The sequence below is a fragment of the Balaenoptera acutorostrata genome, chromosome 4, assembly GCF_949987535.1.
Source record: "Balaenoptera acutorostrata chromosome 4, mBalAcu1.1, whole genome shotgun sequence".
Taxonomy (NCBI): Eukaryota; Metazoa; Chordata; class Mammalia; order Artiodactyla; family Balaenopteridae; genus Balaenoptera; species Balaenoptera acutorostrata.
Genome location: NC_080067.1, coordinates 133,903,914 through 133,976,002, shown reverse-complemented (window position 1 = coordinate 133,976,002; position 72,089 = coordinate 133,903,914). Strand labels below are relative to the sequence as shown.

The window sequence follows — 72,089 nt, the reverse complement described above, 5'->3', positions numbered from 1 at the left end:
ATATATTCCTGATTTAGATAATTTAGGGGATGAGATTTGAGTTGATGTTATATGGGTTGAGACTTTTGGAAATGTTGGGATGGTGTGAGTGTGTTTTGTGTGTGGGATGGACATGAAACTTTGGGGGTCATAGTAGACTGTAGTGAATTGAATAGTGGTTCCCAAAAACCACTATTTTTTTTTAAGTTATTGGCAGGTGTGATTAAGTTAAGAATTTTGAGATGAGGAGGTTATCCTGGATTGGACCCTAAGCCCCATCACATGTATCCTTATAAGAGGGAGACAGAGATTTGGCACAAACAGAATAGGAGAAGGCAAGGTGACCAAGAGAGTGCAGTGACGTGGCTACAAGGCAAGAAATATTGGCAACCATCAGAGACTGGAAGAGGCAAGAAACATACATATTCTCCCCTTAAGCCTCCAGAGGAAGTGAAGCCCTACCAACACTTTGATTTTGACCTAGTGATACTAATTTTGGACTTCTGGCCTTCAGAACTGTGAAAAAACAACTTTCTGTTGCTTTAAGCCACTAAGTTTTTGATCATTTGTTAAAGAAGCCACAGGAAACTAACACAGGTACAAGAAGAGTAGGATGTGGATTCTTCCACAGAGATGAGCAGTATCATGGGGGCCAGAGGTATGTCAAGAGTAACTACAACCCCTTGAAATAACTGTGGGTGCACAAAAGAGGAAAGACTGGTTTCTCCTTGAGTCAAGTGCCTATCACAAAATTTTTCAGCTGTAATTGCAGGTTAAATGCATCTTATCCAGATAAATAAGAGAAAGACGTTTATTAAACTGGCAGGAATGGGAAGTAAAAAGGTGCAGGGGCAATGAAAGAGTAAGAGGTGTTTAAAAAAGAGGGGAATCCTGTTTGACTGCAATATGGGATGAATGAAAGAAAAGCTAGCAGTGAAGTGACGAGGTAATGTGGGACCTTGCTGTGATGGACTTTTATATGGTACTGAAAATTTTGGACTTATTCATATAAGAAATGGGAAACTCTCAAGATATTTAATGCAATAAGTCAATAGGGTTCATGAACTATGGTTTTTAATATATGCTTTAATGTTTTCACCCTAGAAGCTATGTAGAAAAGAAACTAGGATGGGGTCAGACAAAGATGAGATCAGTCTCACCCCAACATCTCAGGTGAGATAATATGACAAAAGTGACAGAAAAGAGGAGATGAATTTAGAGTTATTTTTGAGATCAAATTGCCAGGACTTGCTGACCAAATAAATGTCAAGAATGAGGATGAATCCTTGTGGGGTTTTTTGTTGTTGTTGTTGCTTTTGTTTTCTGCAACAGATGAATGGATGCCAATGCTATTAACCGAAAACAGAATAATAGGGGGAACTTGTGGGGCTGTTGACACAATTCATTCATTCACTTAATAAATATTTACTGTCCACCTACTTTGTCCAAGCTCTGGGCTAATGATGTTCAGTTTGGGGTGATTCCAGGACCTTAAGAAGGTCACGCAGTACAAAAAGGGTGAGGAAGGGAACAAGTCACTCCGGGAGGGTTTAATGTTTTATATTTGTTTGTTTTATTTTGTTTGCTTTTTTGTGTGGGTTGACAGGGTGGAAAGGAGAGATAGTAGGTGAAGAGGTTGTAGTTTAGACAGAGGACGTAGTAAATGTGGAAGGGAAGTATATGAAGAGTTGTTAAAACGAGGGGTAAATCAGCTGTCAAGATGAAAGTCTATCTCCTGGAGCACAAATGAAACTGGATAACATTTTAATGATTGATTGACGTTGAAATGTTTTGGCTTTAAATATAAATGACATACCATATGCAATTCCTCCCCTAAACGCATTTTTTGGAGACTTTATCACTGTATAACAATGTATAATAACAATAAATAATAAATAAATAAATAAATAAACAATGGTTTATTGACATGTGCAGTCCAATACGTTTACAGGATAATGAGGCACACTCAGTATCTATCACACTTCATTAAAATTCCAGGCTCAAACTTAACCTTGAAGTTTAACGAAACTGCATTTCTAATTTAGTAATTCTTACACAGGACAAACCTTGATATCTTTATGTACAGTGAGATACTTATTACATTTATGTGCTGTCCAAACACATTTTTTAAAATTTATTTTATTTTATTTATTTTTGGCTGTGTTGGATCTTCGTTGCTGTGCGTGGGTTTTCTCTAGTTGTGAAGAGCGGGGTCTACTCTTCGTTGCGGTGCGTGGGCTTCTTATTGCGGTGGCTTCTCTTGTTGCAGAGCATGGGCTCTAGGGCACGTGGGCTTCAGTAGTTGTGGCATGCAGGCTCTGTAGTTGTGGCTCGAGGGCTCTAGAGGGCAGGCTCAGTAGTGGCACACGGGCTTAGTTGCTCTGCATCATGTGGGATCTTCCCGGACCAGGGCTCAAACCCGTGTCCCCTGCATGGGCAGGCGGATTCTTAACCACTGCATCACCAGGGAAGCCCCCAAACACATTTTTAAAAAAATCAGCTGCATAGCACAGGAAGATCAGCTCAGTGCTTTGTGACCACCTAGAGGGGTGGGATAGGGAGGGTAGGAGGGAGACGCAAGAGGGAGGGGATATGGGGATATATGTATAGGTATAGCTGATTCAATTTGTTATACAGCAGAAACTAACACAACAATGTAAAGCAATTATACTCCAATAAAGATGTTAAAATATATATATATAAGTTTAGGAAATAAGGAAATATTTCTCTTTCTATCCCCACCCATGATGCAATTGTACAGGATTACAAAAAGGCAGTATAATATAAATAATGAATATTTTTCTTTTTTGCATGAAAGCCATCATCATTTTTAGTCCGTGGGCATGGTGATTCTTTTATATCAATTATCTATAAATGTCCAGTACATCACAGATCAATGAAAGAAATGACCACATGCAAACACCTCATATGTGTGATGTCTTGGTTCAAAAGAAGATAAACTGAAATAATGAGTAAGCTTTCTGTAGCAAGAATTATGTATATGGTGTTTGGCATCCTTCTTGCTCTGTGAATGGTTTATTTTCATGGATGTAAAAATGGTCCCATCCTGATCCTGAGCAGAGTTTAAATTTCAGCATATCCTCCATGGGGATACTCCATAGAAAGTCTATTCTGTAATTCTGAGGCAGAGCAATTTCTAATTATTAAAGGCCTCCAAAATACCTGGTACTATATAAAAATGACTTCTACTCCACCCAACGTTGCTAAAAGGGAAATGTTATTGTAATAGATATGGAAACTGGTAATTTTCTTATTTTAATAGATGAGAAAAATATTATTTTGGACATTCTAACAGATGGGGAAATTTACCTGGCAGGTTGAGATTCAAACCAAACACGTGATTCTTCAACCCCAAGGCCAAGCTATTCCTAGCACAGCAAGCTACCTCATAAACAGGTTACTTCAAATCCCTAAATAATCAAAACACTTATATTTTTGGTGGGTTTCACCCAGATCTAGTCCTTTAGGAAAAATATCAATACAATTATTCTATTATAATCAAACTTTAGCATACTTAGTCTGCCTTTAGTTGATTTAAATGATAAGTAAAGGTGAACATGCTTACTTCAACTAGAAGTGCCACAACTTTGGAATTCGTAATGCATTTATTTATTTTTAGCCAAGATATACAATTTACCATAAAATTTAAGCTAAACAAAAACTCATTTTAGATACATTTTAAAATCATTTAAAAATGATTTTTGTTGTTCTTTAAGCATGCAAGATAGGCCACATGTATTTACATTCTATCCTATACCTTCAAAAGAACACACTGAAATGAAATGATTAACCAATTTATTCTCCTACTTTCCTAGGCCACCCTGTCTCATATTCTCCTCTCTCCTCAAATCTCCAACATCTCCCTCTCTTTCTTCACTCTCAGCCAACAACCTTGCTTCCTATGTATTGAGAAAATAGGACTTTCACAAACTACTGAGTTCACCTAAGATTTTGTTTAACTCTGTTGGGTGCATGTAGGGAGAAGAAATGGATGGGAGGGCTATGTAGGAGATCAATTCTAGCCACTGTAAGAAGTTATTGGATGATGAGTCAAACCATAATGGAAAAGAATATGAAAAAGAATACACACACACACACACACACACACACATATATGTATGTATATGTGTAACTGAATCACTTTGAGATACACCTGAAACTAACACAACATTGTAAATCAACTACACTTCAATTTAAAAATAATTAAGAAGCAAATTATTAACATACCACGTAGAAATATGGAAGTAAATATCAAAAGAAACAGCTAAACATTTTGAAATAGTTGCTTCTGGGGAGTAGAACTATTGGGTCTGGAGGCATAAGAATATTATTTTTTAACTCTAAGCTTTTTAGCATTTAAAAAAATCTATATGATAAAAATACAATTGATAAAATTACAAAATTAAAGGCTGGAATAAAATACACAAAATTATAAATGCCTTACTATTAAGATGTTCTGGGTAATAATTTTATCATGTATTTCTCAACATTTTAAAATGTTACATAATTCATATAGTTTACCAATACATCTTCAGGAAGAATAATTGTTTGTATTTTATTCTATTTTAGAAAACTTTTTAAGTGTTCTCTAAAAGAAATAACTTAGTAGTATGGAGAAGGGGGAGTACATACATTTCTATGTTTGTACATGTTAAAACTTACTACTGTAGACAGTACAAGAGATGACTCTCTGCTGGGCCTGTTATTAGACTCAACACATGATGAGAGGAATTGAAATGTTTTCCAGGACTAGAGGAGCCGCGGGTTTTATCAGTAAATTTAAAATGCCAAAAAAAAGTACTATACATCTCAAGGAGGATTGTCAGCACGGAAAAGTGGGTGAGTTAGGGACATGAAAGACCCAGTTTCTTATCTGCGAAGTTAATGATCCAATTTTAGACCATGAAAATTCACCAAGCCTTGTTTTCTCTGAGGCTCTTTTCATAGACAGCAAGCTGATCTCAGAAGACAGTCCATTCACACCTCTGAATCATAAACCATCAGAACCACCAACAAGAGCTATCCTTGATAAGGACAACCACAAGGTACAAGGAAATGGCTAGATTTCTGAATCTCTGATCTTAGGTTAACTTCACACTATCTATATCCAAGAATCAAAAATGAAGATGAAATTTCTCTTACTTTGTCTTCTACTCTGTTTTTTCCTAGACCAATATAAGACAGTCCTTTAATTTATAGCTCATCACTTGGGCTATAAATTAAATGATTCCATTTAACTTTGGTTTTCCTTCAGATACAATGTTAATAAGGGGATATTTCTTAATCAACAAACTGATGCTCAATTTTTTTGAAAATTATCCATTTCTCTATTAAAAGTAATTACTTGTCATTAAATCATAAAAATATGCAGTGAACAGTACAGTATTAACAGTGTATAGAGTCAGTATATGTGAACAATACAGTAACTAGACTCACAAAAATACTTAGTCTCTACTGAGGATATAACTGCTAGAAATATTTTAAGGGTAAAAGTGAACAACTAAGGTCCTCCTGAGGAGGGAAAATATATGTACAATAAGTAAATAAGATTTAGAGTCAGGAAACTTGGATTTGTTACAGCTCTGCCATGTACCAGCTCTGGATTTGTCCAAGTTACACATCATTTTCAAACCTTAATACACCTATAAGTAAATACAATTTATAGTGTCCTTGTCATAGATTTCGCGATTAATTACACTCATCTAGCCAAAGTGACTACTATAGTGACTGTCCTGTAGTAAGTGCTCAGTAAATATTTGGTACTGGTATCAATTGATACCAAATGAAGGAACGTGTACTCGAAGGTAGAGAGAAAAGTTTTACATACTGGATCCTACATTACTGTCACTGATTACTGACAGAGTGTTTGAGACCAAGAGCAAAAGAGAACCCAGGCAGAGGGAGCTGTAGAGGCTATCAGGAGGCCATCTGAGGTCGAGGACCCAGGCCATAGGGTCTTACGTATTGATGCAGGTCAGAAAGCAGACAGTGCCAATGATGTAGCTGTGTGCAGCCTTCTGCCAGGGCTCTGAGTAACTGGCAGAGCGCTGAGCATGTGACTCATTATAAGTCAAATTGCTGTAAGTGAGAAACCACCTGTAGTTAAGACAAGTGCTTCATTGAAAGTATTAGAGCAAGAGAAAACTTAGGGAAAGAGTGATCTCTTTGATGCAAAATAGCCCTCAGCTCTGCCCTGTAGTACTTTCTAGGAATTCTCGCACCACACCCCTGTCTGGTCAAAGCATCTCTTCTAAGCTTCCTCTTTAGAGGAAACTGGATTCTGGGACCTGGGGCTCCGTATGGTGACTCTATACCTAGGCTCTTCTTCTTTACAACATTGTGGATGACTCTAAAAAATTAAAAACGGAGTTATTTCCCCTTAGCTTCATGTATGAACCATACTAGAAATCCCTGTCCTACCTACTTAGTCTGAGTTCTGTCCCACAGATAGGCACTCAAACTTTAATTCGGTTTCCTCAATAAAAACACTATAACCATTCACAAAATCTGTTTATTTTGTCTTTCCCTTCAGCTTGGCCAGGGCAATTTTCTCTTTTTAACATTAAAGTTAAATCCTGTTTGGATATTGCCACACATTTCTTGACCATTTTCTGTCTCCTATCGCTTCACTGTTAAAGCTTTACAAGCTCACTATTTCTACCTGTCCCTCCAATTGAGCCTGAATCAGCCTTCGTCTTCTTTTTTTTTTTTTTTTCTGTATTTACATTTATGTTTCACTAAAAAGCCTTTCTAGGCTTTTTTACAACTCTTCTTTCTTTCTTTTCCTTTCTATGCTCTTAGCAACATTAGTCCCTCCACTTTCTCAATGTGTTTTTCTAATGGTTACACTGAGGTTATAGGTTTTTGGGAGAAAGACTATAGAGATGAAAGACAAAGTATCATTCTCATCACATCATATCAAGGATACTTACTATCAACATTACTTATCACTGGGATTATTGACTTGGATCACCTGGCACGGTAGAGTTTGTAGGCGTTCTCTCCCCTTTCTATATTCTACTCATTGGACACAAATCACTAAGTGTAACCCATACTCAAGGGGCTGGAGAGTTAAGCTCCATCTATGTTAGGGGCACTGTATTGACATATTGTGTGGGAAATTTGTCTCTTTTTTTTACTTTTTCAATAGTATATTTGTATCCACATGATTTCATGGATATTCATTATACACTCTGGGTTATAATCCAATAATACTTCATTTATTTTGTTGCTGAAATTGTCCCATCTTTAGTCACTTGAGAGCTCTTTCAGTTTGGCTCCTTTATTAAAGCTCATAATAAACTCCACCATTTTTATTATTTTAGATAAATGCTTTAAGAAAAAGCATACAAAATGTGCTGTTTTTGCCACTATGTCAAAATTCAGTATATTAATCAACATATTATGTCAATTTTGCATTTATCATTTTATCTTGTATTCTATGCTTCTCCTCTGTGCTGACCTTTCTTCTTGCTAATTTTTATACTTTAACCGTTCCTATATAGGGGCCTATTGGATGATGGCAAAATTTCATAGTCTTGGAAAAAATTTTCTGATCTCCATTTTGCCCTCATTCTTGGAAAATAATATGGCTGGGTATAAAGTTCTAGGCTTACAATGTTTTCCCTTCAGTCTTTTTAAGATCTTAACCCACTGTTTTCTGTTACCTATTTTTTGCTGACCAAAAGTCTGCTAAATATTTATCTGGGTTTCCCCTCACTCTGGTAACCTTTACTATATAATCCTTTATGTTAGGAAGATTCAGAGCAATAAGTTAAATAGAAATTATTTTTATTAATTCATTTTGATACTCAGAGTAAACTTTTGATCTAATGAATTCTGGAAACATCAAATATTTTCCCTTTATATACTTCTTCTCAACCATCCTCTCTGTTCACTGAGTCTGTTGGATCCTTCCTGATTAATACCCACATCTTTTGCCTGCTCTTTTGTCTCTATATGATGTTACTATGGTCTGAATGAATGTGTCCTCCCAAAATTCACGTATTGAAGTCTAATGCCCAATGTGATGGCATTAGGAGGTGGGGCCTTTGGGAGTGGTTTAGGTCATTAAGGTGAAACCCTAATGAATTGGTTTAGTGCTCTTATAAAAGACCCCACAGAGCTCCCTTGCACCTTGCGTGAATACAATAAGAAGTCTGTGGCCCATCTGACCACAGACTGAGCAGCAAAAAGAAAAAAAAAAAAAAAGTCAATGAATATTTTCCAATATATCATTAAAATTTAACATTTAGAAAGATATTTATTTAACAAGCTTCTATCTAGAGCTTAGGAAGGAACAGGGATTTTTTTTAACCTTTTTTTAAAGTAAGCCACTTCATATTGTAGAGTATAGCATAGTGGTTAGAACTACAAAATTTGGAATAAAATAAACTCAGTTCAAAAAAACTCTGCCACTTTATTAGCTATGTGTGACCTTCAGAATGTTATTTAATGTGACTGAGTCTTTCTTGGGCTCACTTGACCATGCCGGACCCTGATTTTAAACACACAGCCTCCAGAATTGTGAGAAATCAATGTTTGTTGTTTATAAGCCACTCAGTTTTTGGTATTCTATAAAGCCACCTGAACAAACTAAGACAGATGCACCTTGATGAATTCAATACCTTCTTCCAAATTACTATCTTCAACTGTATGCAGAGTTTATGGATGTATTTTGTGTATATATATATATATTTTTTTTTTTTTTTTCTGTATAATATGATGTTTTGACATCTTAAAAAAACCTTTCTGGCTGGGGAGAGACTACACCTCCGAGGGCTAGCAGATTCTTAGAGGTAGAAGGTGATTCAGGGATTCAGCTGGGGAACATACTGTTGATACGCAAACCAACCAATGCAAAGCCACACCTCCTCTATCACGTGGCCCTCATACAACAGAAGATCCTCTATCTGGTCTTTGTACTACAGTTGACAATTCCCTCTGCCTTAATCATCCCAGGGAACTAAAGCCAGGCAACTGAAGCCCACACCTATAGCTCAAAGCCCACTGAAATTATGCAAACTAGATGTTCCTAAACTGTTGACCCTGCACTGCCTTGCCTCCTTCCCATGAAAACCCCGAGAAAGGTCATAGCCTAGACCTTCCCCAGCTCCTGCTTCTGCTTCCTGACTAAAACCTGGTGTTCCTCCAGTGGTCCTGTGATGCAAGTTGTGCCTGTCATTTCTAAGGAACTATGAGTAAATTAAACTTTTTTTTCCAATGGCATTGCCCTTCTGTGTTGTCATTCAGTCACGTGTATAAATGAAGACCTAGGCCCAGAACAATGAAAGTAATTAAAATAGTTTTATACTTTAAAAATACATTTTTTATTTTCAAGATTTCTAATTTCTAAAAATATATTACCTATGTTAGCATGTAATAGTTTTATTATTATTACAAATGAATCAACAAATATTTATTTTTTTCAATTCTATTTTCTATTATGGTAACTATCAGTAGATATAATCATATACTGAGAACCCCACATAAACCAAAGTTTGGGGGTTCTCAATCATTTTTAAAGGGACAGAGGGACCCCCAAATTTTGGGGATTCACTGCTTTCTAGAGGATGGAAATTTTTTTCCCCTTGTTTCAACAAAAACATGAAGAAAAAGAAAGTATAGACAAAGTATCCTACTCTATAGATATGCCAAGAAAACATTCAGAAGACACTCATTTTAAAATGCCATCTTAGCACAAAGTACTTGTGGACATTTTTGAAAGAAAAAAATAAAAGAATTTGACCATGCTTTATACTGTTTGTAATGGAACGTCAATAAACATTAAGAAAGTTCTTATTCAAGTCCCTTAATGTTGGGAAATGACAGAACAGGAAAACAAGTGAGTCTTAATCCCAAAATATGCTACTCTGCCACAAAAGTAGATGAGTCAGTTTATCCTTGGCCTCCTTAAATCCTTGTGTTTTCCTACCCATCTCATGGACGAATGAATATTTAGGAAGAAATTTCCTCTATTGAACATGCTCTTTCTCCACTATGAGTTTCTCCACTTCAAGAGAACACTTCTGGGGCAATGAGTCAAATAATGCATTTGTTGATTTCACATGTGTCAAAAAATAAAATGCTTCGGGAAGTTTCAAACCAACATTTACTCTAGTCATGCTTAGTCCAATTGCCACTGTCTTGCCCTCACCATTTGTAGCTCTGTTTGCGTTTTTGACTTTCTCTTCAACCTTATTTTAATGGAGACTCACAGTTGTGTGCTTTTTGTACCTAATACATTTTGCCATCTTGCAGCTTTTTTCCAAATGTTTATCTCACTGGTGAGTAAACTGCATTGCATAAACCACTTGGAGTCACCGTCCCAACTATTTCCTTTTCTTATACCTCTGGGCAACATAAGTGAAATTGTTTACATGGTAGATCTGATCCTTTACTGAATTCCCTTTTCAAATCTATCCATTTTATTTTCTGTCTTAAAGCACAACTGCTTTACACTTTGTATTCTCTTCACTTCTACCACCAATAACAATAGTGACCTCCTTTGAAGAAACATCTGTTTTAAATAACAGACAATAAATGTCTGTTTTCAGTTTTTTATTTTTTTTTTATTTTGGGGTCAAAACATTTGGCTCAGGAATTAATTTTCTCACATCCTGAAGGATAGAAGTCCAAAATTAGTGTCAGCTGGGTCACATGCTCTCTAAAAGCACTAGGGAAGAATCCTTTCTTGTCTCTTCCTAGCTTCTGGTAGTCGTCCACAATCCTTGGCTTTCCTTGGTTTATAGCTGCTGAATCAGTCCAATCTCTGCTCCATCTTCTCCATCTTCACGTGACCATCTTCCCTCTGTGTGTTTGTTCTTTTTGTATCTGTGTCTTATAAGGACACCAGTCACTGAATTTAGGACCCACCCTAACCCTGTATGACCTCATCTTAACTAAATCTGCAACAGCCCGAATTCCAAATAAGGTCACATTCTGTGGATTTGGATGGCTTCTTTTAAAGAAACAAAAAGTTGTGGTTTTCGTTTTTTGTTTAATCTCTTTACCTTAGCTTTTTGTTGTGTGATAAGGACTTTTCAAAACAAAACAAACAAACAAAACCCAGAACCAAAAAACCAGGCAACTACCTAGGCTGACCACATTCCAAATTATGAATTGCTGTGTACTATGTACCTAAGTTCTTCCAGGAACCACCAAGAAACTGGAAATGTGAATATTATGTCCACTAACCCTAAGGGTCCCATATATTATATCATGTGATGGGAAAGATAAGTGTCATTGAGTCTTCCCTCAAGTACCAACAACCTGTATCATATTGTCACCATTTATATCCTCTTCTGGACATGGGGTTCTAGAAGTTTCTACTAGACTGAGTTATAGATGGTCATGATTGCTTTCATAAGCTACAATTATTTCTCTTTTCCTTGAACTCAGATCAAGATTATAGAAAAGAAACAGAAACTAAATATTTTGTGCTTTATTTCTCCTCACTTAAACCCTGTGGGATTAAAGGAGATTAATTTAATTGAAATAAATTAAAGCAAATGTTTGTGGAGAGACTATAAGGTCTGATGTGCTAGGCTCTGGCGGTATGTGTAGATGGGGGTGATGGTCCCTATACTCTACGATGGCAGTCTAGCACATGGCAGAGGGACAAGAAAACAAGCACACAAATGACTTCAACACCATCAGGGAATATAAACACAAGAAGACATGAATGGAAAAAATAAAGTTTTTTTTTTTTTTAATTCCTCTTTACTGTTCACTCAGACATCAGAGGTAATAATGACCATTAGAAGATACTTCTCTCTAAACCCTTTTGGAATTTCCACTTTGCATCAGGCTTTTCTCCAAATTTAGCACCTGGAATGTTTTAAGTATCTTTATTCTTTACAGCCTTAGTGATGTTCTTCCAAAACTTCCTTTCAAGACAGTCAGAGACACCCTCTGAGCCAAAATATAAATGGACATGAAAGAGTTAAAACTAAATCCGCAACTGCCGTAGTGGAATAATAATAATAATAACAATAATAATAATAATAATAATAATAGTAATATATTATTTATTTGCTGTGCACCAGGCACTTCATACATATTTAAACTCAATCTTTATAAGAACCCAGGAAGGTAAGTGTTACAATCGTCAGTCTTTGGCACATGAAAAACAGGTGCAACAAAGGGTCTAAATGACTTCTAAATTACAAAGAATCACAGACAGTGCCTGGGCTGAGATAGAATCTTGGGCATTTCGGCTTCTTACTGCTGTTTTGGAGGGATGTGCTCAGCCATACAGCAAGTTGGCACAAAGTAAATCTTCTGCTACTCCCGTGCCTCACGGTTTAGTAGAAGAATTTTCTTATGATGTTTGGCTCTGGTGGTTTCCTCTAATTACCAAAGCCCCGTGATGACTATCTTTCCACACTGCGGGGTCAGCACAGAGAGGGGGCAGGGAGCCAAACATCTCTTCAGAGCACACATCAGAGGGATGTTAGGTGTCCTTATGTTCCAGAATTTCACAGACATTTGCAGTGTTTAATAGAATTAAACAGATTTAGAATCAAAGAAGTACAACTGAAGTCTCAGTTTTAACTAATCATAAATGTGAAAATTTCTGCAATAAGTGAATCAACCCAGATAAAAAGTGCTGAAAATTTCGATACAGAGCATCATGAGACACATCAGCGACACGAAACAGAATAACAGGAAATATAATGATAGACTGTGTGATGCATTTATTAGTATAAGTTTGACAGCTAACATCAGACAAATATACTAATATTGAGTGTTCATTCCTATAATCCGTGATTCAAAAAATATTTAGACTGTCTACCATATGCAAAGCATTATGTTTAGGCCTACATATAGTGTAGCAAGCAAAACAGGAGTGTGTTCATTCAGATTATTTCTATTTTAGGTGACAGAATTTCTAATTAACCTAGCATAAACAAAAGTAAAGATCTTATTGACATTGTGAATTCAAGGTTTCTAATGTTACTGTCTTCTTTGTTTTTTCTCCCTCTTGTTCTCTTTCTCACCACTGCTTGGCTTCATTCTTAATCTTTTTCCATTGGTGGCATCTCTAAGATAAATGGCAATCATCAGAGACTGACTAAATGTTGTTTTCACCCCCTTTCTTCTTGGGTTCACACCTGCATCCCTCTGCGTTGGTCCCTAAGGCTAGTTATGCCAATGGACTGTTAAGAGAAATGAAGTATGCCACTGTTGGAAGAGGCAAATAAGAGAGAATGCCTTACCTACCCTCTCTTTCTCCCCTTTCTAAGTCAGCCTCAGAGGCAACAGGTGAAGAATGGGGTAGGATCACAGGATGAAACAAGGTTGAATTCTTTTTATTTTATTTTATTTATTTATTTATTTATTTATTTATTTATTTATTTATTTATGGCTGTGTTGGGTCTTCGTTTCTGTGCGAGGGCTTTCTCTAGTTGCAGCAAGTGGGGGCCACTCTTCATCGTGGTGCGCGGGCCTCTCACTATTGTGGCCTCTCCCGTTGCGGAGCACAGGCTCCAGACGCGCAGGCTCAGTAGTTGTGGCTCACGAGCCTAGCTGCTCCAAGGCATGTGGGATCTTCCCAGACCAGGGCTCGAAACCGTGTCCCCTGCATTGGCAGGCAGACTCTCAACCACTGCGCCACCAGGGAAGCCCAAGGTTGAATTCTTGATTGATTGCATGGAGCAGCCTCCCACCTGCCATCAACCTACAAAGAACTGTGATATCGAAGGAGAAAATACGATTACGTAAAAACACTGAGAATTTGAAGGTGTTTATTATACCAGTTAGAATAAACTTCAATTGTGTGAGACCACTGAGAATTTGTGGGTGTTTTACAGCAGTTAGATTTCCGTTTTTAGTACATGGCCCTTACATCTTTTGATCATGGAAAGAAAAGTACATTTGCCTAATGACCTGGGCAAATGTCCCAAGTGAGAAAACAATGGGCAGAGCTCTTTCTGGGACCAATATCTATGGCCAGGTCTATGGTGAGCTCTGAGTTGCCAGGTTTGGTGTCAAGTGCCCAGACCTGTGGGAAGGGGACAGAAATGGGATCAGCTTTACTCAAACATGTGGATTAGGGTTCCCTGAAAAGGTGTGGATTTATTATTAGAGAAAGAATGGTTAAGAAAGGTGACAGACACATATCAAAAAACACATGCACAAATACTTTTAAAAAATAGTTAACATAGATGTTTTGTATAGTTACCATGTATCTATTCATGCCTCCCATTTGCAAGTTACCAAGCTAGAAACTGGAGTTACAAGGTGATAAAGATAAGCATCGGTCCTGTTTTCATGGCGCATGCATTCTAGTGGAAAAGACAGGCATAAAGAAAGGGAGAGGGAGGGAGAGAAAAAGAGAAAGAAGGAAGAGAAAGAGGCCAAGAATAATTCTGATACATGGAGTTATCTTGGGCATGCAAAAAGTTTACTTGTGTAGGAGGAACCCAACCATTAAACTTGTCAATGATCAAAGCAAAACATTATTTTGCATTTTTTGGAGAATAAATTGTTTGGCTGAAAGCTAGCAGAGAGTCCAGTTGGGATAGTTTACCCTTTAATCCTCTGACTACTAATTTTTTTTAATTATTTTTAGATGTTCTGAAAATTCTGTAGAATTTAGCTGTGAAACATATGTGAGAGGCTTTCTTTATGTCATACTTGATAGTTTCCTGCTGTGAATGCCTCTGCCTTATTTAGTTTCAACCTGCATCATTTTCCTCAACCCACTTTTCTAAAATAAGTGTCATGAGCAAGTAGGTGAATAAAATACTGACCGATTTGATTACTGCTTTGGCAGAAATAAATGAAGATCTGAGATGCAGAAAAACAGGCTAGAGATTATATAGTTCATTGTAAATATGTGTTTAGTAATTCACAACCAACTACTGGTAATTAATTCTAAAGTCATGAGTCAAAAGAGCTCTTTCAGGTATAATTCAACAGTCACTTAAAACATTTGGATCCAAACTGACATGGACTATCAAGGTCTGATAATGACTGTGGGCAAATCTGGTGAGGACTCCTTTGAGAAGATGATTTTGAATGTAGGTCTGAGTTTCATGAGTGACAGCACCGCAACCTCATTCTTTCCTACCCAGCTCTGTTCTTAATAGAATGTGACGCCCCAAATGCCTGAAGGACAAGGGGAATCTTGCTTCATCACGTATATAGACTGGAAAGGGTGTAGATGGCTTGAAAGAGGATCCCGAAATGAGAAAAATGAAGGAGCAAAAGTAAGAGTCTGGCTTTGGGGACAAATACAGAAAAATGTGGGCAAAGATTAGTTCCCTCAACTATAACTCAATCAAATTCTATTTCCTCTTCTCTTCCTGCTGCCTCAAGCCCATCTAGTCATATTCTTAAAGATGAGAGGTAACAACCTCGTTGGGACCCTGGGTCACGTCAGTAGAGGTGAAAGGGGAGTTTCCAACAGGTTCAGGATGGGCTAACGGGAAGGAGAAAAGAGGGAGACTTGATGGTGATTGTCATGAATGGGCTCCTTCCTGGAACTGAGAATAAAATCTTTAGTCAGTAAGTCAGTAAGTAATAGCGGCATTGTTACTTCCTGTTTCCGCCATGATTCGGGGCTTGGGAAGAGGGGTATAGGAAGAGGGACACCTGTGAAGTAAAATAAGGGAACACTGCAAGCTTTTTACCTGCACCCCCATCCTCATGTAGGATCATAACCAGGGTAACTGCTCCTTCCACCTGCTAGTTCCTGTCTAAGTGTGTGTTGGACGGGTATGTATTAGTCCATGGAGAGTCATGAAAAATGATACTCTGTATTTCTTTCTTAAACCACCTAAGCAACCAGCACATGGGTTTCCGGAAGATAAGCTTATTGATTAGGCAGCCACTGTCTTCATTCCTTACTAGCCAGGGGCGAGGCAGGCAGGAACCGATTGATGTTTATCAGCTTTGTTTGGACTAACTTCCGCTTCTTACTTTACTGACCAGAATAAGGCAAATACTTTTAATAAGGAGAAAGTCACTGGTTTCCAAGGAGACTGTGATATTGCAGAGGTTGAACAAAGTGTTGCTACCATGTAAACTTTACTTTAAAAAACAAAGGGCTTCCCTGGTGGCACAGTGGTTGAGAGTCTGCCTGCCAATGCAGGGGACACGGGTTCGAGCCCTGGTCTCGGAAGATCCCACATGCCGCAGAGCAACAAAGCCCGTGAGCCACAACTACTGAGCCTGCGCGTCTGGAGCCTGTGCTCCGCAACAAGAGAGGTCTCGACAGCGAGAGGCCCGCGCACCGCGATGAAGAGTGGCCCCCGCTCGCCGCAACTAGAGAAAGCCCTCGCACAGAAACGAAGACCCAACACAGCCAAAAATAAATAAATAAGTAAATTAATTATTTAAAAAAAAAAAAAAAAACTAGTTGTAGGGCTATGGAACAACAATTCTTACCTGCTACAATTACAATGGCAACAACTACTCATTAAGCAATTTGAAATCTTTGCTTAAATTTGCCATCATGGAGGAAAAAATAAAAACCTCAAATGTTTCAAATTACTCTAGGCTGGAAATTCCTGATTTTCCATGTGTTTCCAGTAACGTTTGATTTTGAGATGATTTTTGGAAAATAAAGAGAAAAAAAAAAGAACTTGAGTAACTCATAAAAGAAAGTAATATGTGCATATTTGTGTGAGAAAAGCTAAAACAACGTTTCACAGTTGGTCAGCATAAAAACACTTGTCGGTTTTACTTTACAGATAGCACCTGTATGTCTTAAATAATACCATGTACATTACTCACTTGAAGACTTTTATACTGTATAAAATTTCTGCATATAAAAAAAGGAAAATCTAGCTTTGCCCAAAATTTATTCTTTATAAAATTAAATAACACTGATTCTGAAGCATATGTTATCTGTCACAAGAGTTAGACCATTCTGTAATATGTCCTAAGCAGAGACCAGAGAAAATGGTTTTGAGTTTTATCAGAAATGTGGTATACTTCCCTAAAAAAAAAAAAATCTCTACAATGAAGGTCTCAAGAAAGTTTTCTCTGCAAGGGGAAAGGAAGAGCTGGCATAATACCCTCTCTTATTTTCTCAGGACGTTCTATCCCCTCGTCACATCAGTACAGCCTAGATGGGAAACCGAGTTAGGGCGAAGCATGTGCACAGGTGCACACATGCTGCTGTGTGTTGTGTGTCTAATACGTGCGAGATCGTGAGTGTACACTGACGTGTACACCATTGTAGATTATAGGAGGAGCTGGAGAGGGAGGTAAAGGGTTAGGAAAAAAGAGAAGGATAGTTTAGGTAATAGTTTTACCCTCTAAAAATTTAGGATTCATAACAAAGGTAGCATACACTCCTTTCCCTATTCCCCAAGTGTAACCTTCGGTTTTCATTTCGTTTTTGTGTTAAGAACATTTAACATGAAATCCACCCTCAATAAATGTTTAAGCATACAGTACAGCAATGTTAACTATAGGCACGATGTTTCACAGCAGATCTCTAGATTTCATTCATTTCACATAACTGAAACTTTATACGCTTGAAGAGCAACGCTCCATTTCCCCCTCCCCCTAGACCCTGGCAGCCAGCATTCTACACTCTGCTTTTATGAGTTTGACTATTTTATGTGGACAACATGGATGAACCTAAAGGACATTATGTGAAGTGAAATCGACCAGTCACAGAAGAACAAATCCTGCATGATTACACTTCTATGAGGTATCTAAAATAACCTTTGGTTTTGAAGCAAGTCTTCTGAGAACTGGAATTTGCAAAGTTGAGTGGCACCTGAGGAAAAGGCTGACCTAGAATCTTCAGAACACTCATATAGGGCCTCAAGCAGCAGTGGAGCTGCTTTCCTCCCAGCATCCAGCATCCTGCCACTCAGGGACATGATACTCAGGGACTTCAAAATACAGCAAGACCTAGGGCAGGGATCCTGATGTGGGAAAGGAAAACTATTACAGAGTTGACAGGCTGTCATTCTCCTACTTGGGAGGTAAGGAGCAGGTGTTTGACTGGAGGGGAATATTTTATTGTCAGTTATTTCCTCACTTTTAGCATTAAAATCATAGATGGGGGAAGGGGAGGAAATGACACTTTAGCAAATGGAAATTTGAGAAAATACTACTTACAAGGATATACACATCCTCTGAAGTGAAGCTGTACTGGAAATACACAGCTCAAAGCACCTGCAGAAGTTGTTCTCTTGCTTTTTTCCCCTCTCTATTTGCATTTTCCAGTTTGCATTCCAAGTACCTCTTGGTACAGTTGGCTACATCTCTGAACTGTCAGCATCTTTGAACATTAATCATGCCTTATTCATTTTTATATGTTTCCAGAGAACCTCCAGAGCACTTTGCAGTGGGCCCTCGACAGATATTTGTTACACTGGGTGGATCTTAAGAGAGGTTGTGGATTGCCCATCAAATCAGGGGGAAGGAATTTAGGTTGCAGGAGAGCTGGCCACTAGTGGACTTTTGACTCCCAGGCAACTCACTTTGGTCTCAACTCTTAGATAATCTCTAAGATAATTTCCAACTTGTAACATTCTGGAGTAGAAAGTCTCTCTTCCTTTGGGGAAATGTAAAATTACACATCAGGTGTGGTCATATACTCTAGAAATGCAGTGGAAACTTCTCATTAAATATGCACAAGTAACACTGTCACTTGGAATAATGAAATAACGAAGTAGCAAATTGTCCCCCTAAACATGATTCCTCATACGTGTTCTTTTTCTTCTTTAAAAAGAAAATAAAAACACGGGCTACTTTTAGCCAGTGCAAAGTATATTACTGGACTGACAGACATTAATTTTTCTGGAACATTTGTGGAATATTCATCCTAATCCACAAGGGTAATATTTTTAAAGTGTTACCAAATAAACTTCCTAAAGTGCCCAAGTTACTTTCACAGAAAAAGAAAAAGGTTATATCCAACTAGAAATGTTCTGAATATGTAAGAATTTACTCATTAAATTTATAAGCTGTATTAGTTCCTGTCCTTGTGAATATGTGGTTATCTTTATATTTAGTACTTGATATTCACATTTGGAGCTTTATCTGTATCTATCTTGTTCTTCAACATATTTCTAAAAATTTGAGTAATCTACCTGAGTACAAATATCATTATGTAATTAAAATTGAAGGCATACAATTCAGAGGCATGATTCATGTGAGAAATGCAGTGTTTCTGAGAGAGGAGAAAGATGTTCATTCACTAAGAAGAAAATTCATTTGGAATTTCTTTAAATGCTAAACATGAAATCTGTGAATTCAAATAATTATAATTAATTTACACCACTGCCATCTGCTTCTCTATCAAAATGATCCTTTGAGATTAACAATGATGAAAGGGTTAAAATTAATGAATCCAAGTTGTTTTAGAGATGGTATTTAGTGACGAATATTGGGCGACTTTTTACTGAAATTGGTAATAATAACAATAACAAATCCTATCTAAAGGCACAGGCAATGACCACTGAAGGCAGAATGGCCAGCACAAACTTGAAGGCTACTGGGGGAACAGGAAGACTTCAGGAACTAGGTTCTCCTTTATTTCCTGATTCTGAATGTCTCTGGTTCCTCAAAATATTCAACTGGTAGTATTGGCCTTGGACAGCTGACCACTGAGAAACTGAGGGGTCGTGGAATTAAAAGGCAATGGCCTTCAGCAATAGAACTTCCTCCCAGATCTTGAGGTATTTCAGAATCCACTAGAACTTATTGGGTGGTCCGGGAGCCCCAATGATCCCCAGTTCATTTATAAGTGAGAACTAACTCTCAAAACACGCTTCACCCCTCCTTCCAGGTGACTCCAGAGGGTGCTCCAGGCACAGGGCAATGGGCATCGCTGCTGGGCAGTTCTGGGATTCCCGGGTTCATCGCTACTCGGAGGACCTCAAGCCAGTTCAGGACCCTCCCGATTCCCTGAAACAGTCATCAGATCTCTTAACAAAGATACAAAAAAACCACCAGCAGCCTGGAGTGCACAGAGGTGCCCCTGCTATCCTTGGCATGCATCTCTGTGAATTAAACAAAGGTAGAAAGACAGAAATGTGCTAACTATACAGCAGATTCAGTTTTCACTGATGTATTCATTAATTCATCTTGGAATAACGGGGAAGGAAGGTGCTCTTGTCCCTACAGTAGACTTTCTAACCATTATCAGTAGTGGTTAGAAAGTCGGATTTTCCTTCTTTTCTACTAGAGTTGATAATTCGAGGAAAGAAAGAGGAGAGAGAAACCAAGTAGCAGTAACAATACCACTCAGATACTAATAAACACCAACCTGCGCCCTTCCTCCCCCCAAAAGTCTTCTTTTTCACCTAAAAGGAATTTCTGAGAATGATAGTAGGTCAGGGCCAAGGGTGGTGGTGGTTGTTTTAGGAGAAATAAATACATATATGGGTATTTATCATTTAAATATCATTTTAGACGAAAGAATAAGAGAAAAGTGTGGGCACATTTTTTTTTTTTCCTAATCTTATGGGGAGAAAAAAAAAATGAGCGCAATTCCCTTCAAGAGTTAACTCTCCCCCCCTCCCGCCCTCGCCTTCTTAAAGCAAAGCAAAGGAAGTTCCAGTCATCCGGGATTAAGTGACAGATCGTGGGCGCGGATGAAAGGCGCGCTTGAGAAAGGGGGTAGCCCGCGGCTCGCACACAAAGACGCGGAGTTCCCAGGCCTCCCGCGGCCCTGCCCCGGGGACACCTCAGCCCTCGGGGCGCAGCGACGCGCCAGGAAGCGCCCGCGGCTCTCCGCTTGCCCGGCCACTCTGCTGGTGGCTGGGAAAAGTTAGTCACCCGAGGCCCGAACCTAGCGTGCGTCCAAGAGCGAAGAGTCCGAGGGATGCGGAGGGAGGAAACCGGTACCGGGAGAGCGGGGCGAGGGGGCGCACGGGAAGCTGAAAGCCCTTGGCTGATGGATGCGGTTGCAAGGTCTACGAGGCCAGAGCGCACCGACGTGCACAGGGCAAAAACGTGCGTCAGGAACTTCCTACCGAGGGAAAGAAAAGCAGGAGAAAAGGGGGCAGAGAGAGACTTGAAACGTCTCAGTAACTTTAAAAACATACCCAAACACCCCGTCAGGAGATGAGGTAAGCCGAGGTTAGCCAACCCCGATTGGTTGTGAAATATCAGACAAACCCCAGCCGCTGTGGCTTTAAATGAGACCAAAGAAATCTGTTTTTCTTACTCAAATACTTTTCTCCCCCTCGCCCTTGCTCCCTCCCTCCCCCCACCCCCGCCCTCCTTCCACCTCACCGGGTCCCTTCCTCCTCCGCGGTCGCCCTTTCCTCGATCACCCCCCAGGCCCGCCCTCCCCCATCTGATTAGGCGCGGACCAGGAAGGGTGGGAGTGGTGGGGGAAGCTCTCCCTTTAAGAGGCAGCTTGCAGTGACGAATTGTTGAAATTGCCATTGCAGGATGGCATGCCGCTATAAATTCATTGTTCCACCTCCTCGGATCTTCACAGCGCTCGCGCTGCTCTCCGCGCTCGCAGCGGCCGACTGGGGATGACGGCGGGCAGGAAGACACTGCATCCGAAGGGACACGGACGCGCAGCTTCGCTGGCTCGCCGCAGGCCGCCCCTTGCATTTTTGTTTTAATTTTTATGGCCTTTTTTCTTCTCTTCCTTCCCTTCCTCCCGGTTCCAGTAGAGTCAAGGAAACCCACAAAATAAGAAAGGAAGCGGGCTCCGGAGCTTGGAACCCCTGCTGCCGGCGGGTCCCGAGCAGCAAGGGGGCTGGAGGCAGCACGCACCAGTTGCCCGCCTGGTGCGCGGCACCTTCCTTACTTTTCTCGGTGCCCCAGTCCTGGCTGGGGTTGGATTGGAGTTTTTCCCCTTTTCTCGTACTTGCTGAATCTCCACAACCCGGCTTTTTTCTTTTTCTTTTTTTTTTTTTTTCTCCTCTTTTGGGAGCACGAATCCAAACATTTTCCAAACCAACAAAGAAAAGTTCGCACGCTGGCATCGCGGCTGGGACCGGCTGGCGCTGCTGCCGGGTCCCCTCCCTCCGACACTTGACTCAACCTTGCAAGCAAGTGTATGTGTGTCCCCACCTCCCGCCCCGGTAACTTCCAGAGCGAATAACAAATACCCATAAAGTCCCCGTCGCGCAGCCCCTCCCCGCGGGCAGCGCACTATGCTGCTCGGGTGGGCGTCCCTGCTGCTGTGCGCGCTCCGCCTGCCCCCGGTCGCGGCCGGCGCCGCCGCGGCACCTGCCCAGGATAAAGCCGGGCAGCCTCGGGCTGCTGCGGCGGCCGCCCAGCCCAGCCGGCGGCAGGGGGAGGAGGCGCAGGAGCCGGCCGAGCCTCCCGGCCACCCTCACCCCCTGGCGCCGCAGCGCAGGAGCCGCGGTCTTGTGCAGAACGTCGACCAGCTCTACTCGGGCGGCGGCAAGGTGGGCTACCTGATCTACGCGGGCGACCGGAGGTTCCTCCTGGACCTAGAGCGGGATGGTTCGGTGGGCGCCGCTGGCTTTGTGCCCGCAGGAGGCGGGCCGAACGCGACCCGGCGCCACCGGGGCCACTGCTTCTATCGCGGCACGGTGGACGGCAGCCCCCGCTCTCTGGCCGTCTTTGACCTCTGCGGTGGTCTCGACGGCTTCTTCGCGGTCAAGCACGCGCGCTACACCCTGAAGCCGCTGCTGCGCGCGCCCTGGGCGGAGGCGGAGGCCGGGCGCGTGTACGGGGACGGGTCCGCGCGGATCCTGCACGTCTACACCCGCGAGGGCTTCAGCTTTGAGGCCCTGCCTCCTCGCACCAGCTGCGAGACCCCCACGTCCCCGCCAGGGCCCCGTGAGCGCCCCCCGGCGCACAGCAGCCCGGACCGACGCTGGGCGCTGGCCCCGCAGCTCCCGGACCAGTCAGCTCCCTCGTCCGATGGGAGTCAGGGACCACAGACGTGGTGGCGGCGGCGGCGGCGCCGCTCCGTCTCCCGGGCCCGCCAGGTGGAGCTGCTCCTGGTGGCCGACGCGTCCATGGCGCGGATGTACGGCCAGGGCCTGCAGCATTACCTCCTGACCCTGGCCTCCATCGCCAACAAGCTGTACAGTCACGCCAGCATCGAGAACCACATCCGCCTGGTCGTGGTGAAGGTGGTGGTGCTGGGCGACAAAGACAAGAGCCTGGAAGTGAGCAAGAACGCGGCCGCCACGCTCAAGAACTTTTGCAAATGGCAGCACCAGCACAACCAGCTGGGGGATGACCACGAGGAGCACTACGACGCGGCCATCCTGTTTACTCGGGAGGTAGGTCTCGCCTGGGTGAGTGGTTCAAGCCCCGGAGTACGGAGGTAGGTCAACGGGACAGCCTTGTTGACAGCCTTGCTTCTCCCACAAACCGCCTGCCCCATGGGTTTGCTTCCCTGCTTCTTGCAGGAAACCCAGCCAGCCTCCAACTCTGCTCCTGTATTCGGGATAGAGCTGGAGCAATTCAAGCCTTAAATGACCAAGACCTGCTTACACAATCAGCCAAACAGGCAGGATGTCTCCAGTCTGAGATACGCAGTCATAGATGCATAAATATGGTAAAATGGAGCTAGAATGCTTGGGAAAATGTGCGTCGTTAAATGAGAAAAGGGGGAAAGCGAGTTTGTCTTTGGAATCAGGGATCATCTACTTTCTAATGAACCCAAAGATATAACTTTGTCTAACCTAATGGAAAGGGCTGATGATTCATTCACTGTAGTCACTTCTATCCACCATCTTCCTTTGTAAATGTCCATACCTTCTTACTTGAACCCCTTTCAAGACATAAGTCAAGGGAAGACTTTCCAAAGGAAGGACTTGTTTTCCAATCTGGCTTCCTAATGGAGTTCTTACATATCCAGCTTGGTGGAATCTTGCTTCCTTGGATGGAAGGGATTGGGGATGGCCAGGAGGATATAGAAACCCAATCTTGTAAGGTTCCTTAGCAACTCCTTTGCCTAGTCCTCCAATGCACGGCAAGAACTGCTCCGTCCTCCACAGCTGCCAGTCAAGGGTCACATCCAGCTTGCATGTTTGGGTTTTGGATGAATGTTTCTGAAGCCCCAGTGCGGAAAGATCTGGGCAAAGAGTCAAGACATGAAGGAATGTTTTCCCAGGATTTCCCTCTTTTAAGGAAGGGGGTTACAGGAAGGGAAAAAATACTGATCTTTATAGGCCCAGAGGTTCTGGGAGGAACACAATATCTACGTAGACCGCCGCAAAAGTGTGATATTCAGATAAGGAGTCTGGACTGGTTTTGAGCTTTGAGCCTCAGTTTTCACAGCTCTACTCTGATTGGCGGTTTTGAGTCACGCTTTCAGATGCCTGGTAAGAATGGACTTTGAAAGCTCATTCTTTAAGTGTTTGAGATCCATCCAGGATAGAGAGAAGGATTAGAAGCTTTGAAATATTATGCAAAATCATGGTACGAAGGGAACGACCAGAACTAGGACAGGAAATTCAATGATGGCTTGCAGGAGGTTTCAGAATCACATAGCTCCACCACCTAATTCTCCTATTTTTACTAAGGCACCTCTGGTATGAAGGAAAAGTGTTGATAAATTTGGAGTGGAGAAACACTTGTGGTTCACGGGGTGGGCACAGATGTAAACCACATGTAAATAAAGATGCCGGAGGGCAGCAGTTTAGGGAGAAGTGGGTGACGCACAGTGCTTTGCACCATGGAAAACCTTTCTCTTCATGAAGTGATCTCCTGGAAACCATCCCTTAATTTTTCTGCACAGCATTAATCTTTAAAACGGAAGAACATTCATTTTTGTAGCCTTCCATATGAAGTGAAGTTCTCCTGTAAAACTATCCCTTTCTTATTTGGTTTCCAAGTCTTTTTTTTTTTTTTTTTTGGTACACAACTTTCCATGTCTGGATTTCTTGCTTTGCTACATCACTAGGGGCTGCCAAGAAGGAGGCTTCAGAGAGTTTATGGAAGGAAGTTCTCTAAGGACAGAAGAAAAAATACTTTTGTAGGCATACTACTGCAAAGTGTTCATTTTGAACATTTTCATGGTTCACTTTCATTTTTGAATAAAAATACACATTCCATAAACATTAATAGAAGACCCCAATGCTCCCTAGTTCCTGCCCCATAATTTTCCTAATTGCTTCTTAGAAAAAAAGAAAACTAGTCAGTGATTCAAAATGATCTGTCTTTTGCTTTTTCTGGATTTGTTTTTTTGTTTGGGTAGTTAACAATTCTTATTTTCCAAGCTTTGAAATATATCAGTACCTTTAAATAGATAAAGCAAGGGGGAAATAAGTTAACATCTATCTTAATTTTAATAAGTATTATAAGAACGTTCATTTTTCAAACTAGTGTACACATGGAAAATATTTTACATGGGCCCTCCCTGGCCTCCTTGCCAAGCAGAAGCATACTTTTAGTAAAGTAAATCTCATTTAGTTTGTGGTTGGCCCTCTGGTATATACATCTAACTTGATGAGAACCAAATATTTGAAGAGCATATTATTATGAATGTATGCACCTAATTTTAAAAGCACAATTAATTAGGGGGCTGAGAAAAATATTACAAGACTCATGTAGCATTCATTTGAGAGTACTTTAAAATATAATGTTAATCTCCGCCTAATACTTCAGAATGTGGAAACCAAGAGGGCTAGAGGAGAAATGATCTGAGATCTTCAGTTTCATGGAAATCAGATATCTAGGACCTAAAGAAAAACTTTCATGGCTATTTTTTTTCAATGAGAAATACCCGGAGTTGGCACCAGGATCTACTTTTACATCTCTGTTTTGAATGTAAGAGGTACGTTGCTTAGCAGCCAGACGCCAAGCCATGAAATCCATGTTTTGATGGGCTCTGAGCACTGCTCAAATTCTGTATCCAGATGTCTTCTCCTAAATTGCTTGTTTTTCAGGCATGAAGCAAATGTGTGAGGATATGTTTTTCACCCCTGTTGACTAGCCGAGGGCACCTTGAGCGTTATGTCTAGGAATCAGCAGAATAGCGCTAGTAATTCATTTATCAAACTAACAGGCTTCACTGTCAGAACTGTACCCCAGCACAAGGCGCTGTCCTAATTAGGGAAATTTAGCAGCAGTCACTTTTTTGCAAGAGGAGCCATTTTCATTCCAGAGTGGCACTTACGGTGGAATTCATACCACTTCTGCCATCAAACAGTAGAAATCTGATCTCCCCAGGATTTATGATTGCTTTCCAGAATCCTTTTCTGGTTCCTGGCTTCCTCTTTTCTTTTAAGATAGTTTCCTTAAAGGCACACTCCTAAACCCATTTTGGAGATGATGCACTCTCCTTTAGAAACAAAACACCTACCTGCTTGAGAAAAAAAGTGGGAAATTGTTTAACATTCCCTGTCTATGACCATACCACCCTGAACATGCCCAATCTCGTCTGTTTAACATTCCCTCACCCCTGCACAACATTAATGAAAGCTTTACTTTTTCATGGCTTGGAAGCATTGGATTGAAACTGAACCAGCTACGAGACTATACAATAGAAGAGGTTCATTCATTTTCATTAATCATCAGTGTGCCAGTTAACAGGCAACTGTGTGTCAGCTAACACCTCACTTCTATATTCTGCCTTATTTTTTTTAATTTTTATTTTATATTGGAGTACAGTTGATTAACAATGTTGTGTTAGTTTCAGGTGTATAGCAAAGTGATTCAGTTATACATATACATGTATCTATTGTTTTTCAAATTCTTTTCCCATTTAGGCCATTACAGAGTACTGAACAGAGTTCCCTGTGCTATACAGTAGGTACCTATTGGTTACGTATTTTAAATATAGCAGTGTGTACATGTCAATCCCAGACTCCCAATCTGCGTTCTGCCTTATAATGCTGTGGTGGAGACTCCACCCAGAATTAACAGCTGGCTCCTTGCAAGGTTATGACAATAGGGGGCCCTAGGGGAAGACTGGAAGCTTGGAAGAAGGAAACGGATCTGCTTTTTCTTATTTGCTTGTAGACTGGATTGACTAATTCAATCACATATTTGAGTTCAAATCCCATTTAAATTCAAAAGCAAACCCTTATCAAGGCATCATAGCCGATAGGTCAATTCTAACCAACAGAAGGCTAAATGTCTAAGAAATGGGAAGACTGGGAGCAGATTCAGCAGCTCAAGTTGACATTTTAAAAATAAATTGTGAATTGAAAATTGCTGAGAGTAGGTCTTAAAAGTTTGCATCACCAAAATTAAAAATTGTAACTATGTGTGTGATGGATGTTAAGTAGACTTACTGTGGTGATCAGCTTGCAATATACACATATATTGAATCATTATGTTGTACATCTGAAACTAATATAATGTTGTAAGTAAATTATATCTAAATTAATTGTGAAGAATATTACGTAAAATCTGAAGTCTATTAGATGAGAGACAGTAAACCACGGCACACAGGACATATTTCACTGTTGTCTTCCTCACTTTCAGCACATGCCTCTGGGCATGTCCTAAGTGTGAGACACTCATTTAGGGAGCTGAAAGCAGCGAGATGGAAAATACCTGGTCCCTGCCCAGCCCAGCTTATCACAAGGGGAGAGGAAGCAGATATATGCATAAATCACTCTAATGTTAGGAAAACTCTAATAAATGCTGTAACTAAGCTATAAACAAAGGCTTAGAAAGGAAAGAGGAAGGAAGCATCAATTCTGCCTCTGTATCTTTATACAGGCTTCATTGTAAATGTAGAATTGAATTGGTCCTCGAAGGATGGACAGACTTGATTTGGATTCAACCAACTTTTATTGAGCATTTCGTAAGATGCTATCCATAGTCATAAACCATTTCATAATTAATCCTTTCAACAGTCTACAACCATAGTGACATTATCATAAGTTGACAGATAAGGACATTCATACAAAGAGAAACAGAGATAAACTTCTCAGAGTAACAGCTGACAGATGGCTGAGAGGGAAGTTCGTCCTGTCTACTGGTCTCTAAAATAAAAATATTACAGCAAATTTATTCAAACATTCAATATATTTCTCATAGGCAAAGAGGGATGAAGAGGTTTGAAAAGTAGCCCCTTTCTGAAGAACCTATTCTAGGAAACAGACAAGGAAATGAATAATTGTTATACAGTGTGATGACTTTTGTAATAAATGTGGTCATTAAATGTCATGGAAGTACATTAGAAGGTAGCCTAACCCATCTGAGTTCAATTTGGAAGAAAGAGGAGAATTAACCAGATCTATAAGGAGGAAATAGGCATTGCAGACACACCAAACTAATAGTGCAGTGACCCAGAGGCAGCATGGTAATTCTGGGAAATATAGGGGTTTAGGTATGATAGGACAGACAGTCTGAGAGTGGAAGGGTGATAGATTAGTCTAGAGAAGATGATAACAACCAGCTTATAGAAGAAATTCTATGCCATGTGTATTAGTCTTCTTGGGCTACCATCGCAAAACTCCATAGACAACAGAAACTTACTTTCTCAACTCTGGAGGCTGGGAAGTTCAAGATCTAGGTTTCAGCCTATTTGGTTTCTGGTGAGAACTCTCTTCCTGGCTTGTAGACTGTTACCTTCTCACTTTGTGCTTACATGGTGTGTTTGAGGGGGCAGGGGTAAGAGAGCGTTTTCTGGCATCTCTTCTTAAAAGGACACTGATCCTATTAGATCAGGGCCCCATCGTTATGATTTAATTTAACCTTAATTACCTCCTGATAGACCCAATCTCCAAATATAGTCACATTGGGGATTAAGGCTTCAATACATGAATTTAGACAGTGGCAGGGAACACGATTCAGTCGGTAGCATAAAGATTTTAAATTGTAAATTAAATTCAGTGGGAGTCTATGGAAAGAGCATCAGAAGGAAAACAGCAGTGATCAGAGGTGTGTTCTTGAATGAGCCTTCTGGCCTAAGTAGTTGGGCTAGAGCCTGCGGGAGCCTTTACAGACTATTTCGGTAATCTTCAAGGAGAGACCCTAGATGGTCTAAACTAAAGCAGTGGCATTAGAAATAGAGAGGCAGGGGTCGAGTCAATAAGTGTTAGAAAGAAGTGGATGTGAGTAAATTAATCCTTTCTAGCAGGAGGAATATTTGGGCTAAAGTTTGGGCCCAAAAAGTTGGGGAGATATGCAGGAAATAGTGGACAAAATGGATCATGAAGGTGCAGTTAAAGCTGACAAGGAAGCCTGGGTTGCATTGTGCAAGGTTTTAAATGCCAGGCTGAGGCTGGCGTGCCTTTTAAGTTTTGCAGGAATGGAGGAATCCTATAAGATCTGGGCTCTAAAAGGTAATTGACTGCAGCATATAGGTAGGGAAGTCACAGGAGATGAAAAGACCATTTAGAAGCCTTAGGTGATAGTCCAGGCAGGAAGGAACAAGAAAGAGAGGACACCTACATGAGACATTTGGTAGATGGAGTCAGTGACTTACAGTGACTGATCTGATGCGGCAGGTGAGAGACAGGCAAGTTAATGATGTCACCAGGTTTCTTATCCATCACTTCCAGTTTCTTGCTTTCTGGAATCTCTTTCTCAGTGCATTTTGTATTTTACTGTGCCTCTAGATTATTGAGTTTCACCAGATATACCACAGAGAGAAAGACTGTGTTATTTGTTACAACAAAGGAATTTGCTTGCCCAAGTAGAGATTATGAATGTAAAAGATAAGAGTAATGTCGGGGGAAACACAGGTGATGATTTAACAGCACCTTGGTGAAGTAAGTTCAGGAATTGGAGTGTTTAGATATAGGTTTGAATTGCAGCTCCACCAGTCTCAAGCTTCTGATTTTGGACACTAATGACCCCTGAGCTTTAATTTCTCCATCTATAAATTGAAGTGTTTTCCCTTAATCTCAACATATGTGTAGCTGGAACAAACCCATAAACCACCTGGTCCAAATTCCTAATGCTATTGATGAAGGAAAGTAGTCTCAAAGCATATAAACAATTCACACAATGATTCTAATTAATAGAGTTGAATTTAAAGCATCACTATCTCTAGTCAGCTTCCATCTCCATTCTCCAAAACCACTCTTCTGAGCATCTATTCCCCTCAATCTCCAATGTGCTCCATCTTTCCTTTCTCTTCTTCTTATCTCATATTTACCAGGATAAGTTCCCTATCTTGGAACTCGGGGCCCAGACTACCTTTCCAGCTTCCCTTGTTCATCCTCCACCAGGTCTATCCTGTACTCCAGCCACAAGAAACATGTTGTCATTTCCAAAACAGACCCTGCCTTTTCCCACCCCTGATATATTCACGAGTCTTTCCTTTTTTTGAATACCCTTCCTCTAACACTATCAGACTCCTTTTCATCCCTCAAGATCCAGTGAGCTCCTTTGAAACACCTTTATTGATTCCCCCAAGGAGAGCTTGGCAATTCCTCTTCTGAACTCCCTCAGCAATCTGTTCAATCTGCTTCCTTCTTGAAATGTCTTGTTTTGCTCACTAGATCATGATGTTTCTTAAGGGTCAAAATCAGATCTTATTGTATTTATTCACCACGCTGTCAGCACTTCACACAGTGTCTGGCAGGTTGTGGACACACAATAATTGTTTTAGGAATAAGTGTACCTGGATCCCTTGGTCCCTAATCCAGCAGAGCTCCATGTTTTTTTGTGCTACCTAGTTGTATCCAGAAGCATGGACAGAGACTGCAGAACATGGGTCATTGTCATGATTGGCCTAACAGACCCTATTAATGTAGTTTCTGCTGAGGACCAAATCAAGACTTCTGCTATTGGGGGCTGCTGTTTAGGTAGCCAGAAAGGCAAATGACACCTCAAGAATCAGATCCACAGGACAAATATGAATTATGATGAATAAGTATATGTCTGTGTAATACTGCTGGCTAAAATATGTACCACCCCATTTCTCCTGTCACTAATCCCTCTTCACTAGGAATCTGGTAGACAGATAGGTAGATACCTGAGGCTAGCTAAACCCTCTTCTCTGCCCTTCCCTTGAGCTCTGGGCTTGTCCTTACCAGGGGGTAATATCTGTAGAAATAGAAGATGCTGCTATTTAACTCCAGATTCCCCCATACAAAGTACCCTGCCTCCATTTTGGCTGCCATTACCGCAGCTGTGATGATATCTGCTCTCATCAGCCTTCACATTTCCTTCCTTCCCTCAGCGCATTTATGCTGCCTGAGAGACCAATCTCCCATCAAGACTAGAAATCCTGCGTCTCCTGTTATGCCTTCCACTTTGCACGCCCACATCGGCTTAGTTCATTTTCCCCACCCAGTACCGACCACTGGGATTTTCCAAGTTGTATTAGCTTCTGGGCACCTGCTTCTCAAGGTAGCAGACTTTGCTGGCTCTCTCCCCGACCCCACTCCATCCACAAGAATAGGTCTGTGGTACTGTGAGTCCTTCTAAACTTCACGATAAGTCACAGATACTGCCATATTCATGATCCTCTAAATGACCACCCCTAGTCACCGTGTCAGTGACCTCCCTGTCAAGTCTTCGTTGGGCTTGCTGACTGTCTCGGCTCTATTTTAGATACAGTCCCAGTCCTGGCTTCTGGCCAGGACCACACCACAAACCCACCAGTTAAATCTCTGCATGCTCTTGCAACCCTTACATTTTATTAAATCTTCCATTTCATTGTTGTCTACATGATCTCAACATCATGATAAGATATCAATCCTGCATAAAAAGAACCATCTTTAACATAACAGAGATATAACTTCCCTTCAGATTTACACTGACTAAGCAGAAAAATTCTTAAGCAACTTTTTTTTTTTTTTTTTTTTTTAAGATTTCTTTATTGATTGATTGATTGATTGCTATGTTGGGTCTTCGTTTTTTTGTTTTTTTTGTTTTTTGTGCTAGGGCTTTCTCCAGTTGTGGCAAGTGGGGGCCACTCTTCATCGCGGTGCGCGGGCCTCTCACTATTGTGGCCTCTCTTGTCGCGGAGCACAGGCTCCAGACGCGCAGGCTCAGTAGTTGTGGCTCACGGGCCTAGTTGCTCCGCGGCATGTGGGATCTTCCCAGACCAGGGCTCGAACCCGTGTTTCCTGCATTAGCAAGCAGATTCTCAACCACTGCGCCACCAGGGAAGCCCAGCAGAAAAATTCTTGACAGCCCTTTTATTTTGTTTGCCTCTTATGTGGCTACTGTACGTGATTTACATTTCTTTAGTATCCCCTGCTTCCAGATTTGGAAGATAGATGGATGGGTGGACAGACGGAGAGACAGACAGACAGACAGATAGATAGATGCTATTGCCCCAATGGTGTCCTTCCTCTTTCTCTGAATTAAAAAAAAAAAAATTCTATAAACTTCAAATAAGGTTTGCACCTGTAAATGTTGTTATAAATCACCATCAGAAAATAGACATGGATGTGATGTGCTGTATTCTTAATAATTTGATGCACAAGTTGAGTTTAATGCAATGGAGTGAACATTGCATCCCAAAGAAATACAGGCATTCGTTGTATATCTTGAGGAAGAAACCATAACTGAGCTGCCACGGTTTGAAATTGCATGAGTGAAGTGGAAAGGTTGCCAGTTTACATAATTACAGTTACAGAAATATAGTCTGTGGCTATGCAGTCAAGGGTTTAATCAGTGTGATTAAAAAAATAACTGCTTCTGTTCATTATTTTGTCACATGTACAAATTTCTGTGGCAAAGGGCCAAATGCATTTAATGCAATTCAAGGATGACAAGGAGGTTTGATGGGCTCTAATGAGCAATTGATTAGCAGTAAACAGAGAGAGATTAAGAATCCACATTAAACTCTATTGAGAACAAGAGGGCCATTTCCATTAGCTGTGGCTGTTCATCCGAGCTTATTAATGAAGTAAGGAGTAAGAAGGGGAAACAATTCTTCGGTTTTGTTATTTGAACCCCAAATTATGAAGATAAACATAAAACTCGGTTTTAAAAAAATATGCATGCGCAGAAATAACCCACAGTGTCCAGCAGTTCACTTACACCATGACCTGGGCCTTTGGTCTTAAAGCTACTAAAATGACTGGGGGAAAAATGGATTAAAACATGTATTGTACTATATAATTATCTCAAAGACTGATTGTTATGCAAAAGTGTGTTCCAATTTCAATTTTAAAAACTACTAATTTGTTCTCAACAGCTGTAATTTGAGATCCCATGGGATGACGTATGAGGATACCCAGGAGACATTGGGAGGCTATTGTTGGTTTGGTGACTGGATTCACCAAGGCTACTTGGCTGAGATTTCTACTGTCTGCAGCTATAATAATATGGCGGCCACAGTGCAATTCATCCCAGCTGGGATCTCATAATATACGGAACACAATAAGGACCTGAAAATGTACTAGGGAGATCGTAGCGTATACCTTTTAAATATTATTCACCTTAACTGGACTCTTAGGCAGCTTTTTATGCAGAGAAAAGTTAGAAGAGTATGTTGACATTGAGTAGGCGGCATTAGTTATGTAGTAGTAATATCTCGTGCTGGCTTCCTGGAGTCTGCTGAGGTCTTGCTAGCATACAGCATATTAAAGGTATGTGACAATGTTCAGTAAGGCAAAAATCTGTATAGGATAACCATCTTTTCTCTTTGTCCTGGGAGAATAAAAATATTAGCTCCATGTCATCAAAAAAAATAAGTAAAAAATAAAAAAATAAAATTATGTGAGGTCTACATTGCATCTGACTATATGTCAGAATTCACCTCAATTAAGCAAATGTTTGTTGAGCTCCTATTATAAGTCAGGCAATGTGGTAGTTGGAGATACAAAGATAATAACTGCAACAGAGAGAACACTTATTTCAACTAGTAAATAGTCATCTTTCACAGTAATTAATATTTTTAAAAAATTCTTCTGCAGTTATTCATTTATGGCTTTTGCTTTGGATAGAAATATATATACTGTCAATTAATTTTCATTGAAAACAGGAGTCAAATACAAGAAAGTCTAATGTCCATTAATACTCAAATAGCATTTAATGGAAAGTTTATCATTACAAATCTATCATGTCAAAAAATTTGGCTTATAACTTCTCTTTATGCTTCATAATTTAAAATTGTCTTGTTGATGTCTCTTTCATCTAATTTGATCATATTAACCATTTGCGAGGTGGGATCATGTTCCCCTTTGAGAATCTCTTAAAAGCTATGCAATTTCTCTCCAGAAAAACACGTATGCTCATTTATATAAATACAGTATATTACATATATTTTCTGAGAATTGATCAGGTTGAAAAACACTACATTAAACACTGTGGGAAAGAGTGTATACATTTCTGAAGACACAACCTATGAAATTACAACTCGATTTGGCAATTAAGAGGTGATCTTTTGAGGAATTACCCTTATAGATTAAAATTTAGTTTCTTACCCAAATTACTGAGAAATTTATATTCTGCCATAAATAGGTGATTGCAATTTGCCCCTGTGGTGGAAAACAAATTATTAGGCTTGGCTTCTGATAAATTTAGCAGGAATTTAGGTCAGAATATTAAGGCTTTCCTAAGCGTGACTATATGTGAAAGTGATCCATGGCATATATGCCTGCATATACACAGTACAGCTTTGTTAAGGCTGCGACTGCTATTGTAATGGACAAGCCACAATCTTATGACATCTTTTAAAACGTAATTGAGTCCCTTCTGTACTTCTGGGACCCAGAGAAGCTTAGAAGAGTCAACGCTATTAGTTTGTCTTTGGAAGGTTTCCAGAGCTGAGCAGGTGATGCCATAAACATATCCCAGTGTTGACATTTGGAGCGAGCAAGTGACTCTACAAGGTGGCTCCTTCTGGATGTAAATTGATTTTAATGATTTCTTTCTTTCTCCCGGGCAGGATTTATGTGGTCATCATTCATGTGACACCCTGGGAATGGCAGACGTTGGGACCATATGTTCTCCCGAACGCAGCTGTGCTGTGATTGAAGATGATGGTCTCCATGCAGCCTTCACCGTGGCTCACGAAATTGGTATGCAGTGTCTTTTCTCTTCCCTGGCCAAATCAAACACTTGTAACAGCTGCAACAGGAACCAAAATACTTGGCAATTAATTCCAGATTTCTCCTGGTTCAGATGCAGCATTGGGGATTACACTTGTTTATATTTGTACTTTTAGGGTTAACTAGTAAGATGGAAGGAAAACAAAGTCAGGCATACACAGTAGATATTTCCTTTATGTCAGTGCCATTTAAAAGTTTAAGAGAAATTCGCTAGTGCTACTGTCTTTTGAAGCATCCATAAAGGACTCAGACAAAATTTGTCACAGTTGACAATGGAATGCAGAGATGTTTGCCTTAGAAGTGACTCTATTGATTCATCCAGGGCTAATCAGTTTACACAGAAATTCGTCAGGTTTTATTCCACTGTAAGGGATAACAGCTCCTGGAAAAGGTAATCAATAGCTTATGGACAACATTCCTGTCTTGTTTTTAACAGCAAAGCAAATGAAACAAAACCTGTTACCAGGGTTGGTTTTAAAATGTCACTTACCTGGTGACATTAAGAAACTCATCTAAATCCTAAAACTAGAAATTTAGGACTGAGTTAAATAGGAAAAATATCCCAGCAATTAGGAATATGTGTTTCCTAATAATTGAACTAACTACTAGGTACATAAGAAGTTAATTTAGTACTTAGGATTAAATGTTAGAATTATACGCATCTGGGCTCAGTTCTTGCTAAAGTACTTTCTACCTGTGTCACGCTGGTCTGATTATTTAAACTCTCTAAGCTTCAGTTTTCATATCTGAAATATAGGCGTAATAATGCCTATTTCATTGAATTATTTCAGGGACCAAGTTGGGTAAGTTACAGATACCAGCTGTTATTTATATCCATATACACTTCTGCTTCTCTTTTTAATTAACTAGTTAATTTACTTTTTAATGTGTCACCTTTTAGCATTATCTTTTTGGAGGCAAAGTATGGCTTGATAATTATTGTACTTTTTTGCTGTATTTTATTAAGCAGATTGTTTTCTTAAGCTAAAACCATAATTTTAAAATAGAAATTAAAACTTTTTTCCCATAATTTTAGTAGGCAAAGAACATTTCACAATGTGTTGATTTTTGGCTGCTATGTTTTCTTTTGGGACTTAAAATAACTTCACATCAAAAGTGTAACTGTATCAGTCAGTATATCGGAGCAGTAAAATAGAAATCAGTACTTAAATTCCAGTTCATATGTATTAATCATGATCTTAATTCTCTTAACTGACACTCTTCTTACCACCTAAGCAAAAAAACACAAACATAACATCTTAATGTAAATAACTGTCCAATAGCATCACTGATAACAATTCAATTTAATACTTTATTAATTGAGCATCTTTAGCTTCAAGATGGAATCCCAGCTCTGTCTCCATGTTCTCTTTTATCTCAGGAAAGAGATTCAGAAAATGAGTCTCCATTTCTTCCCTAGTAAGTGAACTAATAATAATGAATGAGGCATGGCTGCACGAGAAGACCTGGTATGTCTGAAAGTGTTTTTAAAACACAAATGCCATTTGAGCTTTGGGGCTGGGATTATGTCTTCACCTATCTCTCATTCATGCCTATTAAACTCACTGATAAAAAATACAGCCTAACATTGATCCTTCATTGATATTTATTACATATCTCTGTATGTGCACGAATAAGTGGGAGAAACACAAGAGCCACCCAAGGCAATATTCTGATTTTGCAGCAAAGCTAAGAAGAATTAGTTCAAATACTCAAGAGCATTGTAGTGACGCAGAGACGATTTAAAAAGTACACCAGTAATTAATCACCATTATTCAGAGCGAGAGAAGTTCCGTAAGAAAAGTTCTCAGCCCTGGGTAGGTAGAGGCTGGTTCGTCTCACACTGAGTAGAGGAATGATGAGAAATAAGCAACAGTGCTGCAGTGAACATTGGGGTACATGACTTTTTGAATTATGGTTTTCTCAGGGTATATGCCCAGGAGTGGGATTGCTGGGTCGTATGGTAGTTCTATTTTTAGTTGTTTAAGGAACCTCCATACTGTTTTCCATAGTGGCTGTATCAATTTGCATTCCCACCAATGGTACAAAAGGGTTTCCTTTTCTCCACACCCCCTCCAGCATTTGCTGTTTGTAATGGCCATTCTGACTGGTGTGAGGTGATACCTCATTGTAGTTTTGATTTGCATTTCTCTAATGATTAGGGATGTTGAGCATCTTCTCATGTGCCTCTTGGCCATCTATATGTCTTCTTTGGGGAAATGTTTACTAGGTCTTCTGCTCATTTTTTAATTGGGTTGTTTGTTTTTTTGATATTGAGCTCCATGACCTGTTTGTATGTTTTGGAGATTAATCCTTTGTCCGTTGATTCATTTGCAAATATTTTCTCCCATTCTGAGGGTTGTCTTTTCGTCTTGTTTATGGTTTCCTTTGCTGTGCAAAAGCTTTTAAGTTTAATTAAGTCCCATTTGTTTATTTTTGTTTTTATTTTCATTACTCTAGGAGGTGGGTCAAAAATGACACATGTACCCCCATGTTCATTGCAGCATTATTTATAATAGCCAGGACATGGAAACAACCTAAGTGTCCAACAATATATGAATGCATAAAGAAGACGTGGTACATATATACAATGGAATATTACTCAGCCATGAAAAGGAACAAAATTGGGTCATTTGTAGAGATGTGGATGGACCTAGAGTCTGTCATATAGAGTGAAGTAAGCCAGAAAGAGAAAAACAAATATCATATATTAACGCGTATGTGTGGAATCTAGAAAAATGGTACAGATGAACCTATTTGCAGGGCAGGGATAGAGACATAGATGTAGAGAACAGACATGTGGACACAGGTGGGGAAGGGGAGGGTTGTATGAATTAGGAGATTAGGTTTGACATAAATACACTACCACGTGTGAAATAGCTAGCTCGTGGGAACCTGCTGGATGGCACAGGGAGCTCAGCTCGGTGCTCTGTGATGACCTAGATGTGGGGGGGGGGCGGGGAATTTGGGAGGAGGGAGGTCCAAGAGGGAGGGGATATAGGTATACATAGAGCTGATTCACTTCATTGTACGGCAGAAACTAACACAACATTGTAAAGCAATTTTACTCCAATAAAAAAAAAAAAGAAGAAAGAAAGAAGCAACAGAGTGGAATTGTGGCATCAACCGCCCATAAGATCATGAGCCCTAAATCCTGACCTTGTGAAAAAGAGATTACAGATTCCATGAAGGAAGGGCTGTTTCTTCCTTCAATCCTCTACTGATCCATTTTTACACATTGACAGCCTCTGGTTTCTTTGTAAAGGAACCACCGTGGCAGTAAATGCAGCTTCTTTGAGGCTGCATTGATCCCCAAGGCAACTGGACTGGAATGAAGAACCTTCCAGCATCATCTCTCCCAGCCCTCCTGAGTTCCTAAACCAAGAGGTTATGCAGGCAGGCAGCAGTCAGAGAGGTAGGAAGCCAGTTGCTAATGAGAACATTTTATTAAAACTGTATATGTACAATAAGAACTTTTCTTAATAATACAAGAATAGTGGACATAGTTTTATAAGAGAACAACGTGGGAGAAATGTGGGTTTCTATGCAAAAAAATCATACCTAAATCTTTGATGTCTGACTATGCTCTGTGTTCCCTTTAATTTCTTGTTTGGATCATTTCTATTTACTTCTTTAGAATTCTCTGTAATTCATTCTCCAATCAAACAGTGCCTACTTAATTTCCCTTTTTGCATTACATGTGCCCTAACCTGAGAAATTTAAGGTCTGGGAATAGGGGGATATGGATTTAATTTCCCTTTCATAAAGGGATCTGGCTTTCATTCACTTTGTTTTCTAATTGCTTTATTTTTCTTTAATTTCACTTTTCGCCTAAATATTGCGAACATGTGTTATAAAGTATAAGCCTTAAAAATTGTAGAGAAGATAACCTTACAAAATATTTCCTAATCATCTGTATACAATTACAGAGCTTTGCCTCTGCAGCCAGTGTGATTTTGGGTAGTGCAGCTCGCTATTCTGTTCCCAGCGCTTTATTTTTAGATGGTTGCTTGAAGCCATCAGCTTGAATTAACTATGCTCTGGATTCTAATTCTACTCTGTTCTTCTTATGTAATTTCCTCCCTTCCCTTTTATTAGACATTTACTACTTTCCAAATTTGGAGGTTATATATCCAGGCTACATATGGTAATAAAATGACGTTGTGAAACCTCGGTTTTGCCAGAGTGTTTTGAATTCGCTTCAGTCCATTCCAAAATGAGCAATTTGCTTCATGCATACGGTGTAAATACGTTCCTGTGCTCAAAACATAAGCTGTGGAGAAAATTTCCAGGCTGTTCCCAAGATCTTTCTACTTTATTTCTTCTATAAGAAGTGAAATGATATATTTGATTAATACTTCTATTAACCGATTTAAATTCCGTTTCACATGGAATGTCCCACTCACTGCTTCCTCTTTCTGTACATAGCGGTTTAAAATACAAAGTCATTACAGTTGAAGAAAAAGCTTTTTTTTCTTTTACTCCCTTCATCAAAAAATGCCCCTACATTGAGAATTATGTAAAATGTCAATAAACAGAGGCAAGCCTGGAGTCCTTATCTTGTACCTTTTCTATCCATGATGTTAAAGTCATGATGAAGTGACTTAAATGAACAGTTCTGAAAAGTGACTCTTCATGTGCCACGTGTAAATGGGAACACTTCTCTTTTCCTGCTAGTTCTTTCCAAAAAAAGAGCTAGATTCTGGAGATGCGTTGTCAACTGATGTCAATACAGGCTTCTGGAAAATAGAGTTTGATGCGTCTAGACTCTGCCTAGACAGTAACAAACTGCCTGCCATCTTGCTATGTTAGGGGCATGTCAACACTGAGTAAATTGTTAGGACGTTTAAGAAAGTCGTTTTAAACTATCAAGAACTCAGTCCCCATCCCTGGACCTTGGGTGGAGGTAAGAATGTGGTTATAGCCGTTTTACAATCCAAATGTGAACTGTAGCAAGTTTCAAGTGAATGTAAGTTTACATTTGGAGTTTATATTTTTAACTTGTCAAACTTTTATTATCAGCTTTCAATAATAAAGATTTCACCTGCTGCACACATGGTTCTCCAGCATAATAATTTTACTGATGTTAGGCCAGCTTCTAATGTGCTAGGGGGAGCAATCTGATTTTATTTAGACTAATGAAATCCATAATTTGCAAATAGGCCGAAGCTTAACCTTAGAGTAGTTAATTATAAAATGTGCTAAGTGAATCTCTCCACCATGAAAGTCTCCAAAATGCTTCCTAAGCTAAAATCAGGTAAAGTGTCAGGGCCAAGTATTCAGCTGGAGGCTTAGGAAGTGGTCGAGACACAACAGTATGGCTGCATATGTTTTGCTGCAGTTGGAGTGATTCTCTGCGGTTCTCTGGTTATGTTGATCTGCATGTGACTCTGCTCCCACCGATGATTAGATTAAACGAGGCCATGTTTTGAAAAGCTGCAGAGGCCCTGGAAACACCATACACCAAAGCCAAGTGCACAGAATCAGATGTCAGGACTGGCTGTGAGATGTGAGGTAAAAGGAAGCTAGGTTTAAACTTGGTATTTACCCTCAAACCCATAGCTTTAATCAGCATGAACTGAGCGTTTTTTTCTGTCCAGTTTGGAGCAATGCCACACTGTGTCTTTCTTGGCCCCCAGATGAAAGGTGGGAATAGGTCTTTGCTCCATGTCCGGAGGCAGCATTGAAAGATTTAGCGTTTAGTATCAGTCGGTTTGTTTTTAAATCAAATCCCAATTCGTATTTCTCTAGGGGAGGCCTGTAGATTGTCTGTCACGTGTGTGGAAAGCCAACAAGTTGAAGGTGGCATAAAATAAATATATCACACACTTAATGAGTGATTTTTCATCTTATGAATAGAAAATTTCACCTTCTCTCACAAATCAAGAGTGTCTAGTAATATCAAAATTTATCAAAAACTACCAAAGACTAGAATACCCATAAGTAAAGTTATAGCAAAACCAAGATATTAGTGGGAACAATGAAGTTAACTAACAATCACGGGGTAGTTATATTTGTCAAGCACGTATTCTAAACACTTTGCATCTTTTATATCCTTTAAGCCTCACAAAATCCCATGAGGTATGTACTATTAATGAGTCACCCAAGAGGGGACGCTGATACACAGAGAAGTTTCTAAACCGGTCTAAGGTCATCAACTAGTATACTGCTTGGGGAAAATTTGAACCCGGTTCATCTGGCTCTAGAGCCCGAGATTTGGACACTATCCTATGATGGTTTGCTAGTGTTCCTTTTGAAGGAGATAATCCTGAATTTGATTCAAAAGGTTATTGACACAGCTATTTATAAGGTGAAAAAAAATTGTTTTCTTCCTTCTAAATTACATCATTGATATAACGTTTAGCATTTATGTTTAATGTTTTGAAAGGGAAGTTTAAGAGTTTTATCACTGCTACACAAGGATTTGCGTTTGAATAGACACACAGGATCCAATTATTGGAGCTCCTGGTTTCCTTCACCAAGGAGTCTAGATTCTGATCCCATGTGAGCTTTTGACTCTCTTTTCAACCCCTAGCAAGACCTTCCTGCACCTCAATAATCTTAGCTGGAAAATTAGGTAAAAATAAAAACATCACGTCATTAAGAAACAGATGCTTCATCCGAGCAGTGCTTTCTTAAGTAAACACATGACAGAGCTTCTTGTGACATTTTTTAAAGATGTGGTGTTGTGTCCCCTTGTCTGTTGGTCAGTTTGGGGTCAGGAGACAAGAGCTTGAAATTCTGTTTAATTTACAGACCAAAGTTTAGAAAAACAACCCAGTTTCCCTCCTGAGGTTAATGTTATAAGTCATCCCTAGTTGTACGGTAATAACTGAGTTGAATAAGAAGCTGAACCAACATTTTCCTTTAAAGTAATGTGTCTTTACCCGGGTGTCCATTATCTCAGATTTTAGAACACCAGATTCACTTGTGAATTTAAGGAGACAAGATGCTTTTTAAATCTACATTGTGAATGTCCAAGATGAAATTTATTTAATGAAATGTCACCCATTTACCAATTTTAAAAGACGATTACTGTCCTAGAAAAATTATCAAGTGACTTATTGCTATTTCTGAACTAACACTATAACTCAGACTCTTACCCTACAGACTTTGCTTTAATGTAATTTACCATGAAACTCATTTCCTTAGCATAATTCAAATAAACTCCTTCCTGAGGTTATTTTGTGTGATGGGCACTCAGCAGGACTGTTGTATTTATGACATGATTTAATATCTATTAATATATGTGTATATGTATAGCTGATTCACTTTGTTATAAAGCAGAAACTAACACACCGTTGTAAAGCAATTATACTCCAATAAAGATGTTAAAAAAAATTAAAAAAAAAAAAAAGAATAGGTCAGTATTTTATACAGAAGCCCGCTTAATTTACACCTTGGGTTTTACTAATGATTTCAAACAGCAAGACACAGTTCTGGAGGCTGCATCACTTGGGAAAATACTGAATTGGACCCCTGCATTACTCTGTAAATTTTACTCTGACTTCTGTAATACTTTTTAAAAAAATTTAGTGTGTGAATACAAATGCCATTAACAAACTCACCCACTACATAACTGTGTTTGGTCCTTAACTCTGTCGGGACTTTAGGTGAGAAGTGGCTTCCAATAACAGGAGTCAAGAATTAAAGATTCACTAAGAAAGACAGTATTGTAAATAAGATTGCCTAACTTCATTAAGGCCAACAAACCGCTCTTCAATCTTTTGCATGTCTACTGATTACAAATGGTTCCAAATACAAATGCTCATGCTTCCTTGCAGCGAGTCTTTGGGACCTCTGCTTTAAACCCAGACCTTGGATTGTGGTCCTTAATGCATATCAGCCCTGTCCTCTCACTAGGCCTTTTCACATCCTATTTTACTAAGGTAGCTTGGTTGAACTTCCTCACATCTCTTCCTTTACCCTTCCAAATTGCCTTGAACCCTCCTCACTCTTTTCCTATACCTGGAGTACAGAAAGAAGTATCTCCTCTGTCTTTCAAGGGAAAGAATCGCCTTTCTCTGTGGCTTTCTGGAACCCATCGCCCTGACTCCTCCAAGACTTCACCCCTCAACTAACTCTGGTCTGCATTGCTCTAAAAACTCATCATAAAATACATTTTGATTAAAAAACCATACGTTATTTTAGGAGTTGTCAATATTTTCTCCAACATTGTTTTATTCCCTGGGGCACACGTGTTTAAATCTCAGCTGCACTAATCCTGCCCAAGGCTGCTTGTGGGAGAAATGCTTAATCTCTAATCCTTAAACATTTCTGTAGATGATTTAGGAACAGTCTCTCACTGGAAAAGTCACTCCTAGGCGATCAGTGACATGGTGATAAATTCTGATTAAGCTCTTCACAACATTTCCTTAAAATGTGTTGTTAGCTGTGACATTACATTTGAAATTTCCTAGATTCCAGATTTTTCTCTGTTAATAAGCTTTGAATATCATAGTGTGTGATCTCTAATGTAAGTGTCCCTTGAAAATAACGTATGCTTTTATATGTATCTTGTCATTTCAGGGTTCAAAGATATTGGCAGATTTCAGACTGACGTTAGGTGTCCTAGCTTAATGATTGGGGGAATCACATTTGAAAATGCCATTTCTTTGGGTGCTCACAGCCTTTAGTATGCCTGTCACGTCTCTCCAGAAGAGCTTCCAGACATCCCTCACATTGTTCTTCCATTTCAATTCCTCTTCGGCTCCTGAAGGGAAATCACATGGGTCTCTCTTGCTGTGCCCTGGTTCCAGCTCCTGTGACACTGGCTGCCTGTTTCTTTGGGTGCCTAAACGTTCTTCACATTGCCCATGACTCTCATTGTCCTTGGGAGAGCATACCTCTCCCAGCCAGCTGACAAGCTTTCTTCATGGAAAACAGAACATTCATCCTCCCTCCAAGGAGTCTGTCTCTCTCAGCTGACCCTCAAGCAGTCCCTTTCTGACTGACTCTTGGAGATCTTACAAAATTCACATCTCGTTTCAGCTCTTGCTAAAGTGGAACTGAGATGTGTTCATGCCCAGAATGGCAATCTTTTCTGATGGCCGTCTAAGCATTTCTTATATGTATCTTCAGCAACAAGTAAATTACATTGATAAATTAGCAATTTAGGGGCCAGAGAGCATGCCAAAAGATTCATTAAAAGAGACCAAAATATCTTAAAATAAATTGCTTTGCTTAGATAATTGATATTTAACATTATAGGCTTCACCATTCTGTATAAAAGAAAAAAATGGAGGTCCCAGGTCCCTCAAAGCGAATGTGGTGTTTACCACCTGGCTGGTATTTAAATCAGAAATCTAAAATTTAGCCTCCAAATGAAGGGAATATCTCTTGATGCAGTAACACAAAGGCATATAAAAAGTGCTATTTATTTAGATACATTTGGAGGAAAAGACTATTACTCCATTAAATAAATATAAATATCTTATGAAATAGAGTGCAAAGATCACGTTTTTTAAAGTAGAAAACCTGGATTCATATTATAGAGGTCCCCTTAGGCCACTTTCCCTTTCTCTTCTATGCCAGGGGGGAAAAAACTCAAGTATGAAACTTCCGCACTAATCCCACAGTGTTAGCTGATAAACATTCTACATTCTCAACAGTGTTTGATATATACTAAGTAACTTCTAACAGTTTTGAATAGGACATGAATGAAAGGTTTTATTTTTCTGTGAGTGCGGTGAAAAACTCAACATACCACCCAAAAATTGGACGAGTTCTTTCCAGTCTTCTTTTGCATGTTATTTGGAAGATACTTTACAGATTATGATGCGCGTTTATGCTGCTGACCAAATAGAAAGTGAGTGGTGGTGAGAGGGTTTCCCACAGAAAACTGACTAGCCTAGTAAATGCTACTGAAGTAAATAACTGCATAAATAGCATCAAAATGTGGAACCTTAGAAGGTCACTGAGCCCTGGCCACTTAGTTTCAACCACAACATCAACCAGCTGCTTGTGGACAATTTTGTTATGAGGTGTTAGTGATTTAACAAGTTGGCCAAAAGTAGTTGGAATTTGGCATAAAAAATTTCATCTCTGTTGGGTTTTACTGTTGCTCACTGGACTTTTTCTTGGCGGAATGGACAAAGTTCCTGCCGTTGGCATTCCAGAACCCAAGGGGAATGCAGTAATCACATTTCTGTGGTATTTTCCACATTTTTTTTTTTTTGGTGGTTTGTGTATGATTCTATAAAGCTTTGCAAAAAACACTACTAGGATGACTTGTCTACCTTTTAGAGTCTCTCCAAGCTGTTGTCCTGGATTTTTTTCAACAATATTTTAAATTGATTGGAGAATGCATTATACCTTTAGACTATGTGAAAATTAGTCTTATGTAATCAAAAAACTTTAGTCAGATTATAAGAATGAGGTATGTACTCTGTGAAATAACACCTAGCTTGATAGAATGGGAACGGCAGCGTGGGGGTACAGAGAGCGTGTTTCGTAGACTTAAGCACAAACACCACCTGAGTAGTTTTGGACAATCACTTACCTTCTCAGTATTTGTTTTCTCTCTAAGCGCTAACACTCTGTAATGGGCATCTTGGTGCTTTAGACATTTCTTAAGTGTAAGTGGGTATATCTTCAAAATATACCATTTACTTGTGGGACTAGTATACATTCACAACTCACTAAATAACTAAAAGAAATAGGAGTGAAGCAAGCTTACATATGCATGGAAACAGAAATTTACTTGAAATCTTCTTTATTTTTTCTCCTCTAGTCATCTCTTTTATGGCTACCTATTTACTTGGCCAAGAAAATAGAAGTCACTGACATTCAAATACCATCTATTAAGTGTTCGTAACTTGCAGAACATTGAGTTAAATACAGATTTTTTTCAACAGTGGATGGCGGGGGGAGGCAGGGAGATTCTCTCTGATCTCCTGCGGCTTATAGTTGATCAGAGAAGATGGAAAATTAGACAAGCATTCAAAATAATATGTAGTGACGGCTATGACATAATCCCACAGTTGCCTTGCAAATTTTAGATTCTAAATAAGGCCTGTTTCTATATATCCTTGAGCATGTGTGATCCAGGTGGATTATAGGAACATCTACTCTAGTGTAATTTTTCAGTTTTCCTCTAAATATTCACCAGAAGTGACCACTCTTAACTACATGCAGCTTTAATTTACCCGGGGGTCCAGCCTCTGTGTGAAAAGGCAGTTAAAATAAACTCATATACAATTGGGAGGAAAAAAGTCAAGTGCTAGTATAATTGCCACGGAAAAGTAGAAATGCAAAAATCACTCATTATTTGCACTTCATTTGTTCTGTCCTTTAGGACATCTACTTGGCCTCTCCCATGACGATTCCAAATTCTGTGAAGAAAATTTCGGTTCCACAGAAGATAAGCGCTTAATGTCTTCCATCCTAACCAGCATCGATGCATCCAAGCCCTGGTCCAAATGCACCTCAACCACCATCACAGAATTCCTGGATGATGGCCATGGTATGTATAGTTTCATAGGCTCAGCAACAAAACTTGGAATTATTGCAAACTGTACTTCATTATATCCTCGTGATGTTCACCTTACCCTCTAAGACAATGGTTGCTTAGACAGTGTCAGAAAAAGGAACGAGGGGACTGTCCATTGGTGTGTAATGCCAACGTCCTCGGTGGCATTATAGCTATGGTATTTTTGCTTTTGAATTGCAAAGTTCAAAGAGAAGCAATGTGGGAGACCACACAGAATGCCTAGCCAGTGCCCTGAAAGCCTGGCTTTTATTCCCTCTTTCACCACTAGCTTACTGTGAGAACATTGGCAGATAATCTTGTTTCCCTGCTATTAATATGACTCACAGCATTATTTGCTACATTCTTATTAGAGGGGTGTGGTTAAAATGTAGGTGACAGTTCTGTCAGATTCTCTTTATGGCAACATAAAACCAAGAATGGAAGCTCTTTAGATTTGCATTCACTAAAAAGTTTGGTTTCATCCTGACAGCCTGTTTTCCTGAAAGTGGAGTGAAAACTGCAGAACAGGAATAGAAAATCATTCTGAATGCTGAGAAAACAGTTTAAGAACTTCAAAAGAAAATCCTTGGCTTTATCCCCTAAGTACAGTTCAAGAGCACAGCACATTTTGTTAAGTTCTGTAAATCTAGGATTAGTGCTGTAAATTATATAAAAATACTAAGGAAGTCACAGTTTTAGAAATAATAAATTCTGACCCTTAAGTAATCTTTGAAACAAGCTGTTGCTAATTTCCTAGCATTCCTTGTTACCTTAAAATATTAGAAACACAGGAGAAGAGATGAGGTAGAGTTGGAAGAGATCTTCAGAGACCACAGAGTTCAAGTTTCTCATATTACAGAAATGGACATCTCATTCCTTTTTTTTTTTTTTCTCTTAAAACATGTCTCTTTCTAAAACTGGTGGTTGAAGTGAATGTGACAGAAATTCTTGATCATGATAATTGTTCACAATTTTATCTCATGATGTATGGTTCAAAGTTAGATAAACAGAATCGGTAATAACTGTTTTTCCTTGTTCCACAAAGTTTATGGCTTGAAATTTTTGTAATTTCTTAGTGAGTTGGCCATCTTGAGCTTTGGCTACATAATTACACAACAATTAATAAATTCAGTTCTTTTCAGACAAAAAGAAATTCCACTACACAGTTCTTTGCTATCTTGTAGCCAAAATGTTCATAAACTCATTTTTGCTATGTTAATGGTGAACTGGTAATGCTTTAGCTACTCTCAACTACTTACATTTCCTATTCCTGAAAACAATCTACACCCATCTTGCTTTAAAATTTCCCTTAATACAAAATAAATGTTCTTTGTTAGTTGAAAGGATGGCCTAATATCTTCACGATTCAGAAACAATATCAAGAATCAGTGTATTCGGTTTTTCCTAGACAAATAATAAAGTGGTAATTTTCTGTTTAGTTAGCCCAGTTTAAAATGCTGATTAAATGCTGATATAGTCCTGGAGTGAATGCTTACCTAATTATCTGCCTACCTACATTGATCAAGTCCATATCTAATAACGTTCCTTTTGGGTGGAATCTTAGTTTCCACTCTTAATATTACTTTTACTGTTTTTTTTCAAGTTTCCTAAAAATGGAATAACATTAATATTTCATTTCAAAATCACACATTACTCATTCCAAAAGGTTGAGCTAAACTTTGAATCACTAAATGAACAGATTTAGTTGCTAAGGCAGCAAATACTTATGGCTAAAATGGGACCAACTTTTTTTTCCCTCTGTAAGTATTAGGTCAGCTAATTACAATGCTGTGCAGAATTTTGTTCCTATTGCCATATTTCTGGAATGATTCATTTATTTCATGTTTGTGGAATTCATGATTTTACTTTCCATGCAGTAAAGATGCTCCCAGTATTGTTTTCATTTTTTAAACATTATTTCTGTATTTAAAAGAATCTACACTCAGATTTTTTAAAATCTTACAACAAATTTTATACATCTTTCTGTGTCTACTCCAAAGGATCTCATGGTAGATAACAACCAAAACCATACTTTTGCTAGAAATAGATCTTATTCATTTGCACTGAGGAAATCACATTTGAATTCCCCATTTATATGTTAAATAAATAAATAAATTCAGTTACCAGCATTTGTTGGACAGGAAATTCTCATAATATATTCATTCATTCATTCATTTCATCACGCCTAGGCTCTCTCACTTTTGAATGTGCTGGTTAGGCAGTCTTGTGTTTTAACTGCCCCATCCCACCAAAAACTTCAATTTTATCAGTAGCCTATAGTGAGTAAAGTAATTTCAGAATGATGAGAATCTAAGAAAGGCACTGTGGCTGTGACACAGTGGCAAAGTTCAATTATATTCATTTCAAAACAGATACAGAACTGAAGCTACAATACTCTCTGTAGCACTGTCATTTACACTTGAATTTAAATAATTTAATAACGTTTAGATTGCAACCAAAAACTGACTTAAGTCAGTTAAAGCCAAAGTATGACAATAGGAACTAATCAACAGGATTTTCAGATGGTGGCAGTTCTGACATTCCAACTCCAGAGCTTAGGTGAGAACCAAGGGGACAGTCAAAGCCCAAGACGATGGAAAAACAAACGAAAAAGCAAACAAACATACATCTTTGTGAGAAGACTAAGCTGATATCATATCATCAAACCTTTTCAATTTACTGGTAGGGAGCTACTCACATTTGCAAGCAGAGCCCATTCATTCATATGTGGTAGAAATAGTTCTACTATTTTTCTGTTCTAATTTTCTAGGCCACTAACTATTTAGAGCAAAAAATAAAATAAAATAGTCATTTGGGTGCATAGGGCATGCCAGACAGGTAAGCTGAGAGAAAGAAGTAAAATCATTTGACAATAAAAGAGAAACCAGAAGAGCGGTAAAATGTGGCCCTGAAACAGTAAAAGCACAGTGTTCTGGCACCATATTCCAGAAGGTCAGAAACCCTCTTACCCCATTATTGTATCCTGCTGAAATCCCTCAAGATTTCAGCAGGATACAGTAATCGATACTCAGAAAAGAAGTGATTTTCTGTTACTTAGGAAGGTTAAATTAGGACACTCATATAAAAGGCAGCAAAGCTATTGATGTTTTTAGGTAGATAGTCTCACAAAATTGATACAATTTTCAGGTGGTGTCTGAAGACTACATTACCTAGAGAATCCATTTATGTAATAGCTTATCTGTCTTGTTCCCACCTCCGGCAATGCTGGAGAAATGATGTCTTAGAGTGCAATTAAATTTGAATCATTTCATTTGTTTTTAAAATTATTAGCCATAAGTAGCCAGACATGTGTAGCACTCTACCGCTGCCAAATTTAAATTTCCTAATATTGAGTGTTTCCCGATTTAGTTCCAACAAGAAATATGCAGCAATTAGGTTATGGTTGAAAAGTCAGTGTTCACACTCTAAAATAACTGGGCCTGCAGATTTGTGATTCAGAAAGGAAGAAGCCATATCTTATGGAGACCACCTCCTCCAACCCAGCCTGGCCAAGATACTTGTAGACTTCCTGCAGTGTTTATACGAGTTAGCTCTAGGCAAGCTGGCTAGGAGTATGATCCTCAAAAATAAAGGTAAGCAGTGGCAGAGAAACTGTTCAGCAAAAGCAGGTTCTTAAATTTCTTTTCTCAAATGCTTAATAACCATGAAGCCAAAAACAACAGCCCTGTCTGCTGGATCCCTCAGTTCACAGTGCCAGGTGATAAGTAGGACCACTGCCTAAGCAGACACAGCTCAAGAAGACACAGGCTGCTAAGGAAAATCTATAGACAGCTTTGAAAAATTCATATTTAAAGAGCTAAGTTTACAGCCACTTACTGAACACAGAACTTTGGAGAGAAAATGGTATTAGAAAACCAGTTCTCTGAATCCTTTGTTAAGTGTATACAGTGAAGCTAGTAATAAGATCTGAACATTCAGTTTTTAAGGCCCTACTCATAAAATTCAAAGCCCATGATGGTAGTCTGTTTATTTTCACAATAAATATGTTCTTTAACATGGTCTGCAAGTAAAACATGTACTTTCAGTCCACAGTGACCCATATGTTTAAAAAGCTATGCTTCATCCTTTAACACAGAGAATTTTTAATCGAATTTCCTTGGCATGACATCTGCTAAACAGTGTACCACAAACAGATCCCTTGAATTGCTTTGGTCAGCAACCACTGTCTGTGCCTTTGTCATTGCCCAAGTTAGTTTATTTGTCACTGAACCCATAATGCATCAGTGACTCTTTTAAACATGCAAATAAAGACCTCAAAGAAGAGCTGCAAGATCAGGGAGATGATGATAAAAGAAGAAACTCTGCAGTGTTGTGAGCCTTCTTTGAATGAGTTTCATTAGGAATATTAATTGATTGTTCCTAGGCCAAGGATATTTGGACCAATTCTTTTTTTTTTTTGCCACGCCATGCAGCTTGCGGGATCTTAGTTCCCTGACCAGGGATCGAACCCGGCCCCTGGCAGTGGAATCACAGAATCTTAACCACTGGACCACCAGGGGATTCCCTGTTTGGGCCAATTCTTATTTTCAGTGTGTGTGTATTAAAAAAGGAAGAGAAGACAGAAATAACTACAGTGCTAGAAACGGGGTGGGGCGGGGGAATGAGAAGAATAAAGAACAACCAACCTTCATCTGATAAGTTTCATTAATCGTTAATATGAAAGACAAACAGTGCTAGAAGTCAGATATAAAAAACCAAAGATTTTTCCGCTCCATTTCCTGGAAGCATGGCATACCTTCCATCACCCCAAGTGTACTTTGTGGCTATGGAGAGACTACCACTTTCTTTCCTTTATTTGTCCATCTCAAATCACTGGCTCTTACTTTTTAAATTTTCTACTTTACTTATAACTTAACAGTTAACTTAGCATTTAACTTAACATGGATGGTGAAAACAAATATGTGATGTGCACACATTTCCATTGTCTTTCTTTTAGAAACTATCCATCTATATATGCAGAATGTTAAAACAAAAGGAAGGAAGGAAGGAAAGGAGGGAGGGAGAGAAAAAAGAGGAGAGAAAAGGAAAAAGAACTTGGCAATTTTGTGGAACAGAATAAACAGACAAAATGTCAGCAGCAAAGCCCAGATAGGATTTCAGGCTAAGATAAATTTTTAAATATGTGAAGATATGGTTGAGAATAAAAGTAAAACAGATTAAGAAAAGTCAACAATAGATTGGACACTTTTAGAGGTCAATATAAAAGACACTAAAAGACTGATCAATTTCCTCTCTCACCCCTCCCCCAAATTGTACATATTTTTTAGATGAAAAGTGTATATCCAATCCACTATTACTTAAATCTTAAATATTTCATATCGTGAGATTCGAAATCAGGCTTTATATTGATTTTTTTATGGTTGTCCCTTGGCACAAGTCTGCCCTTTGGTAGCACTGTCTGTACCTATTTTATTGCCAAAGGACATAATTCAACATATAGATGAAATGGATAGACTGTAGATTTCACTGTTAACAGAAACTAATGCAGCAACAAACCCTAATGTTGAGAGCATTAAAGTAATAAATGAATAGCAAATCTGAATAAATCATTTTATTTTAAGCAAGAAAAGTTCATCTCCAAATGACCTCTAAGGGAAAACCATAGAGCTAAGATATCTTTTTTTTAATAGCCAAGTAACTATGTTATACATTTTTAAAACTTATACTTTGGTATTGAGCTTCATAAAGAGAGGTCACATCTTGAAGCCTCCTTTGTCATAAGCCGATTCCAAATTGCATTGTACGTTTCTTTTCACACATCATACATCATCAGGGAGGTAGAGAAGATATCAGTGACCGCATATCCATGGAGAGGTGCTGAGTTATTTCAGCTTGGGAGAAACGAGATCGACCCATGCCACATGCACCCACAACATGTTAAAGACTTCCCAGCTAATATTTAGTTACCCAGTCTTACAGTCTGTGCTTTTCAGTAACATTTAAAAAAAAAAGAAAAGTTTCTTCAAACAGCACTTTTGGAGAACTGGAAAGCATTCTTGCTGCTTCAGAGATCTGTTGACAGTCTTCTACCATCAGCAATCCGCTAAGCATTCCCTGGTTTACACAAGCTCTTTTTTATGCAGCAAGGAAGATAATGCTTTTTCCGGAGTTCCAAAGGGCCTCATCTCACTTTATCTTCTAAACAAAGCTTAGTGAGGTTTTACTATCATTCCTTCCTATTGACTTGCTGTTGATGTTTTTCTTTTAACTTGATGTTTTTCTCCCCAAGTTCTCTTTGGCTGGATACTGATTTTTAATGCTTTTTCTGGCTTGCCTTAAGAAGCTTTACCTCTTCAAACGTTCTGGCTCAGAAGTTAAGTAGGAACTTTGCTCTTTATTCATTTTCATATAATGCCTCCATCACAGATTGACAAATTTCAAGGTATTCGCTTTGAAGAAACTTGAGTGTAGTTGTAAAAACATTTGCAGTATACTTAAAATGTGCTGAATATTCCATTTCTCAGTGGAAAGTAGGATTTAAACATGGTTTTCCTTTGTTGAATAAAAAGAATGACTTGAATACATCTGAAATGTTGTTAAATATGTTGGGCATAGTACCAATATGATTGTTTTATATTTTTCTGGTCCCCCCTTATAGCTCTGTGAGCTAATTTTACCATTCCAGTGTCACAGTGAGGAGAGAAACATTTCACAGATCTTAAAAATAAATTAGAGAGCGGTTAACTAATTTGGCCAAGAACACTCAGCCATTTAGTGTTTTGCCAGAATTAAACTTTAGATCAACTGTTTCTACCATTAGCTACCATTTAAAGGATCCCAACACATGCCTGCCCTTTAGCAATAAAATAAGCAATCTATCCACATGCTAAGCAGAGGCAGGATGGGCCTCTGAGCATAAAACCCTAACAGCTGTGGGACCTTGGGTAACTGATACATCTTTATATTCCTCAGTTTCCTTATCTGCAAAATAAAACAGTGAAAGAATCTGCTTCATAGAGTTCTCGTAAAGATTGAATAAGCCGTAAACCATTTAAAGAACTGATAAGTGTTAAGTGTGTAACAAATATTATTTTTAGTATTGTTAATAATCAGTGTGTAAATCTTAAAATCAAGTGAACAGAAAAACACCAGAACTGATGGGCAATATGTAAGCTCCTGTAAGAAGAGAGGAAGTTGAAGGAGTTAACTCACTGGGAAGGGATTTCTTAGGGAAGCTTTTTGGGGAAGGTGAGGCACATTTCCGCTTCTGAATTTGCACTATGTCAGCTTCTACTGACCCCCCTAATCCCTTTATAATCCCCACATCACTATGTACTGAGAGCACCAACTTGTTTGTGACAGACACACTCCAAAGACCCAACAAATACCAACTGCATTCAATAACTAATACAAAGGGGAGAAAAGGGATGCAAAGAGTAAAAAAATGGGCCTAGCCCCAAGTTATCAAAGGTATTTTCTTTTCTTCTCCCACTGCTCCTGATATGTGATGCTTGAAAGCTCTTTATTAAAATTCTTTCAGTCTAAAAGAAAGACTTTATTTCCTTCAGTTTATTGGGAGACCTTTAGGGGCGGATCTGGGTCATTTTTCTGTATCCCTAATATCTAGTATGTTTGCTAGAACATTGTAGGCGTTAAGCAGATGTTGGTTGAGTGAGTGCGGGAATGAATGAGGCATCCACTTGTTTATTACTTATGGAATTAATGGAAAGGTGACATGGATGGGGGATGGGTGCATGAAGAAGAAGTAAGAATGGGGTAGTTGGAAGTGGAGAAAGGGACATAGAAAGGGTACAAGGACAAACTCTGTTTCTCAAAGTTGTAAACACCTATTCATTATTATTGTTGCTGTTGTTATTGTTATTATACCCACTATCTTATTTCCTCTAGGTCCATCCCAGTTTCTGTTAGTACCTCAGCGCAATGACTATTTTCACAGCTAATTATTATGAAGTAATTTTATTTAATCAAACCACTGCCCATCACTATGTATACCCCAGAACACATCATCCATGGGAAATCCTAGTGGGCGCTGGTGAGCTCACAGAGGCAAACAGCCGCGTGCACAGGGAGTGCCCTCCCCAGGGCATCACACTGCAGATCTGTAGATGCATCGTGTTTCAGCACCAGCTGGAGTCTTGCGTTTTCAGATCCATAATTTTCAAGGTTTGAAACAGAAAACACAGAACAGTGGTCAATCTTGCTTATTCTTTTAGGTAACTGTTTGCTAGACCTGCCACGCAAGCAGCTCCTGGGCCCCGAGGAACTCCCGGGACAGACCTACGATGCCAGTCAGCAGTGCAACCTGACCTTCGGGCCCGAGTACTCGGTGTGTCCCGGGATGGACGTGTGCGCCCGCCTCTGGTGCGCCGTGGTGCGCCAGGGCCAGATGGTGTGTCTGACCAAGAAGCTGCCAGCCGTGGAAGGGACACCATGTGGAAAAGGGAGGATCTGCCTGCAGGGCAAGTGTGTGGACAAGACCAAGAAAAAATATTATTCAGTAAGTGATTTCCTTGTCACGCAGGGCCTGGAGACCCAAGGCCTGATGTACCTTCCTGTGACACATGCGGGGACTGGCCACAGAAGGCTCTATTTCCTAGTTAAAATATTTTTCCTTGAGGGATCTATTTACAGCTCCCTCCTTTACCTGCAAGAGCCATCCCCAGCTGTCAATTACTGGAGAAAATGCAGATCTCAGGTTATATCCTGTAGCAAATAAGTAGAGAGCCCAGATTCTGTCTAATTGAGACCCCACGTAGGGCCCCAAATTACCGCTTGGGAGTTTACTTTCAAACTGCTCTTAAAGTTATTGGAATACATTTATTTCAAATCGGTAAGGAAATAGCAAAGCTGACACATGGTCCTCATACATACTTGGTGAACTCCAAAACGGTCATGCTTTCCCCCTCGTGGCAAGTTAATCTAACTTCAGGAACTGAAGTAACCACACCTGCTCCAGGGAGACACCTCCTCCCTCCCTATGCACCCGGTCCAGCTTCAGGTCAGCAACTGCCACCTTCACTGTCAAGGTCCAAGCAAAGCATTTGTTCCCTCTCACTCATAACATTTTCAAAGTCCCTAGAAGAGTGTTGCCATAGGCGTGTTGCCTGTGCCTTTCAAGACTACCACACAAGCAAGCATCCTCAGATACCCTGACACATAAAACCAGAGGAAGTTCTTCAGGAATTCCCTCGGCAAAGACGTTTCTAGTATCTTCCTCTTGGAGTCTCTCAGCTTCCTGCTGCCTGCCGTGTTTCCATAGCAATAGACCTGGGATGTCATAACAGGACTCTTCATTCCCTGTGATGTGGGTGCATGTGGTTGGGTGCTCTTCAGTATCTGTCCCATTTCCTCTTTACGGGGTGTAATGAAGCCAAGCCCAGGTCAGATACATTTATGCATGTGGCAGAGGGTCTGTCACAGGTGGGACGTGTGATGTCAACAAAGGGACTGCAGAACTTCAGTGCTGAAGAGGGAGAAAAGATGTAAGCATAATCAACCTGGAATCATACAAAATCTTTAGCATCACACAGTTCTTTAAAGATGGAAGATCAGGGTGGACACAAAGTGAACCGTGGTTCAGTGGTTATTAACAGAAATGCACTGTATCAGAAGGTCCAAAGAAGCCACGAGCAATCCTTGCAGTGTGCTCAGTACTTAGGGTGAAGTGTTCAGACCCTCTAGTGCTGGGGGGTGGGGGACAGAAAAGGTGGATTGCCAAGATTTGAAATCACATTGTAATTCCAGAGTGTTCAATACCTGTGACCATGTTTAAATTCATTTAACTGTGATGAAGTTTCCACCGAGTGACTGAATGCAAGTGATTTCCAAATGTACATTCCACTGAGTCATTGAATGCATGTGATTTCCAAATGTATATTTTGAATGTTTTCCTCCCTTCTCAGTTAAAATATCTTCTATTTTCTGTTTTAGACATCGAGCCATGGCAGCTGGGGATCCTGGGGGTCTTGGGGCCAGTGTTCTCGTTCATGTGGGGGAGGAGTACAGTTTGCCTATCGCCACTGCAATAACCCCGCTCCCAGAAACAATGGCCGTTACTGCACAGGGAAGAGGGCCATCTACCGCTCCTGCAGTGTCATACCCTGCCCGGCCAATGGTACGCTACTCCCAAGTGTCAGCAGCCGTCATGTGTCGGGTGTAATTTGTATCCTAGCAGTAATAAATAGCGGAGGCTGGAGAAATAGCCTATTAATCTTGTACTGCACAGTTCCACCAGTATGCAAATCAGTAACAAATACATGAGTGATTTTTAAATTATTACTGTAAACAGCTGAGTGTTCAGGGAGTAGGAAGAAAATAATTGCTGTTTTCAACTCTGTGTTGAAGATAAAAATCCTTCAACACTGGTGTGGAGAAACTCTGGAAAAAAAAAATTTATCATCTATCATCTCCTTAAAGGTATTTAAATGAACAAGAATATATCTAAGTTTCAGAACAGAGAGAGTAATAGTGTGACATGTTTGATTTTTAGGTAAATCTTTTCGTCATGAGCAGTGTGAGGCCAAAAATGGATATCAGTCTGATGCAAAAGGAGTCAAAACGTTTGTGGAATGGGTTCCCAAATATGCAGGCGTCCTGCCAGGAGATGTGTGCAAACTGACCTGCAGAGCTAAGGGCACCGGCTACTACGTAGTGTTTTCTCCAAAGGTAACTGCATGCAGACTGTCCAGAAACAGTAGGCGTCCTTGGTGGAAATTATTTGGTAGAATGGAGGCTGCACATACCAAATGTAAACAGTCATTATTTTGGGGGGGTGGCTAGGTTTTGGAAGGTTTTATTTTCACCTCTGTAATTTCTATATTTTCAAACTTGCTCCAATGAATCAAAAGGATTTTGTAAACAGAACAAGTAAATGTTTTAAAAGCTATTTTTGAAGAAGTGTAACTCTCTGTCAAGAAGGTGAATTGCAAACTTAACTTCAAAATAGTATTCCCTAGGTACATTTGTAATGGGGACTATAAAACAAGAAAGTTTTCTATTTTTCTGTCATCTTTTACTGAAGAATTCCTTTGGCGATTCATGAAGATAGATTCAAGATCATCATCCCTGACCTAGACATTAAAATGTCTTGCACCTTTAAAATGAATCAGTGTCCTTCTAGTTATACACATTTATAATATATGCATGTGAAATTATCCCTTGTTTTCCACAGAAGAGCATTTTCTGACGTACTGAAGTTTCATTTCTCACAAGCAACATTATGGAGCAGTTTAAAACAGTTTATCTAATTTGCAAATAGGTGCTATATTTAAAACCACCTCTGTAACTGGTCTTCAGATATTTATGACATATTATTGAAAAATAAGTTAATGTCCAAGTTATGTAACATTTAAAATGTTTTTATCTTTTTATTGCAAAATAATACATTTTCATTTAAAAATATTATAGAGAAATAAAAGCAAAAATATTACCTGGAAATATAATCATTTAGAGAGCTGTTAACCTGTTTAAGAATACCCTACCTCACTTTATATACATATACACCCTCATATACTCACACACGTATATGAAAGAGTTTTGTATATACACAAATACAAAATATGTATGTTTATACATATGACTATATATTGTTACTTATACATACTTATATGCACAAACCACTGAGTCCATATACAAAGTATTTTGTAACTAGCTTATTAAATATATGCTAATTCTTTTTTTCAAAAATATTCAGTCTCTTCCAGTAAGTACTTTTCTCTGACCTTCCCAGACTTCTTTTTTACACGACTTTGTCTCTACTTCAGTGTCTCACAGTTCAACACAATAGGGAATGCTTTCCAACCGTTACAAGGTTGTGACTGTCCAGTGTAGATTTTCAATTTTGTTAACAGTAATAACAATTATGCACAAGACAGAAATAGAGTCACAGATATAGAAAACAAACTTATGGTTATAGAAAACAAACTACCAAGCGGGGAGGGAGGAAGGGGTAAATTGGGATTGGGATTGACACATACACACTGCTATATATAAAACAAATAACTAATAAGAACCTACAGCATAGCACAGGGAACTGTACTCAATATTCTGTAATGACCTATATAGGAAAAGAATCTAAAAAAGAGTGGATATAATGCATATGTATAACTGATTCACTTAACTGCACAGCAGAAACTCGCACAACGTTGTAAATCAACTATCAAAATTAATTAACAGAAAACAATTGTGCAAACAAAAAGGACGTCTGCATTCGTGAGCCTGCTCGTATTCTGCTCTCCACACAAGTGACAAACAGTCCCACACACTAAGTGAAAGATTGTTTCTAGCAATAAAAAGGCAAGACCGTACCATGGGAACGTATTACGCACACAGAAATGGAGACTAGGACCTCGGGTCTCCTAACACGTTCGGAATTAAGCTCAAGAGGTAAAGGAGAGAGAAAGGGCATAACCCCAATCTATCCCAGGTCTTCTTCTTTCTGCCAGTATGTCAAGAATTTTTCAGTTGGATACTCCTGGAAACTATGGGTTGTTTTTTTTGTTTTTTGTTTTTTTTCTGATTGGTTGTTTAGTTTCCAAAGTACTATCTATTCCAATCAAACTTAAAACTCCCAAATTAGAACTTGCAATTTTATCAAAGAACCCACCTACGCAGTTCCTAGTGTTTCCCACTGCTAACGTGTTTCTCGTTATTCAGGTGACCGATGGAACGGAATGCAGGCCATACAGCAATTCCGTCTGCGTCCGGGGAAAGTGTGTGAGGACGGGCTGTGACGGCATCATTGGCTCGAAGCTGCAATATGACAAGTGCGGAGTGTGTGGAGGAGACAACTCCAGCTGCACAAAGGTGATTGGAACCTTCAATAAAAAAAGGTAACGTGAGAGAACGATTGCCCTTATCTGATCTGAACGAAGCTTTAGACTCTTGCAAAATTGATAAAGGAGGACACGTGTTACATCATAAGCTATCTGTGGGAGGACATCTAGCCAGGACCTAGTTACACATTATGAATATGGGAAGGGAAGGAGAGGACATGAAATGAGCTCTGCATGCCGACTGGAAACCCATGGCACCTCTGCAAGCAGATTAACTGCAATAGCCGTGGGTCCAGGTTTTGCAGAGTGTGAAAAAGGCAAAGAAAATGTCTGTGACATTCCACTTTAGCCATATCTTGCAAATCTATTATTTCTGAAACACCATGTAGGAAGGGATGACTGGTTTCCAACTTAACTACTGTTTTTTTTTTTTTGTTTTTTTTTTTTTTTACGAATACATTCTCATTAGGCTGTAGTTTTCTTGAGAAAACATTTCTCAATGCAAAATGTAAGTTATCTGCAGTAGTGTAGATGGCAAGCCCGTTTTTGAGACAACTATCCTCGTTTATATCTACTCTGTAAAGAATAATGTCAGTTTTCTGCTTCCTCTCATGGTCCTTGATTACACTCTTGCTTTATATATGTAAGTTTAGAAAGTACCACTTTCTGGCGTGAAATATTATACTATCAGCTAGGATGGCTGAGTCAGCTAAATAGTCTGCTGGAATGCAGGATTGTTTTTCCTCTTCACCAGACCACTCTTAATGCTGAGTGGTATTGGTCAGGTTCACCTGTATTCCTGATATATGTGCTGTGTTGTCTTTAACTGGAGAGGAATATACAAACCAAGTCAACAATAAGAATTTCTTAAAACAATCGCATGCCATGGTAATGTAAAAAACTAGAAATGACCTTTGATGGGATAAAAAAAATGTATGGCTGGAGAATTTATTCTGTATTAAAATATGCATTACTAATCCTATTTGCTAGTGATACAATAATTATTTATCTAATTGTGTTGGGCCATCTAGGTCAAAAACCCTGCAAGTCCAGTTATATCCTGCATTTTAATATATTTCAAAGGTGCAAGGCTCCTTAGAAATGATCCAGTCTAACGTTTTGCTTTACAAATGAGGGAATTGGGACTCTGAAAGTTTAAGACTTACCCAGTTTTACTTGGCTGATAAATGCCAAAGTAGAGGCTATAGCTTAGGTCATAAAAGTAGGATGCACAGGCCATTTGTAAAAAAGAAAAAAAGAAAAAAAAAAAAGAAGGAAGGGAAAAAATTCAGGAACCAAATGAGAAATAAAATTATTTTAAAAAAATAATACCTTATGTACTGTATGCTGTGTATCCTTCCTACATCAACTTATAAACCTCTTTTTGTAATACTAAATTTAGCATTAAGCTTTTTGTATTTACAACGAATATCCGCATATTTTATGTTACCTGAAAAGGTGAAGGAAGACATTCATGATAGCAGCAAGCAGGATACAACATAACTGCTTGCAAATTGATTTGACCAAGATTATAGTATGTGGTACAAATGACCTGTTTGAGTATCCTATATAAATTATCTTGGCCTAGTGTGATCGATAAAAGAGAACATTGATCTTGGAGCTGGAATATTTGCAGTCACGCTCTGGCTCAGTAATTCACTAGCCATGTGATCTTTGAAGAGTCACCCAACTTCTTTACAATTAGCATCCTTGAGAGCAGAATGGAAATAATAGTAATTACCTTGCCAATGAATGTCGCTGTGAGGACCAAATGAGATAATGCATATTAAAATATTGCACTAAGTTCGAACCTCTTCACAAATATGATCCTAATTTTAATTCACTCCTCCCTCAATTTTCTTCGTGTCAGTAAAGGGCAACTCAATCCTTCTACTGCCTAGTACCAAAACTTTGGCGTCATCTTTCACACCTCATTTCCTCTCACACCCCACATCCATCCATCTGCACAACCTCTCAGTCCTACTTGCAACATATGTCCAGAATCTGGTTGCCCCTTACAGCCACAAGCAGGAGCACTGCTATCTGGTAGTCATTGTCTCTTGCCTGGACCAATCGAGCACTCTTCCCACGGGTCTCCTGGCCCCTGGCCCCTCACAGTCTCTTTTTCACAAAGCAGAGAGAGCCATCACTTTATCACCTAAGTCAGATGGTGGCATTCCTGGGCTCAACCCTCCAATGGCTACCTTCTCACTTACAGGCAGCGTCTGAGATCTCCTCATAACCTGTGAGATGCTAACACATTTGGTCGCTGCGCTGCTCTGAGTCCCTTCTACACTGGCCACTTCGCTTGCTCTGTGCTAACATACTGGACTTCCCAACACTCCTCAAACATGGCAAGTGGCAGCATGTGCACTATTTCCTCTGCCTGGAACAATTTTTAACAATTAATAAGCAGTGCTTCCTCTAGAATTCCTTCAGATGTCTGTTAAATGTCACCACTACCCGCCCCCCAACAAGGTGGTGGCTTCCGTAAGTGAATGGGAGGATCTCTCCCCCATCCTCGTCGTTCCTCTATCTTCTTACTCTGTTTCTTCACAGCTCCTAATCAACAGATATCGTCACATATTTTGTTTGGGGGTCTAAGCCCCAGCCCACTAGAATGTCCCTTCCATGGCAGCATGCTTAGTATGTAAGAATGCATGTATTCCTTCATGGCAGGTACTGTTCTTGTACTGGGGAGATAGCCCTGAACAAAAGAAGATTCTCCTGCCTTGCCAGCCACACTTCCTACTTCATAGTTATATGAAAACAGCTGCATTCATTCATGGTAGCCAAGGAAGCTGGTTAATGTCCAAAGTGTAAATGATACCAAGAAGGTTGCAAAGAAAATGAATAAGGAGTACAAAGGGAAACCTATTTTACTAAAACATCAAGAAATCAGGGCATGACTATTTACAATAGCCAGGACATGGAAGCAACCTAAGTGTCCATCGACACATGAATGGATAAAGAAGATGTGGCACGTATGTACAACAGAATATTACTCAGCCATAAAAAGAAACGAAACTGAGTTATTTGTAGTGAGGTGGATGGACCTAGAGTCTGTCATACAGAGTGAAGTAAGTCAGAAAGAGAAAAACAAATACCGTATGCTAACACATATATATGGAATCTAAAAAAAAAAAAATGGTTCTGAAGAACCTAGGGTCAGGACAGGAATGAAGACACAGATGCAGACGTAAAGAATGGACTTGAGGACACGGGGAGGGGGAAGGGTAAGCTGGGACGAAGTGAGAGAGAGGCATGGACATATATACACTATCAAATGTAAAATAGATAGCTAGTGGGAAGCAGCCGCATAGCACAGGGAGATCAGCTCAGTGCTTTGTGACCACCTAGAAGGGTGGGATAGGGAAGGTGGGAGGGAGATGCAAGAGGGAGGGGATATGGGGATATAGGTATACATATAGCTGATTCACTTTGTTATACAGCAGAAACTAACAGAACATTGTAAAGCAATTATACTCCAATAAAGATGTTTAAAAAAAAGAAAAGAAAAGAAATCAGGGCATGAATCCTCATACTTCCCAGTGGCTCGGGAAGCTCAGCTTGAGGCCTGCACAGTGCTGAGAGTTCCCAGTGGTTCTCGTGAATATGAGTCAGACTCTAAGAACAAGGATGAAGAAAAAGGTTCTCCTGTCTAATTCCCTTACCCTATATTCTTCGCTTTCTTGACACTCTGTTTGGTATCATTTAAACTCTGAGCATCACCAGAGCTTATTTTAACTGTTATGAAGTACAGTCGGTGGAGGGAAGGGTTTCATGCAATGGGGACGTGGTAAAGGGAGCATAAAGTGTGAGTCGAGAAGCCTAGAACTGCCACTCCTTAGCTCTGGAACGAATTTGTACAAATACTTTAATGCATCTCCACGTTATAGACTTTTTAGGTAAGATGGAACGTTTTCTCCTGGCTTTGTTTGAAGCCACTGTAGAAACATCTCATCTCTTAATATTAGATACCTCAAAAAAAAAAAAAAATCCTGTGACAGAATCTAGTCCAAATGTATTACAAAAATTAAGATAGTGAATCAAATTAGGGAATTCCCTGGCAGTCCAGTGGTTAGGACTCCGGGTTTTCACTGCTGAGGGCCCGGGTTCAATCCCTGGTTGGCAAACTAAGTTCCTGCAAGCTAAGTGGTGCGGCCAAAAAAAAAAGCTAATGAATCAAATTGAATAGATAAGCAACATCATCAGCATTGCATCTTCTGTCTTCAGCACAGTAGGAAGCTCTGACACCTGTCTGGCCATCATGGTAGGTCAGATGCCCAACAGAAAGGGGTCTTCCCTGGGGATAAGCCTCCTCTCCAGTTCAGAGGAAATGCTTGAGTGGGAAACACATTTGGATTTTACATATATGAATCCGTTATCCCGTATCCTCTAAACTTGAGTAAGAATTCAAAAGTAAATAATTAAATTTCACACACATCAGTCAAACTGCACAAGCAAAGTATTTGTTTCTATTTAAATAACTAGGAAAGTAAAACATATGAGGACCTTAATATGAAATTACTTAGAGAGGCAAAGATTTGGGCAAAAGATGACTCCTCCCCACTGGTGGAGTCCCTTGGTGCTTAATTAACCTTTCTGTCCTTGCGTTTTCTGCAACCTTATGGGTATCAGAGATATTTATGCCTTTTCCCATTTTCCTGAGCAGATGATGGGTCATTAGAGATCTAGCTCATATGTCACTCACCATAAAGCCTTGCTCAATTGACCATAACACTTTGCAGACCCTAAGCATTCAGGGAAATTTGCTAAGGCATTAAGGATTTTTTTTGTCCTTTGATGATTCTGGTAAGCTAAGGTTACGCAGTTAAAGAATTTTATGTTCTATTTTCTGTCCTGCCCCAGGAAATCCAGAGTTTTAGTAGAAATGGAGTCAGAGCCTCTAACCTGTCTACAGTTCAACAAATAATTAAATCCGTGGTTTCCCAACTAGTCTGCACCTTGGAACAGTGTGGGGAACTCTAAAAGTACTGCTGCGTATGACCCATCCTGAAAGATGGGGATTTAACTGCTCTGGCGTCTGGGGGTTTAAATTTGTAGGCTTTGGAATTTTTAAAAGATCCTCACATGATCTTAATATGCAAACAAGCTTGAGGAACGTTCATTGAAAGCCTTCTATGAGATTAATTGAGGGTAGATTTTTGTTGGTTTGTGTTTACGTGCATTTTGTGCCAGAAAAAACCTAAAGTAGCTTTGTAAAGATGATAAGATTTGATAAGGATGTGTGATTTTTGTGTAAATCTTTAACTAAAGGTAGTATAAATTTTAAAAACCAAGGCAGGTTGCTAACATCATCCTAATTTTGAACATCATAATAAAAATGTAACAATGTGATAGTCTGACTGCAATTTTATTTTGTTCTAAGAAGATTAATTTTTGAAGGCAATTTTAAACGAATCTTTTTAATACATTAAAACTTTATATTAAGATAAGGTGAGACTTTTAGAGAATTTCTATTTGTTTATCCATTTGTTAAGCATTTACTTATTTTTCTTTCCTCCCCTTTCTTTCTCTCTCTCCCCTGTGGACATTCCTGCTTCCAGCAAGGGTTACACTGATGTTGTGAGGATCCCCGAAGGCGCGACTCACATAAAAGTCCGACAGTTCAAAGCCAAAGACCAGACTAGATTCACTGCCTACTTAGCCCTGAAGAAGAAAAACGGTGAGTACCTTATCAATGGAAAGTACATGATCTCCACTTCGGAAACCATCATTGACATCAATGGAACAGTCATGAACTACAGTGGTTGGAGCCACAGGGATGACTTCTTGCATGGGATGGGCTACTCAGCCACGAAGGAAATTCTAATCGTACAGATTCTTGCAACAGACCCAACTAAAGCCTTGGATGTCCGTTACAGTTTTTTTGTTCCCAAGAAGTCCACTCCAAAAGTAAACTCTGTCACTGGCGACAGCAGCAATAAAGTGGGCTCACCCACTCCACAGCTGCAGTGGGTGACGGGCCCTTGGCTCGCCTGTTCTAGAACCTGTGACACGGGCTGGCACACGAGGACGGTGCAGTGCCAGGATGGAAACCGGAAGTTAGCGAAGGGATGTCTTCTCTCTCAGAGGCCTTCCGCGTTTAAGCAATGTTTGCTAAAGAAATGTTAGCCTGTGGTTATGATCTTCTGCAGAGACAACTGGATGATTCATCACTGATACAGTCGTGGTGAACACGAGGTCAACCAAAAGCACGGAAAGTCACACTTCAGTGTCATTGTCAACAGGAGTCCGATTATGGGCAGAATCTGCTCTCAGCGACCAAATAAAGATGTGCACTGCTTCATGTGACAGTGGTGACCTTGGAATATAGAAAAACTTGGGAGTTATTGAACATCCCCTGGGCCTACAAGAATACAAAAACACTGGTGAATGTAGAATCAGGGGACATTTGAAGATGGCAGAGCAGTCTCCCCCTTGTCACCTACCTCTTACAGAATGTCTACAAAGGCATCGTAATCATTTTCATGCATATTATTTACACAGTAGCTTATTTTTACTGTTTGTAAATACATTCTTCCTTGGTATGTCACTTTATATCACTTGGTTCTATTAAAAAATATATATATATACATATATATATATATATATATATTTCTATAAAAAAGTGTTTGACCAAAGTAGGTCTGCAGCTGTTTCCACTCCTTCCAGTTTCTAGAAAGAGCTGTGGATGTTTTACTGGAAATTAAGATCTTGCTGCTGTTTTAAGAAAGATTTAGCATACGTTCAGACTACAAGAGATAAAATTTTCGTCAAAAACCATTTTGACAGCAAGCATCTTCTGAGAAATTCTGAAAAGAAAAAAGGAGATCAATGTATCTAGTCATTTAAATACATACAGGGGTCCATTTATTTAAACCTTTGACTGCCTGTATTTTTTTCAGGCAGCCAGCCAAACTAATGGATAATTAGGAGGTAGAAGAAATGTTTGTGTGTGTGTGTATGTTATCGAGTCTAAAAATTAGTTTCCTCCTGTTAGAATTTAAAAAGAAAACAAATACATGCTTCACCATATTTTCAAGTTATATTTTCACAACTGCTTTCTCTTTCTATGGTTCCCATGTGATATCTCACAATGTGTAATATACATTCAGAACACACAGCAAAGAGTTTTCTATCACCTTCAACACTGGTATACCTCTTACCAGCGAGCCTTTAAAATGCATTTTGTTTTTGCTTGTTTGTTTTGTTCAAGGGTTCTGTAGGACCTACAATGTTTTGTACTTCTTGTTGACTTGGTAGTTAGCCATATCTAGAAGTGGTTATCATTAATGTGGCTAGTGAAAAAAAATGGTTAATATTAATAATACTGTTTCCACACCATAGGCAATAACTCCTTGCATTGTTTTTTTTCTTAATCCAAGTATACTTATACTGTACTTAAGATTTTTCCCAATTAGAAAGCATTTGGTTGTACCAGTAAGTGTTTGAGTGATGAAATGTGATGGTCTTTGCAAAGTCTGCCCTTATCTCCATAGCCTGTCTAGGTAGGTTGTGAGTTGGAATAGTTAGACATGGAAAACTTTTACAGTCATCTGCATAAAAATCTCATAGACAGTAAACTTCATCCCTCTACCCCATAGCTCAGAAAATCTAAGATATTTCATTTCATTTGGTTTTTCTTTTTCTTTGTGAAATATCACAAAGCTACTTGTTTTTATAAAATTTTATACTAATCATACCAAATGTGCCTATTGTTAAAGATTTGCATATAAGGATATTAGGGAACTATTGTTTGAGTTTCCTTTAGCTCATGAGAGTTTATTTTTATTATAAGATATTTTTAATATAAAAGGATTATGTAATTGATCTTGCTATAGCACATTCATTTCAATAGACCAGGGGAATGGATGTCTCACTGTTTTAAGTATTTTCTTAAGAAATCATTAAGAAATCAAAACTGTTAATCATCCTTTGGATTTTCATAGACTGACTTTGCTTGAGATGTGGTCCTTTATTCTTAATAAATTACCAGTTAGAAAAAGGAGGCCTATACAAGACTGGTAACCTCCATTTGATGAAGGTACCAGATATCAGGGACAGGGAGAAAAGCTATTCATATCAGTCAGAAAAAAAAATTAAAAATAAAAATCACACCGACCATTTGACTATGCAGAGAGAATTAAGAGAAGGACCAACTTTACTTTTTCCAGTATTCAGAATAACTTGAATCAAGTACTTAAACTATGACAATTTTTTTTTTTTTATCTTTTGTGGTTATACTGACAGCAACATTAAAAAATAATTGAAGAGCAAACATGATTGTCTCCTACTCTGCTTCTCCATACTGTATTCATAGATTTTTAAATATGATTTACCAATGATTCATTTTTTTCCCCAAATATTAGAGTTTTACACTTCTCATGGGAGCAATCCTAGAGAGTTTAGAACAAATAAACCACTATTCCATGCTTTTAAGGAGTTTCCTTTAGGGTTTTTTGTTTTGTTTTGTTTGGTATGGGTATCAATAGACTGACTAAGGAATGTATGTCTAAACTCCTGAGAAAATTTATAGACTGGAAACTGAAATTCAGAGAAATGGAGTGTTTGGTAGACATAGAGAATGATGAGCAAAGGGAAAATCCTCTATAATGAAGATAATCTAGTTCAGTTTCACATTGGGTTATGCCTTTTACCTTTCCATAGTTACATCTTGAATAAAGAGTGTAGGATTCAGGATGCTAGGGGCTACTTCCTAAAAAGAAAAAAAAAGAGAGCTTGTCTAAAAATGCTCAGGTTGGTAAGAATCTAATCTCACTCACAAAACTAAATACTCCAGGTTGTTTCATTAAATACGAAGGGAGCCCAGAAGAAAATAGCATTTATTTCTTCTGGAACAGAAAAAGTCAAACGAAGCCCTGCCTTGTTGTTCAGAGGTTTAAGGACATATTGTTTTAATTTATTCAACAAATTCAACTTCCTCTGCCTTCCTGTGGAAACAGTTTTAGCACATTAAGAATGAAGGGATTAATCACAAACAAAAAAGTTGCAGCACTGAAAAAAAAAGTAATTTATTGTTTTTGCAACTGGTATGTGAATTTGTGTGATAAAATTATTTATTCTTATTTAACAAAAATATGTGCAAATTCTTCTATATTTAAGATGTTTTGCTGTTGTCCTACTTTTTAATTTATGCTTCATGTTTGTGTATAAAGTACACTTTGTGAGTTTACATAATATACGGCACTGGTTGCTTTTGTATTTTTTTTTTACAGAAAGCTTTCTGTGTGAAACAGGTGTATATGTATATATTCCTCATGTATTCTTATTCTGATACTATCCCTTTTCTTTCTAAGTAAGTTTTAAATTTAATCTTCCATGGCTAATAGTGTTCGTCACTTGTAGTTATGTTAATAGGTCTTTTGGATTCCATTTAATACTAATTTTTCCAAGCTTCAGATAAGAAAAGCACTTATTCAAGCAACTAAGGTCTAAGTTTTAAACTAGGATATATAGGTAGCCTGGAAGCTTCCCATAGAAGCTAAGACACAATTCAAAATCAGGTCCATGAGCTTCACTGATGAACTTGGACAAGGGGCTGTTGATATATCACAGCCTCCAAGTGATATCAATGATAATAAAACCAAATAATGTCTTTTGCTGCTCTAGAAACCCTCCTTAAAATTAATATCATTCACTCTCTAGTATCTTTAAGATTCTATAGATGAGAGTAAACAAAGTGGATTTAAATGATTCAAATGTTTGTAGTCATAACTGTTTCGCCAAGTGTGGGATCTCCATTGATACAATATGACTTTTTACTACTACAAATTAATATCTTGGAGGGATAATAGGACTTGGGACAAGCAGGGACACCTCTGAACACACCAGCTTGTTCCTGACTGTGATTTCACAGTCTGGTCCTAGCAGTAAGGCAAAGCGCCTTCGGATACACAATTGACTAGATCCATCTCTGGTTCTGATGTTTCTCCCCTTTACTCCTTCCTCATTGGACAAGGTCATTGTAATGGTGTAGGTGAGGACAGCAGCCAGAGTCAAAGAAGCTCAGGACTTGTGCTATAACTTAGAGTTCACTGTTTGTGAAATAAGATTGAATTTAATAATGGCTGCATTTTGCTAATAGTTTATGGCTGAGTGTGAAATCTCATTGGTATGATTGGTGACTATTACCAATCTATTAGTAGTTAAACTTGAAGCCATAAAAACACCTTATTTTTTTTTTTTAACATTTCAAAGGTACAAAGTAAATGAATGACCTTGAAGACAGAAATGGCCATCCAAAGCTATAATAGAACCAAGTACAGGGTCAAGGTGATCTATCATATAGACACACAGAAAAGGAATTTACATGTTTTCTCTATTATTTTTTTCATTTGTCAACAACATGTAGCTTTAGGTTGTCAAACAGGTAGATCAACTTAGCTCCATAGCCCACTGAAAACTACAATCTTTCTAATAGCTCCCTGTTAGCATGAACTACAGAAATGACTGCTCAAGTTATAACACATGAAACACATCAGTCTGTACCACATAATTTTGTGTTCTATTCAATTAATGTATGAGAACATATTGAAACACCAACCCATGCGTTAGTGAGCCAGAAAATGAGAATATACGTAGTGTTTAGATCAGAAAAGCATTCAACCTGGCAAATATCTTTCTGGTGCCATTATATCATAATTTTTAATGCAGATTTTGTAGAAAAGATAAAGGAATGTGTTGTTAGAAAACGTTGCTTTTAAAATGGAGTAGGACTGAAACATACACATTCATTAACCCTGTTAGTTGCACCCTCTTAATATTCTAGCACTAATAGTAAGTTTGCTGTCTGTGGTCCTTATCTCATAGCTCCACTGGCTGGTCCATGTGTACTGCCATAGGTCAAATGAAAAATAAATAAATAAAGGCCCATCATCCTATAAGGCACTGCCACATCAGAGTGACCCAAGTCTAACACTGTGAGGAAAACTGTGATTTATAAATAAAACAGGGCATTTTTTCTTTTACTTTTCCTTTGGCACATCCAATGAACAATTGTAATCTCTATCAAGGTGCTAACATTTTCAGTGACCAACTGCCAAATGTGGTATTTCTGAGTTACTATTTTATTCTACATGATTTTTCAATTTGCAAAAAAGAACTCTAAGCAATTTGTCAAGCCTGGGCACAACTTGATACTCAAAAGTTTGGGAAATTGTATTTAATGGTCATTCAGATTGGCAGTGTTTAGTGGCATAAGCTATATGTACATTGAGGATGCTTAATGTGACATCCAAACTTGAAGAGATCAGATTGGTGTAGCCCGCTTTTAGGTGTCATGTTCCATCACATACTAAGCCATCAGCATTCCTTTCAAACAAACTTGTTTGTTTCTTATACATGAAGGAACTTCTGCGTATATTTAGCTGGACTTTAAGCTTTGCAATATTTTATGTTCATACATACACTTGGCTACTATATCTCCATCTTTTCTGTAACAATTCACAACACGTTAAAAACACTCACCCCATGCTGAGTATATCTAGGATAGAATATCATACTGTGTGTGACTTTGTGAAACTAGACTTTGGATTAAGAAAGTCTCTGGATGGTATTTTTGCATCACACACTCCGGCATGACATAAATGTAGGAGTCGACAAATACTGCTTACATTTTGGTATGACACATTGATCAGAGGAAATCATGCACGTGCTTTGTAAATAGACTGCAGATAACTAAACAGATTGTGGGAATATGTTCGATTTGATGTAGGCAGTGGCATGAATATTTGATTTCTATATTTGAGTCTGTGAGTCAAGTCAGGTAATAAACAAAAATAGGTAGAACTGAGATTCTTAAATCTTGAAAGATGCTTTCAAGGTAGAGTAAAATATTGAAGATTTACATGCTGTATACAAGCAGTAAAATGTAAGCTGCTTTTTACACTCAATTTTCCAGAAGTGTTGGCATTTTTCAGTAAATATAATGCTGTTGGAAAACCAAAAAAAATCTTGGAAAACTAAGACGGGTCTTGTTTCAAATGTCTCTTCAGCTTTGGCAAATTTCAAACCTGAAACGACTATTGAAAGCATTACTGTGTCTTGTAGCCTGCATTCCACAACAGCTCTGTTATTCAGGTAAACCACTTGAACTGAGACTTTTGGGACCTATACTGTAATATTTTTCATTAAGGAACAATATCTTATTTTGTAAAGCATTTCTCCTATGTGTGACTTTAAACTGTAAAATTAAACATTGGCTTTGTGGTTTCACTGGGCATAATAAATGTAAATTGTAAACTAGGTTAAAGTATGTACTGCATATAATATGTTTTAGAGGTGGAAACTATTGTCCATTTATTTTTAATTTTCTCATAACAGCAATAGGACCAAGCCAGGTCTTAATGAAGCCCTAGGTTCTCTATAATTTCTACCATCTCTCACTCACGTTGGCACAGACAGTTAATACTTTCTCTCTCTTAAAGTACAATGAACTATATTGCTTCAAGTTCTTCTTACCAACTACCATCCCCTAAGTCTGTCTTCTGTCAAACTTCTGGTGTTAAATTAGAAGCAGCAAGCAACATAATCTACCTGCTTCATCCTTTCTTTTTAAAAAATGAACATATTCTAGATATATAATTAAAGAGCCAAAATAATAATGCATGCATGGAAATTCAAAAAGAATTGATATCCACTAGCAGAAGCCTATTTATTAATATTTGGTGTCAAATTTATAGTATTAGGATTCCGAAGGACATGAATTCCTTCTAAACCTGAAATCATTACTATTAGTGTATTTTGCAAACATTGAATTTCTCTCTCTTATCACGTAGTATTTCAGAATTGTACATTAAATTTTATTCTTGGTAGGATGTATACTTTTGAAAGAAATAATTTAGAATGCTTAAACATTTAAAAGCATGGTATATAATAATTTGGTTAAGATTGGTTGAACATCTCTTTGGGTCAGGTCCTGGGTAAACACCTCACAAACTTTCTCCCAGGTGTTTCTCTCCATGACCCCTATGGCATTGGTCTTAAGATCCCAAT

At 39.0% G+C, this 72,089-nt stretch overlaps 1 protein-coding gene across 1 annotated transcript; it reads left to right on the top strand.

Moving 5' to 3' along the window:
• The first annotated feature begins 21,821 nt into the window (after nt 1-21,821).
• ADAMTS5 (ADAM metallopeptidase with thrombospondin type 1 motif 5) lies at nt 21,822-71,340 on the top strand. Its single transcript, XM_007164270.2, has 8 exons — nt 21,822-23,201; nt 34,682-34,814; nt 46,141-46,308; nt 54,510-54,793; nt 56,227-56,410; nt 56,786-56,961; nt 58,951-59,126; nt 64,640-71,340. The coding sequence occupies exons 1-8, from the start codon at nt 22,095-22,097 to the stop codon at nt 65,205-65,207; spliced, it is 2,796 nt and encodes a 931-aa protein (XP_007164332.2). The 5' UTR covers nt 21,822-22,094; the 3' UTR covers nt 65,208-71,340.
• Nucleotides 71,341-72,089: the final 749 nt, after the last annotated feature.

Coding starts and splice junctions, on each gene's coding strand:
- ADAMTS5 (XM_007164270.2), top strand. CDS start 22,095: ATGCTGCTCGGGTGGGCGTCCCTGCTGCTGTGCGCGCTCCGCCTGCCC. Junction 56,411..56,785: donor CATACCCTGCCCGGCCAATG/GTACGCTACTCC, acceptor TTTGATTTTTAG/GTAAATCTTTTCGTCATGAG. Junction 56,962..58,950: donor ACGTAGTGTTTTCTCCAAAG/GTAACTGCATGC, acceptor CTCGTTATTCAG/GTGACCGATGGAACGGAATG.